Here is a 72,089-nt window from a genome sequence, read left to right as displayed (position 1 = left end):
ATCCAATTATTTTTTTATATTTTTATTGGAATCCTTTGAGATGAGTAAATTGTGATCTCATTTATTTATTTGTGGATTATTATCCTCATCTTCATAGTTGCTGTTTCACCAGGTTTAAATCCTACTCAAAGCAGGCCAGAGGTTAAGTTGGCCAAAGCATGGTGAGACAACAACTATGGAAGGCGGTAATTACTGGGTATAGAGTTACGAGACTAAGCATTCCTATCCCGTCGCGGTTAATGGCCTGAAGAAGACTAAAGGATCAGTTGGCCGAAACGTGGTGAAATAACAGCAATGAAGATGAGAATGACAAACCACAAATAACTGAATGCACAAATTACGGTACTCTTGCATAATTTGACCTGAATTCTCGTGAATTCCCGTCAAGCATAGATCGGGCGAGACCGGCAATCATCGGTGTCAGCCGAGCGTTGTTCAAATGTTGAAACGCTAACTCGACTTTTTATTTCATTTATTTAATTTTTTTTTTCTGTTATGTTTTTAGTAATATTTAAGGTGATATTAAGGGGAGACTTTTTATTTTCTGATTAGTTACTTATTTTTTCATTTTTTTATTTTATTTTTAATTTTTTTTTATTTTTTTGTAATTCAAATTCTGGGAGTTTGATTATCCAATGAAAAAGCGCTATCTAAATGGAAGCAGACGACATTCGTATTGGAAGAAAGCGACTAAAACCAAAAAAAAGTTAACAAATATATTTTCAATCTCGTTAAACAGAAAATGACAGGCACGGAAACAAATCTATGCATGTTAGAAAAAAAAATGAAAACACCGATGCAGACAATCTCATATTGTCAGGAGAAGAAATTACTTTCCCAAAATTTGAGACGCAAAAATTGTACACACAGATGTTTGCTTAAAAAAGATTGCGTGTAAAGGATGGTTTCTCCTGGAGATCTACAAATGGACAGTGCAGACAATAGACATCCTTGCGCACAGGATCGGTTTTTACGCGATATAAGTTGGAGATTCCAACAATAGTAAAAATCATTTATTTATGGGCGTTCGAAATGGCAACCCTCAAAATTATTACCTTACCTAATCTCCTCCATCTTTGCCGTCGATGACCGTAGTAAAAGATTCCTAAGGAAATATCCTCACCTCAAGAAAGTTCTTCTGCCGGCAATTAACAACCGAAAAAAAATATCTCAAGTTTTCTTTAAAAAAAATTTTTTTAAATTGTTTTTTAAATTTCTGTGGAATCCCCCCCCCACCCCCACTCAAAAAACTTGGCTGAACAAAAGGTTTTGAAAATAAAAAGAAACAAGAAAAAATACGGTTATAAAAAATCAAAATATCTCATACTTACACCTAACAATTATACGGTTAAAAAAATCTTTTATTGAAAAAAAAAGGAAAAAAAACTTTCAGTTGATAAATATTTTTCAAAAAACAAAATTAAATACTAAAATTAAATAAACATATTTTCATTTGTAGGGTTTTTTTTGTTTTGTTATTTTTGATGATTTGCATTTTTCTGGTTTGTTTTGTTTGTTTTGTTTTTGTTTTTTAGGTTTTTTTTTTTTTCATTAGTCTGCGTCTGTTGCCGGTCTCGCCCGATCCAAGCGGGCCAAATTATGCAAGAGTACCCAAATTACTTATCTCAAAGGATTCCTGCTTTGGGTAGGATTGCAACAGCTATCTTCAAACAATGCTAACCTGGACCTGTATGAATTTAACTCCTCGGGCTCCGGATTGCGATCAAGGTTGCATGCTTAGGTCTTATAAATCCCAGTTTTGGTTTTTATCTGGTCTTCCATAATAAAAAAATATTATATAATAACATTCAGTACGGACCCGACTATGGAAGACCAGATAAGAACGAAAACTTAGATTTATAAGACCAAAACTCAACCCTTGGCCGCCCAGCACAGTGGATAGAGGCGTTGAATATCTACGATTCCAGGTAGGTATTGTTTGAAGGTAGTGGCTTCAATCCTAACCAACGCAGGCCAGACGTTTAGTAGGCCAAAACGTAGTGAGACAACAATAACAACTATGGAAGGCAGTAATTACTGAGGATACAGTTATGAAATTTAGCATTCCTATCCCGTCGCGGTTAATCATTTGAAGAAAGCCAAAGGATGATTTCGCCGAAACGTGGTGAAACAACAACTATAAAGATGAGGAGGACAATCTGCAAATAAATAAATGAATACTGAATTATTTATTCGTTTAATAAAAATTTTATTATATGATTTGTTTTCCAGATGACCTTCTCATGTATTAATTTTTCTTTAATCTGTTTTGATTTCCCTAAAACATGGCAAATTGTCACTGATGCGAAAGGGGTTACTTTAGATTAGGGGTTAGATTTATAGGGAGTATCATATGTGAGGAGTTGTGCAGTGAGATGTTTATTCACATAACATTTAAATTTCTGTATGTTTATGCTACTCAGGAGAACACGGAACAGGAATTGGGTTCAAAAAGCGAGATTAATGGAGGAAAAGGCTATTAGCGTAGAAAAGCCACCACAATGAATTGATAGGATTTAACTGATTGTCGGGTTTGTATTTACGTCGGGTTGGGGTTCAGAGCAGCAAATTCATTATAGCTAATTTGACTGAAGTACTTATAAAACAAGTACATGGATGCAACAATGCATCGATGGGACAAAGTGCGGGGTTTATTATATTAGAGGCTATTTTTTGAGCCTATCTAAGAGGGAGATATTAGTTAATCCTACTGAAGCCAATATGTGACAAAAATATTCCATGCGATGACGTTGTATACTGTTATGTTTGACGTTCATCTTCGTCGCCAACTGTTATGGTTGCAGGTTGAACCAAATAACGTATAAGGCAATACAAATGAAGACTCAACAAAACAAAGGTAGATCAATAAGAAGTGTATTAGGAAAAGTATATTTACAGTATATTTAAATAATAGTTGTCAAGTAAGAGAGTTTTGGCTGGAGAACATATCTGCTCTCGGCTCGGCTTTCGGTGGCTTCTGGTTAACACACACTCAGACTAACCGAGTCTTGCTATTTATGTGTAATATTATCCACATATGTAAATGAGTGGGTGCCACCACAACATATACATATAGAATACTCACAGTTGTGAACATTTTTCTATCATGGTAGAAAGAGCACATTTACGCTGCAAAAACTTTGACAGTATGCTTTATCTATTTGTTCCAATTCACGTAATGAAATGTTACTGTGAATGTTAGTACGAAGAATTTGAATATTGGATTCTCGGGAAAAGTGTTATTACCCATCGCAACTGGTACTCAGAAAAGTTTCTCATAGTTGTTAAAAAAGGAGTCTTGTCTTAGTAGCATAAAATGTTACACTCAATTTATGTTCTTAAGTCAAATACAGACTGCGGACCATTATCTAATGGATTCAACTATTGTGTGTGTAATCGCTTTATGCACGTGTCGAGAATAAAGCGTAGTGCCACTAGCAAATATAATCATTTTGGACAGAATGTTTATGAAAAACAGGAATAAAACCCCAAAACACATTTGGATGTATAGCCATCAGAAACAAACGGGGTTTTTCTTTCAAGTTGAAAGGAATTAATCATATTTAATATTCGTTCAGTAATACCATAGAAATTATTTTCATGTGTTGGGAGCGATGATCTTTCGGGTCAGTTCTATTACTATAATTCTTTAAGATTGGGATTAAGCATGCAATTTTCCAGTTATCAAGAAAGCAGAACTCAGCCATGCATTTGTTGTAGGAGTCTGGTAATTTGCAGATTCCAAATTTTAGTTCAAACCGAAAACTAGGACAAGTATTTCAGCCTTAAAAGTTGGGTGTTAAGTCTCCAATGCCTCCTTTTACCCGTTCTATTACCTCATTTGAGCCTCGCCATGACTTTACGTTTAGGCGTAAAACGTCGAAATAAAAAATGTTGAAAAAACATAACCCTCATCTTTATTTACTTGGCATATAGTTCTATTTCTTGCTTGTTTGTTCATAGCTAACAATAATTGTTTATAAAAATTGTTCTTTGGTAGCTTTAATTTGTACATGCTTTTCACGTGTACGTCAACGAGATTTATTTATCTTTTCATCACTAAACCAGGGTTTAAATATATTGCCCTGAGGCGTTGAAATCTAATACATTTAAAGTGAAATAATTCACCATAATAAAAATATCTTAATTTAAAAATTTATTTTAAAAATATCTAAATATTAATCTTTTAATATCTATATATATTCATATATCTATATCTATATATCTATATCTATCTACCTATCTCTCTCTCTATATATATATATATATATATATATAACTTTGCTGTATTTACTCGGTAAGAAATTATTTCTTTAAATCGCGCGTGTTCAAATAGAAAATAATTCCTTGGTTTTAGGAAAATGAAGCAATCACTTCTGAACGGAAAGACTTCTGGTTCTGTCTGCAGACTTTATTCTGTGACATAAACAGGTTATGTGACTTTTATGCAAGCGCCATCTTTACGAAAGTAACGATTACACCCGACACATGGAGGGAGGAAGAAAGTATTTTTCTGATATATTCACTGGTCAAGTTCTTGTCATGGATGTCTCAAGTTGCGATTCGAGCTCAGTTAAGCACAATCCATGAAAAAAAGGATTAGAAGCAAAATGTGTAAAATGATTCTTCACTGGAAAGGACTGTGAGTGAGAGAAAAAGGCCAATAGGGACAAATTTTTTGTGAAAAAAATCTCATGTCATCGTATCATTTAAGTTGTTATAAAAAATAAGCTGAAACTTAGTATCTTTCCTGGATCACAAAATTTGCATTTTGATGGGGGAGGACATAATTTCAAATGTTACCGATATATTTTATAATAGATAAAATCTCGTAGTTTTGTTTTGATCACTAATTGACATTTCCGGACTTTTGTATTTTTATGTTTCATTGCATGACAAAAAACTTATTGACTTGAAAAAGTGTAAATAACGTTTTATACATTTGCTTATGATATTTTCTTTGAACATTATTTGAAAAACAATATATATAAAAAATACACATGCATATTCAATTTTTTCCTACTGAAAATTGGCATATTATTGACCTTTAGAGTCAACCCAAAAAGACAATGCTTATTTCTTTAAAATTTACTGTATCTATATTTTTACGTATATCTATAATAATAAAGCTGCATTCGTCTTTGCTGGATCGTTTATTCACAGTCATATATAATGTACTAGCAGATGACACTATATATATCATTTGCTATCATGGCATATATGACGTCAAAGCAAATGATATATTACATATGTGCACTATACATGATGACGCCATGTGTGAGGACGTCATATATGACGTCATAGCAAAAAAGTATGTATGTATGTATGTATATGTATATTTTCGGGTATGCTGGTATACCTACTACCTCAGGGAGATGAACGCCTCTGCCTTGCATAGTTCCAGGTCACCCTTGGGCAAGGTGTAGTACCTGTTAGCCTCCCTCTCAAGTTCTGGAGGGTTACTATATTGTGAGAACTAGGGATATATATATATATATATATATATATATATATATATATATATATATATATATATATGCATGCTTATGTGTATGTGTGTGTATATGTCCAGCTGCCGGAGAGGTTAAAACTCCGTGATAATAAAACATGTACACTCTGCCACTGCTCAGTCATCTCAATATTTCAGTTTGTCACTGTGCAACCAGTGGTAGGGTGCGAGAGGGTACAATATGTGTAGCACAAGCATGTTGTGTCGCGATCGTTATGTGCAGATATCTTTCGAAGAGAAGAAAAAGTCTATGGCGATAGGTGAGTGGCGACGTGTTCAGGCTTAGCGGGCTGGAAGTGCATAGCTGCAAATCTGCACATAGACGGCCATGGATTTATCTAACATCGTCGACTAAATCGCTTACATGGTGGAAGCCGCTTTGATGGATGATCTGGCGGATGAGCAGCCTTTTTGTAGGGATACACTGCTCACCCATGAATTTGGGAAGGGTCTAGAAAATGTGACCTATAAATTGTCTCCCTTTTATTAGCTGGTCGGCTTCCTGTGGTCGGCAGCTGCTCTATATATGCAGGAGAAACAAGATAAAGTTTAAGAAAAATAATAAACAAGGAAAATCAAAATTTTATCAGGAGAGGAATAACCTAACTGTTGCTACGTGGAATGCGAGAACTTTACTTAATGTATTGGATAGTGAAATACCTGAGCGTAGGACAGCTATTGTTGCAAGAGAGCTCGCTAGGTACAGCATAGACATTGCGGCATTGTCTGAAACACGATTGAGTGGTGAGGATCAATTGGTGGAAGTGGGCTCGGGATACACCTTTTTTTGGAAAGGAAAACTATCGGGGCTGAGAGGAGAAGGTGGAATTGGCTTTGCAGTGCGTTCTGATTTGGTGCATAGGATTGAACAGCCAATCTGTGTGAGTGACCGAATTATGATGATGCGCTTCCCTCCTGCACACAGTAGGTATATGATAATTTTATGTGTGTATTCCCCTACCATGGGTCATGATGAAACACTATCACAGCGTTTAACCGAGATCTCAGTCGTACCATTTCCTCTATTCCTTTATCTGAGATCTTACTCATGGGTGATTTAAATGCAAGGGTTGGCAAGGATCATCACACCTGGGACTCACTTGGCCGGTTTGGTGTAGGTAAATTCAACAGTAATGTTCTGCATCTTCTCCATCTATGCACTCAGTTTGACCTTGCTATCTGTAATACTTTCTTCATCCACAAGGAGGTCCATAGGTTTACTTGGACCCATCCTCGTTCAAAAGAAGGTCACTAGATTGATTACATTATTTCCAGGAAGGCAGGTATGCAGGATGTCTGTAGTGTGCGTGTTATGCGTGGAGCTGAATGCGGCACAGATCACTTTTTGGTACGCGGAAGTTGAAAATCTGTATAAGGAGGAAATGTAGGTCGGGTGGTGTTAAGATTCACAGGCGGGTTGATGTGTACGTGAAAAGCTTCGATCTGTAGTTAATTCTACTGATTTTGATTGGTCATGGACGCATTTTAAAAATACACTCTATGAAATAAGTGTAGATGTTCTTGGCTTCCGCAAATCTAAACATCAGGATTGGTTTGATGATAATGATTTTGAAATTACTCAACTCTTAAGTGCTAAAAATGAGTTGCACCATAAGATGTTGTCTGCCTCTCATGAAGGTCGAGAGTCCCTCCGACAGTCACTTAAAGCAAACAAGGGTATTCTCCAAAAGCGACTCCGCCAAATGAAGAATCAGTGGTGGGCTAAACTCGCCAATCAAATCCAGATGGCTTTTGATCGTAAAGACTTCAAACACATGTACCATTTGCTTAAAAAAGCTTTCGGTCCTCAAACACTATCTACATCTCCTCTACTCTCAAGTGATAGAATTGCCCTTATAAAGGATCCTAACAAGATTCTTCTTCGTTGGACTGGTCATTATTCTGATCTCTTTGACAACCCCTCTAGTGTTGATGAGGACGTCATCAATGAATTTTTATCACAACAGAAGCTTATCCAGGAAATGTCTGAGTTCCCATCTGAGAATGAAATTAGAGATGCAATCAAGGAAGTGAACGTTGGGAGGGCTCCAGGGCCTGATGGTATTCCTGTGGAAGTCCTCTTACATGGGGGTGAAAAACTTATTCATGAAATTCTTCATCTTATCACAGATGTCTGGAAGGGTGCTCCCGTTCATCAGGATTGGGTTGATGCAATTCTTATATCACTGTACAAGGGAAAGGGGTCCAGAACCGACTGTGGAAGTTTTCGTGAGATAAGTTTATTGGAAGCAGTTGGCAAAGTATTTTTCAGAGTTCTACTCAATAGATTGTTAAAGTATATTTGTCCATCCGTCATTCCAGAAAGCCAAAGTGGCTTTCGTCCGGGCAAAGGAACCACGGACATTATTTTCTCTGCTCGGCAGTTGCAGGAGAAATGTACCGTATTCCGCTTTATGAGGTTTTTCTTGATTTGACCAAGGCTTTCGATACGGTGAACAGAAATGCCCTATGGATAATTCTGGGGAAGTTGGGATACCCACCTAAATTTCTACGATTACTCAGGGAGCTCCACACTAGTATGAAGGCTCGCCTGACCTTCAATAAATGCCTATCAAAACCCATCTCGGTTGACAATGGTGTGAAGCAGGGTGATATCTCAGCACCTACATTTTTTTCTCTTTATTTTGCAACTATGCTTTCCTATGCCTTTAGGGAATGTTTTCTGGGGGTTTGTTTGCGTTTCAGAACCACAGGTAAGGTCTTTGATCTTCGTCGTTTTCATGCTTCTACAATGACCTTTCAGCACCGGGTTGTGAATTGCTTTATGCAGCTGACGCCGATCTCGTAGCCCATAGCGAGAGGGATATGCAGGGTATCATTGATCTGTTTTCAGGGGCTTGTGCGTCTTTTGGGCTTACTATTAGTCTTAAGAAGACTAAGGTCATGTTCGCACCTCCACTCGGTGGTTTGTATGTGGAACCAAATATTTTTGTCAACAACCAGAGACTTGCCGTGGTTAACACATTTGTTTTCCCGAGACAGAACCCTGGATGCTGAAGTCAACTATAAGATACAGCGTGCCACTAAGGCTTTTGGTGGCTTAGAGAAGCGAGTGTGGTCTGACAGGGGTATAACTATTCATACAAAAATCAGTGTCGATCAATCTTGTATTTTACCATCCTTGCTTTACGCTTCTGAAGCCTGGACAACTTATGGTAGACACATAAAAGTCATGGAGAGAGTGCACCAGAAATTCCTGAGACACAGTCTGGCCATGACGTGGAGATCTTTTATACCTGATATGGATGTTCTCATGTGAGCTGACGTACCTTGTATCGAGAAGTTGATTATACGCAACCAGATGAGGTGGGCTAGACATCTGACAAGGATGGACGACGATAGATTGCCAAAGCGCATGTTCTATGGTGAAATTACACAAGGGAAGCTTCCACAACATAAACCTAGGAAATCTTTTAGGTATAACATCAAAGATAATCTTAAAGCTCTTGGAATTGACGTGTTCAGTTCGTAAAGTGTTTCCAATGATCGTAAAAAGTGGCGCTCCTTGGTCTATCATAGCTGTGATAGCTTTCAGAAGAAAAATTATGAGCATGCAAAAATGAAGCGTGATATCCGGAAAAAAATATGCCAGATCTATCACGTCTGTCGGAGGCTTTCGTGCAAAACCACATCTGTGATTTATGCGGTAAAATGACTTTATCCAGAGGTGGCCTAGCTAGCCACAAGCGATCACATGGAGATAAATCTTTCTTTGATGGGGAAAACACTGCGGGGCACAGATGTTCTGTTTGCTCTGTGATCTGTAAATCGAGTGAAGGATTGAAGCGTCATATGAAAGTCCACAGTAGAGCAGCACCAGTTGGCATCCCTCAATCTCAGCTTAACTATGACCTTTGCAACGGACTGTGTAAGAGCATGGCTGGTCTGAAGAGCCACCTTCCTTCCCACAGTAGATAGAAATTGATGCATCTTGATCACATCTCCACATGTATATATGTATGTGTATATATATATATATATATATATATATATATAAAATATTTCAAAAGTACATGACAATGAATGAATAATCAACAATAAAGCAAGGGAAAGATGGTCTTCTTCTGTCAAGAAGTGACAATCACTATGTATATATATGTATGTATGCATGTATAAATATATATATATATATAAAATTATTTATATAGATATGTGTGTTCACATATATATATACATAATATATAAAGCTGAATGTGTGTGTGTGCGCGTGCGTGCGCGCGCGCGGTCTCGAATAGGCTCCTATATGGTTAACTATTTTTAAAAAACTGATTACATATAATGATAGAAGATGTATCGAGACACAGGATCGGTATGTTTTATCTGGCAGAACGGTGATTCATTAAAATTGTGGGGTCGGCGTTTGCGTCTGGTCTACAAAGTATGGAAATAAAAAATTTAAAACTTAAAAAAAACGTTTACAGGTGTTTTGATATAGATGTACATAAGAATACTTTGATAAGTATGTTTTAATTTAAATAGGGATGGTATGATAAAATTGTGGGATCTGCGTTCGCGACTGGCCTCCATAGAATGGAAATAGGCACAAACTTTAATAAAGATTTTTTATATCTATCTACGTAAGTATACTTTGATAATTATGTTTCAGTTTGAAGAAATATGGTATAATAAAATTATGGGGTGTTCGTTCACACCTGACCTCCATAGAATAGAAATATGTCGCAAAGTTTAACAAGGTTTTTTAATATAGATCCACAGAATATTGTGATAAGTGTTTCAGTGTGAATAGGTATGGTATAATAAATTATGGGGTTTATCTATTTTATTTTTACTTTCATCATATTTTCTTTTGGTTTTGATACCCCCAAATTCAACCAAAATTTACAACCCTTCTTTTTCATAAGCTATCATACTTTCATAAATCAGAGTCCATTTTCTGTAGGCTGTTTTTGAACCCAGTCAACGACGGGTACTGTTGATATATATACATATATATATATATATATATATATATATATATATGTATGTATGTATATATATATATATATATATTTCTATAGAAATATATTTCTACAGAAATATATTTTTCTTATTATATATCAATCCTTATATAAGAAGCTCAATGTGAATACAGAGCAATATAGAATAAATGACAAAAAATTTATATTCCAAAATACATGATGTTGACAATTTTTATATGTTATTCCTTTACATCAATTGATCCTTACAGTTCTTGACAGTGTTTGTTTCGTAGCGCAAAATCAATCACTTAATAATTATATCAATTAGTGAATCTATTATGCCCTTAACTCATCAGAAGAAATAGCAACAATCAATCACCCAAAAGCAATTAAAATGTGATACAACATGGTGAGAATCCGAAAATTTGGAAGAGAAGCTGCAGTTGCATTTATATTTTACCATAACGCTTCCTTGGATTTTAGAGAGAGAATCGTCTGAGGCCAGAATACGAGAATACAGGGGACATAAATATAAATCTTACAGTTATATCTGTGTGTAAATTTTTGAAATTACGGCCGTTTGTACAAAATAACGCAGATATATAATCAGCTCAACAGATGAGGAGTTAGAACTTTCAGAGCTATAAAATACTAAATAGAAGATAATTTATTTATATATGTTCCATACACTCAAACGAAAACGACGTAAATAGCATTTAATTATTTTATTACCTATTTACATTATAGACATGTGTGTATGTATGTATGTATGTATGTATGTATGTATGTATGTATGTATGTATGTATGTATGTATGTATTATGTGGGTGGTCAAGGTCTGGTGTGGAGATGCGTTAAAAGTACACAGCGTCATACTGTGCTTCTCCCAGACAAATCAACCTCACGTGCACGTCGTGACCACTGTCACGCAGACAGGGCTCTGATGAACGGCGAGTGTTCTGCGCCGTATAACTGGACATCCACCAAAGGCTAAGGGTGAGGTAACCCTGACAGAAACCTCCAGAGGAGTTTAAGCCCTGTCAGCTGCGGCATACATGGCCCCTCGGCGTGTGGACTATGCTCTGGTGCCCAGCAACCTAAGTCCCAGTCATGGATCAAATGGCATGGTGGGCGGAGAGGGCTTCCGTAAGCTCTGGTGAAGGCAACCTCTCTAGGAGAAGGAAAACCCTGATATAAAACCTGCGGCGACTGCTGCTTCCAATGATGCTGACTTGCTCTTCTATTGGTTCAATAGCTTGGATCCGGTCATCAGTGGATGTGCTGGATTATAGAAGGTTCATAAAGGTGACAGTCTGACATGTGTTGCTAGTTGCGCTCATGTTTGCGTCATTTGAGCCAGAGATATATTAAGTAATGGTAATACTCGAGAACGAATTGCTGCCATCATGTATGCATTTATGTATGTATGTATGCATGTATGTATGTATGTATGTATGTATGTATGCATGTATGTATGCATGTATGTATGTATGTATGTATGTATGTACAGATATCTGTCAATTTCAAATAAATAAATAACAGATTGTGGAAACGAGAAAAAGAATTGCGTAATATAACGACAATATTGTATCAATCGAATGTTGTATCAATGTTGTATCAGTCGAAAATATTTCAAATATGTATAGGTTTTAAAAACTTATACATATTTAAAATCTCTTCGATTGATACAACATGTCTTTTAGATTTTTCTGATTTTCGGCGTACAATCTTGCTTAATTGTTCTCTTATGACTATGAATTGAATTTATTGCTTTTATGAAATATTTAAACTTCCAAATGGGAAGTTGTGCTTATCTTATTCTTCCTAAAACTCTTTAAAATGCTCCATCTTAACTGATATCAACGTTAATAACTGATTCTAATAAGTATTGTTAAGATTTCAAAATAGATCGAAGGTATATGCATTTTAACCGCACTAATCATCCTCTTGAGATAAATGAGATAACTTTTAGCATTCAAGGACTATAATATTTTGACTCAGATACCTACATCATGTTAACTGTATTAACTGATTTGTTTATCTTGGCAAAGCTCTCTCCTTCCACAAAAACAAATCGCTGGATTACGAAATGCATTTAAAGAATAAATAAAACAAACTAGCAAAGCCTTCGGTAGGTTTCGAAAAGCTTATGGTAAGAGCAATTACCATGAAACAAAATCTATGTATTTACGAATATTGTGTATTATGTTTATTCTTGAATTAATCAGAAACTTGGCCAAACTGGAAAGCATTCACATCAGACATAGATATTTTACATGAATCTGATATCTCTAATATAGACGTGCGTGTTATACGAAGTGACTAGCACTAAATTGATTTGAATAGAATATGTCCGTGATATTAAACAATGCAAGTAAATCTGAATATTGATTTTTTTTATTAAAGAAACTAATCTCGGCACTTTTGTTACATTGTAAACGAAACCGCTCGTTTAAAAAGGTACTTGCGTTAAAACATAGTTATTTGTTTTAAATCAGTGCTTTGTTTTCGAAGATAACACAAGCGATTTACTTTTTTCTCATATTTTAAATGGAAACGCTTGTTTCGGTGCGTAAATATTGGTGCTACCGTGTGATTTATTAAAACCAACACAAAGTCAAGTATCTCGATTCCTTTGTGTTCTTAAACCAAAGGAAATGGTTGATTGTTGAATTGCGCCCCCGTTGTATCAAAGTACCTGCAGAATGTCTTCTTGGTTCCTCCTCTTCTCTTCTCTCTCCTATAATCGAGCACAGCATATAATAACAAAACTCTAAAGCACGTCTGACAGCACTGACTTCTGCCAACAGTCTCGCCCCCCTCTTAACAACACAGGCTTTTTATATCGCAAAATCGTTCACCTCTATTTGCATATTCTTCTAACTCACGTGATCACTACTTTATAAATAAGAGTCTTGACCGTTTCTTTTCTTTCTTTTTATTTATTTTCGGTATCCGACCCGCACGTGGTCTATCCAGGTAAGTCACGCATTTCTCCACACTCCCTCCTGATCTCATGATCACAAACAGGACATGCGGGCAATCGTCGTCGGCGGGTACTCCTTCGAAGAATCGGGGGCAGCACTTCCTCATTGCTGTTTTCTTCATTACCACCATCATTACTACCAGTCTGTTCCATTATCCCGTCTCGTGGTTGCATAGGCGGTGTCTCACAATCAGGGCAGGGGGACAGTATCCGTCTTTGTCGGGTACTTCTCCGAAGAATCGGAGGCGTCATCTCCTCGGTGTGCTCCATCATCCCTTCTCGCGGGGTTTCGCAATCACGGGGGGTGGGCAGCATTCGTCTCTGTCGAGTATTTCGATGAGGCATTACTTCCTTGTGTCCATCGCTCTCATCACTATTGTCATCGGTATGTCTCATCATTCCCTCGTCTGGTTCTGTTGGTGGTGTTTCTATGCTCACCTGAAGGGGCAGTAAGTGATCAGGATCATCTCTGAACGGTGTGTGATCCTCCTCATCGTCCTCAGAATCAGAAGCGGTATAACAAGGGCGGATATCTTTTACGTGACGTGGTATGCCACCAATCAACATGGTCTGAGGACTTATGATTTCGTCTATTTTTCCCCGGAAAAATTTCGTAGTGCACCCAGCATTCGGGGGTTTTATCCAAACAAGGTCTCCCACCTGATATGGTGTATTGACAACACTCACCACTGATGGTATGGCATCAACTCCTTTCACACGCTGTTCATATTGGTAAATCCCATTGGCTGGTGCAGTTGCTGGTGTTGCATTGTCCTTGGGTGTTATATTATACCAGTACACAGCTTCTGGAATAGAGCACTGCGTCCTGGCTGCAATTCTTTTGATGGTGCGGTGACACCGTTCTGCTATACCATTACCATCGGGATAATATGCACACCGATAATGCATTTTAATCCCCCATTCGTGCACGAATTTCTGAAATTCTTGACATCGAAATGTGGTGGCATTATCAGTCAGAATTTCAATCGGGGCACCACGTTCAAAAAAGACGGAATAGAGCACTGCGTCCTGGCTGCAATTCTTTTGATGGTGCGGTGACACCGTTCTGCTATACCATTACCATCGGGATAATATGCACACCGATAATGCATTTTAATCCCCCATTCGTGCACGAATTTCTGAAATTCTTGACATCGAAATGTGGTGGCATTATCAGTCAGAATTTCAATCGGGGCACCACGTTCAAAAAAGACGGCTCTCAACTGTCGTATAATGCTGGCTGCATCCTGTCGTATCAGCAGGCGCCATATTGTGAAACGCGTCGGGCCACAATCCGTCATGGTCAAAAAATGTTTGTCCCCATAATGTGTTATGTCCATCCCTACTCGCTGCCAGTTGCCCTCCACCTCGAGCTTCCCTTTTTGCCATTGGGATGGTGCCGGATCAATTCTCTGTCACTCTTCACACGAACGTATGGCTGCTTTCACTGATGCTTTTGTAGTTACAGGGCATACTCTTCGGACAAAATATGCAGTCCTCTGAATTCCAGGATGTCCACTCTGCTGGTGTATCATACGGATCTGGTCAGGTGACTCGAGTCAAGCTATCAGCCAAATTCTGCATCGACGAGACTAACGTAATGTCTACCCGCAAGCTGTATTCGTCAACTAGACGCTTAATTATTGCTAGTCTCCTTCGTACTAGCATTTCACTTGCAGCTCTAGTCTTAACTCGAGCCTTTCCAGTCAAGGTGTCGGAACACACAATGAGTCAGTGTGGAGATGCACAACATTAGTCTGCCATTGCAATGCGAGATTAAGACCTTTTAACGTGGCATCAAGTTCTGCCAAATTTATATGTTGGGCTTCATTTTTCGGACGAAGTCAGCATGCATCTTCCACAACAACACCTAGTTGCTCTAACAGGACACCTGTAGCCAACGAACTTGCGTCAACCCATGCATTTAGTTCGTTTCCAGACACTTGCCACTCACCCCGGACAGGGTCATTCCTATGCACTCTGGACAACATTTCAGCCATCATTTGTTGGAGAGAATCATCATCCGCAACATCGTCCCATCCTTTTGTTACTGTAGTCACTCGTCTTTTCACCACTCCTGTTGCCGATCGGAGCCATCCACAGACAGGTAGATGTCCTACCAATTTACCACAGATGGAAAACACAGTACGTCTTGTTAATACATTAGGTAACTTTGGAAGTGGGCTCCCTCGCTTCCATCGCAACGTATTGCCCTCCTCCCAGACCTCTAGGCCTAGCACGGGCACTCCATCCTTTAGGCGCTTAGGGTATTTGCATATTAACCCAAACGCTTTCAGTTTTATTCGAACTGCATCCGCAGACATTATGTCCTCATTAACATAGATGTCATCTATGTAGGCTGAAGCAGCTTTTGCTGTGGTCTCATCCTGCATCAAAACAGTTTTAATAATGGTTGTCATAATCAAGGGTGCTACGTTTAGGCCAAAACCCAAACGTGTCAAACAATATAGTTTCCCTTGAGTAGTACTGTCTGAAACGGCCATAATGACTCATGGACACGTATCTGCAGGTAGGCCCTCTTTAGATCCAGAAGTGCTACATTGCTCCCTTTTTGAAGCCACTCTCTCAGTTTAGCAGCGCACACATCTGCGTTTCCGGTAAACGCATCAACATGCCGATCCAACTCTCGGTAATCCATTACGGGACGAATTTTTTCTTTGGTAGGTTGTTCAACAGCCATGAGCGGAATTAATCCCTTGGGTGGTCCCAAACGTTCCTGTGGGTATGGTATTAACCAACCGTTGTCAATCCACATCTGAAGTTCTTCTTCATATGCGGCCCTATTCCTGGTAGAAACTGCATACTCTGGAATCGTGTTGCACAGCCGATCTGGTTCCTGGCCCATGGCCCATTTCCACTTTGCAGTCCACACCCTTTCGTTGTCATCAAATGTAGCACAGAAGTCCTTTTCTTCAATCGACATGGCTGCACAGACGTCTTTCCTATCTCCAAGCCTGATACCTCTAGCTGCTGTGATTGTAACGCCTCCTAGTGCTTGTATTGCATCAATTCCAAGCAACATGTCCTAGCCAAGGGGTTTCTCCTGCAATACCAGAACGTCAACTTTAGCTGTGTCACCCTTCTCAGTACAGATTGTGACTGTCCCTTCACCACAACATACTCGTGATAAGCCATTGATGGTCATAACGCCGACTGGATTCCTCCGTCACACCGGACAGCAATGGGCACTAACTATAGACCGGGAACACCCCGTGTCTATAAGTGCTGAACACTGCACATCATCAAGTTTAACGCTAATGACAGGCAATCCTGTGTTTGTTGGTTGGCAGGGGGCAAGGGTAGCGATAGCACCTTGCCCCCAACTTCGTTTCCCGAACAGTTGCGAGATATGTGCCCAAACTTATTGCAGCGATAGCATTGCACTGGTCTCTTTGATTGTGGATATACACCTCTCCTATCACTCCGGCACTCTTTAGCAAAATGATTGGCCTCCCCACATTTATAGCACACTGGGGTGGCATGCTTATTACTATCTGGGAGAGAGTCCACATTGCCTCCATGTCGAAAACGAGCTGCTGCTGCAATTGGTTCCTGTTCCTTACAGATGTTTCGATCTCGGGCCAATAACTCATCAGTTGACAATTCATCGATTCTTGATGATGCCCGCAACAGTTTACTGACCTCTTCGGGTAGGCCTACCAAAAAAGCACAGCTTAATATTTTATCGTTGACCCCACCAAACGGTACAGATAATTTTCGCAGGTCGGCTAGGTACACGTCGACTGTTTCCTTGGGTTGAAGTCTCCGGCTCGTGAACTGTTGCCACGCAACAAATGGATCTGTACCAAACGCTGTATACAGGCTCTGCTTGATTTCATCCCAGTCTGGTTCATCCCAGAGTTGTTGGTAGACTGCATAGGCCCTTCCGGTTAGCCTCAAAGGGATAACTGTGGCTGGTTCTTTAATTTTGCACAGTTTACAGATTTTCTCTGCCTTCTCAATCCATTCGACGACAGCCGGTCCAGTGGTAGATCCGTCGAACTCGGGTATTAAGCGAATGTCGAATCTGTCCATTTTTAGTCACTGCACACCAAGCGCCGAAATAGCTTAAAACCAACACAAAGTCAAGTATCTCGATTCCTTTGTGTTCTTAAACCAAAGGAAATGGTTGATTGTTGAATTGCGCCCCCGTTGTATCAAAGTACCTGCAGAATGTCTTCTTGGTTCCTCCTCTTCTCTTCTCTCTCCTATAATCGAGCACAGCATATAATAACAAAACTCTAAAGCACGTCTGACAGCACTGACTTCTGCCAACAGTCTCGCCCCCCTCTTAACAACACAGGCTTTTTATATCGCAAAATCGTTCACCTCTATTTGCATATTCTTCTAACTCACGTGATCACTACTCTATAAATAAGAGTCTTGACCGTTTCTTTTCTTTCTTTTTACTTATTTTCGGTGTCCGACCCGCACGTGGTCTATCCAGGTAAGTCACGCATTTCTCCACATTTATTTATCAAACAAACTGTCTTCATATGATTTGTAAGAAGAATAAATTCAATTTACCTTTATTTTGTTATGACTTAACCAGACTTGTCGTTTCAGGTTAAAGCTGCCTCTTAAATCTAATTATCTTTTCATCATTTTTTTCTGTTTCTTAAAAGTTGACTTAAAAAGAGATTTTAAAAAGAGGCAATGCATATTTTAAAAATAACTTATGATGTGGATAGTTGTCATGTAAAGACTCCATTTTGAATGCAATTTTAGTTGTTCATTAATTCAATCTAGTATTCTAAATAGAGAGCATATGTATTATGAGTGCCTAAACGACACTGATTAAATAGAACCATTCCAATATTCTGTTAATTGAAATACGGGTAGCGCTTGATATTTAATAATATTAGTTAAAAATGAAATAATAAACGTAGCCTAACGAAAATGCTACCCAGGAAGGAATTCATTGTGAGTCTCGTAGGAACACATAGTTAAACAGGAGAGTAAAAGTCTTTAGTACTTTCTTTGTGGGGGTACGGTTTTAGAGGAGATGAGTTCAATCAAATTAAATATAATGATTTTTGAACCGGAACTAAATGTGAGAATAATTTTGTTAAACGCGCTATAAATGTTGCTGTAATGATGACTGCAACATATTTGTATATGAAGTGTTTGTTTATTTCTGCATAGTTCCTGAAGAAAAATGGCATTAGTTTATTTTATAGGAGATATAACAGGAGGTTGCATAAATATGACAGTGAAATATTCATATATATTACATCTCTGTTTTTTCTGTGTCTACAATTTTATATGATTGCTTCGTAATTTAATATATTACAACAATTATTATTTTCTACCCTCTCATAATATGTGTCCTTATTATACTTGGCAATTCATCTATGTCTTTCACTCTTATCCACTAGTGACTTTCAGCCTTGATAAGAGGTAATTCATTAGTAAAAACATAAATGCACTTCATTGAGAAGGGGAATCAATGCATATGTTATTATTTTCTTTATAGGTGTGAACAATTTGAACGAAAATAAATACGGCTATATGTAAAGTTGTAACTGAAATAGCATTCTGCAATTGATTCTGGACTCAAGCCGCTCCCCAGAAAATATGGCAATTACGAATATGAAAAAAGATAATGATCAAGCGATGTCAAGATGAAAAATACAGGTTACGTATTTTTTGTCTGTCCGTTCGGTGCTGTGTTATTTCAATGGCAGTTATTTTTTGGGAAAAAAAATCGGAAGGAGGTATCGAATTATAAAAACTGTTACGTTTTTTGTTTTTTGTTTTTTTTCTTGTGATATTGATTTTGTGGACATTTTTCTTATCTCATTAATATACATTCTGTAAATGTTATTTGTTAATATGTGACGATAGAACTATGTTTGGACGAGAGGATACTCGATTATTTCACTCAAGAGTTAGATAACTGGCAATAAATCTAATTATTAATACGTATACAATTGTTATTTTCATGCCACACGCTAATTACTATTTCTACATGCATAGAAAATCTAATCAATATAACCAGAGTTGCGATGTTAACAAGTCGCAGTAAAATATCTATACATCTTTCCTATGGATAACGAAAAAGCTTTCTTTGTAGAACTGATTTGGTTCCTGACACAAAATGTATACTGTTTAAAGTCCAAAATGTAGCGCAGTTCGTTACTGGTGAACGAATTTGGCGAATTTATTTGATGTATTTTACAGTCAAGTGATATTTAAAGGTTTCTATCTGCTTTACTATACATTCACTTAAGACAAAGAACACTTATGAAATCTACTTCTACATGAAATATAAAAAAACAGAATAGTACAACAGAAACATCACTTAAGATATGTCCATAGCGTAAGAAATAAAGTAAAATATGTAGGAGAAAGTGTTCTTGATCCAAAAACGGTGACTCATGATTAATTAAAAGAATAGCACCAAATAAAGTTGGATCTCGTACATTTACGAGGTCCCTTCAATAAGTTTCCAGATTTCTTTTTTCGTATTGGCACTTTTATTGATAGTACACACATCAAACCCTAGTCCAATTCGAAGTAATATCCTGCGGTTGCAATGCGCTTGATGTACCGTTCCAACAACTTCTGGAAGGTCATATGAAGGCCTCTTGTGTGCGCGTGCCAATGACCCTCATCACAGCCTCTTTCATCTTCTCAGTTGTCACATAAAGACAGTCTCTAAAGTTTTCCTTAAGCTTAAATAATAACCAAAAGTTACAGGGAGCAAGATCTGGACTATAGGTAGGGTGAGAAACTGTCTGGATGCCCATTTGGTCAAAACGTCTGTGACAAGGATGGATCACCCTTGGTACAAACTTCGCGCAAATTTTCCGCATCTTCAACTCCTTGTGAATAATTGTGTGTACAGTTCCCATACCGACATAAAATTATGCACTTATTTACTCTAAAGATACACGACGGTTCTTATATATGAAATTCTTTATTTGGCCAATCAACTCTGGTGTTCTGAGTTTCTTACTCCTCCCACATCTCTCATCATCTTTCACAGAGCTTCTGCCTTCCTTAAATCTCTTATGCTACTAAAAATAATAACTAACGCTCAATTCATGCAAAATGGTGCAAAAGCAGTGTGAAGCATTCCATAGTTTCTGTGACTTTTCTCTAAGTTTTAAACTTAATTTTATTGCATATCGTTCTCCTAAAATGTCTTCACTTCCAGATTGTATTTTTGAAAATCTCCAGCTTTGACAATCAGGCTTTAGTAGGCGGTATTCCAATTTAAAAGGTACTTTTTTCAAAGTTGCAAGAACGTTATGTGTTAGATCTTTGGCCATACGGGCTGTAATAAAATTGTTTATATTTTATTAGGAACAATTATAACATGGTATTTGTTATTCTGGATGGAAACTTTACAAACTTTTTTGCTCACTCCATTGTCTTTCCACTTGCTTTTGCGTTTAATTTATTTGCTTCTTGACTTATGTTCAAACGATATCCATTTCTCAATGGAAAGAAAACTGACTTTAGGCAATCTTCATAAAAATAGAATAAAAATAAGATACTGCGTTGAGATTATAGCGGTTACAAGTTTCGGTGTGATGTTAGAACATAGGAGGACCAGTCTTGTGTAAAAAAGCGAATAAAATAAAATAAATGTCTGTGTAAATGCTTCGCCTTTCGTAATGATGGCGGCCATTCTGATGAAGCAGTGAGAATCAGATCCGACGGTTGTTGCCACGATCCGATATAATTTATTTACTCCATTTTCCTTTAAAAAAACATTTTTTATGGTCGGACATCCCATTAAGCTGGGCACATTCCTAACAAAAATGTCATTAATATCTGCCACAAATATATCAAATAACCACTGCTTCACTGGAACCAGGTGAGTATGGACACGAAGCCCGCACGCATTCCGTATATTACGGCACAGTCACCTTCCACTTTCATAAATAAATATTTCTTTCATTTCTTTTCTTTTTGGTCGTTAGTTCGGTTTTCTTTTTAATTCATTGATTTTTTAAGACGTACATAGGAACCAGCAGAGATTGACTCGTTCTTAAGTATAACAGACAGAATAATTGAACATCTCGATTCTGGAGAGTCAAATAGAAGTTCAGTAATTACTGACAAATTTGGAATGTGAAAATGGAAATATTGGCGCTACAGGAGTTACCGGCGCGATCTTTTAGATCGTTGAACTCGGTTCGAGATCTTCTATCGCTTCCTTTATTAGGTATCGGAAGTTTTGAGATCATCTTCATCATTAGAATTAGATTAATTATTAAATCATTAAATTAATTAATCTAATTATGAATTGGTATTAATCTACAGATTATATTGTTGGCATTTGTTTTCCCGATATTTTTTCTAATCAGATTGTTCTAGAAAGGCATCGGGAACTTATGAGACAGACCATGAAAAGGTTGTTAATACCCTAAGAACGAAGTGGATTCGAACTTGCAACACTCAGATCGCCAGTCCGCGTCATTAACCACTAGACCACCGTCACCTCCCAATTTTAGAGATGAGGACAGATTATTTATATTATTTATATTATTTGGATTCTTTCGGACTACTGTTCTCATCATGAGTTATTTTCACAATATTTCGGTCGATTTAACACCCGGAATTCTGCTGATGTATCTTGTCGACCTCGTGTATCTTTCTGTTTAACTCTGAAATCTCCACGGAATTTTGAACGGAACCGTTTATTTTATCCATAGGAGTAGCATGATCGTTTACTCTGTTTAATATATTGTTTTCTCACAATTTTTTATTTCATGTTCTATATATTGCCCCCAGTGCCCCGTTTTATCTAGTGAGACAAAGCCCGGAATATGTCTTAGAGGCAGTGAAGTTGGGCAACAATAACCTGGAAGAGGTCGAGACCTGCACATACTTTATGAGTGTGATCAACCAGCAAGGAGTGACAGATGCAGACGTTAAGATCCGCATCGGAAAGGCAAGAGCATCGTTCATAGCCCTCAAGAACATCTGGGGATCCAACCTCATCACATCTCGCACTAAAATCCGCCTGTTCAATTCCAACATCAAATCAGTCCTATTGTATGGAGAAGAAACGTAGAGACAAGGCCAAACTATTTGCAAAGAACTTTGCAGCTAATTCTACCCTATGCGACGAAGGCCATCAACTCCCCATATTTCCTCCTATAACACAGAACAAGCTAGGTAACATACAAATATCCGTGCATGAGGTCGCCAAGCTAATCAAGAATCTAGATTCCAGTAAAGCAACTGGCCCTGATGGCATCCCAATTATAGTGTTAAAAAAGCTTAAACCAGAACTTGCTCCCATACTAACGAAACTATTTAAGCGCTGCCTTAAGGAGAAGTGCTTTCCGACTCCCTGAAAGACCTCATCAGTTTGCCCTGTATTTAAGAATTCAGGCGATAAGTCATCTCCCTCTCAGTACAGACCAATAAGTCTCCTGTGTGTTATGAGTAAGTTAATGGAATCCATATTAAATAGAGAAATAGTCAATCACCTCAGCAGGAATAACCTTCGTAGTGACACACAATATGGTTTCCGCTCTGCAAGATCTACCGCAGATGTGCTGACGGTTATATCCCACAGGATTAGTGAATCTCTTGGCTAAGGCTTCCTTTCTAGGACAATTGCTCTTGACATATCAAAGGCCTTCAACAAGGTAGGGCATAAGGGTCTACTTCACAAGATTTCCAGCTACGGTATAACTAGAAATGTTTTCTCAATCATTAAATCATTTCTCTCCGATAGGCTCATAAGAGTAGTGGTAGATGGACAAAAATCGGAGGCCTGCAATATAAATGCTGGAGTCCCTCAGGGGCCAATCCTGGTCCCAACTCTCTTCCTGATCTACATCAATGACCTCCCTAAACACATACTTAAATCATTCGTTGACATCTATGCTGATGACGCGATCATCTACGGCAACACATCAAAGGCTGTAAATGACAAAGTTCTCTCTGATTCTCTCTCCTCTGATCTCGAGCGCGTGGTTCAGTGGGGGAAGATGTGGCTGGTTACCTTTAATGCATTCAAAACCAAACTCCTATCCTTACATCATCAACGCTCTGATCCCCATCTGGCGTCAATTGTGATGGATGGCTCTCGTCTGGGTGAGGCCCCGTCTTTTGACAAGCTTCTGGGTTTGACCTTTACTCCTGATCTGAAATGGAACACGTACATCAAGTCTCTTGCCAAGTTCGCTGGAAAGATGGTGGGATCCTTCTACCGCTCCAGAGGATATCTCATTACTGATGCAATTCTCTATCTATATAAAAGTCAAGTACGTCCAAGGATGGAATACTGTTGCCATATCTGGCCAGGAGCTGCTAAAAACAGCCTATCCTGCCTTGACAGAGTACAAAATAGACTTCGTGGCTTAGTGGGGGATGCCCTTTTCTCTACCCTGCAACCTCTCTCCTACAGAAGAGACGTTGCAAACCTATCCTTGTTTTATCGTTATTTCCATGGCAGGTGCTCGTCTGAACTCCAATCTCTGGTCCCCCTCGCCAATCTTTCACGAAAAACACCCGTCTAGCTGAATCCACTGTGAAAAATTTCCCCCACTCTATATCTGTGCCTAAATCAAAACGCGGATTCCATGAACAAAGCTTCTTTCTTAGAACTGCACGCCTGTTGAACTCTGTTCCGTCTGCCTGCTTCCCACCGGACTACAACTTGGATGTCTTCAAGTCCAACGTTAACAAATTCCTAATGAACCGCCCCCTTAAGTAAACACTTCATCAAATCTCCACACTAACGTAATGTACTTGCAATAACACTTATCCCTGAGTGGCTTCCGGGCCTTGATAAGTGGTGATCACTGTGTAAAAAAAAAGTAAAACAAAGACCACCATCAGAAGAGTGCAAACTTTAATCAACTCATGCTTTCAGAAATGCTAAAGATCCACTACAATCTAACACAGATCTCTGGGGGATAACCAACCAAGTACTAGCAGAAGAAGAGATGAGAAGATTGCGATTGATCGGGCATACCCTGAAGAAACAACCAATAAACATCATACGCAAGGCCCTTACCTAGAACCCTCAGGGGAAGAGAAAAAGAGGCCGACTAAAGAACACCTGGAGAAGAGACCTGAAGGCGAACGCCAAGCAGACCGGATACTCCTGGTGGAGCTGGAACGAATTGCTCAGGACCGTGGACACTGGTGGGCTGTTGTGCATGGGATATATCCCTCTAGGGGCTCAAGGCTATGATGACGATGAACTAGTTATAAAATCTTGTCCTACTACTTTTTTCTCCTTATAGCTATTGGATTGTTTTTTGTGTGCATACCTGAAATCAGTGTCTCCCAAGACTGTATTTGCCCAGGGGAGAAGGAGGACTGGGGCTCTCAGAGATCAATCACTAACATAGGCCAACAATAATGAGCACAGGCCAGTATCTGAGAAGCTCCCAGAACCACATCCTCTCAATAATACATGAGCATCAAGAGACAAGAACCAGCAGAACGACATCAGTCACCTAGCTGGCCAAACATTTTGGACAAGGCTGTCTCACAGATGAGGCTAAAACACTAAACAAGCCTGTCACAGAAATAGCAAGAAAAAGCCGGCAGAAATATACTGAGACATTCCAAAGGAGCAACCTTGAAGAGTGGGACCAATATCAGCGTGCAAAGCATTTTCTGGGGAACTCTTTCAGGAATACATAGACAAAGAAGAGTCCTTGGACTGACTTAAGAGGGGAGCCCTTCACCACGATTAGAAAAGGATTATTATGGCTGCTCAAGATCAGGGATTGATGACCAATACATTCAATAAGATGGCAGGACTCAGTAATGATAGCAAATCCAGATTCTGATATGACACTATCGTTTCCCGAAGAGAATTACTTGGTTGAGGAACGATTTGGCAACGCAACCAGCTCCCCGGGGAATAAACTATATTAAACGATATGCACATGGAAACAGCAACGCAACGGGTTGAGATGTCGTCGGCTATAATCAGCTGGCATGGGGCGTTTCTCTAGTCTTCATGGCGTCGTCACGGGCAGCATTTTCATCGTCAGCAGAGACCGCATACTGAAATTTAACGCTTGTACAAAAATAGCGAACAAATGCATTTTTATAAAAATATGTAATTTATTTTATGTTTAATACTTGCGGAGCATATTTTTATAAAGACCGGTTGAAACCAGACGCATGCAGCTAAAACTTCTATTTCGCGTCCGCCGGCTCCAGAGTGCAAGCTTCAACTGTTTTAAAACAATTGAATTATAATTAATTCGCCCTTTCTTCATTGAAAGAGAGAGAAAGGGAATGAACGAGAGAAATAGAGAAAGAGAAAGATAGAGAGAGAGTGAGAGACAGAGAGAGAGAGAGAGAGTAAGAGAGAGAATGAGAGAGAGTGAGAGAGAGATGTTTCATCACCCACATTTGGTTTTTCAAATTATAATGTCAACATAGTTTAACTTTCATTGTGTACTTGATTCATAAACACCTTTCAATCTTCGTGTGCAGATAGTTTTACCCTTTAAAAATGTTTCCCCACTGAAATATGTGTATTTTCCTCCACACAAGTGCATTTCAAGTTAGGCACAAGGTTTATTAATGTAGAAGCTCCCAGCTCCCCCAAAAGGGGCGCTCTCCATTGTGCCACACTGCCACACGGAATTAGAAAATGTGAGCCATCTGGTATCAAGTTGCAAGGTTATTTGGGAGGGGGCTACTACACAGCGAGGCATAGTAGAGTATGTAAGTATCTTCAGTGGACCATCTGTAAAAAAAATAAACATCTAGTGTAGCAGCCAGTTCTGGGAACATCAACCTGAAAGAACAGTTGCAAATGACTTATATACCATACATTACGACCATGTAATCCCTACAGTCACCTACTTTGAAAATGTTGCTGTCAATCCTGACATAGTTATATGGAATAAGTCAGATAGAGTGGCAACCTTGGTTGAAGTGAGTGTTCCTAATGATGGAGGTCTGAACAGAGTTAACAAAAGGAAACAGACCAAAAACAAGCCACGAAGCCACCTTTGACTCTATTTGTTAACAAAATAGATGTAGGTAACTATAAATTTTCCTTATTAGATTGAAAATTTAAATTAAAACTCGTTTATCAACCAATAAATTTTGTTGTAATTCTACATAATTTAACTGAAAATTTCCATTTATATTATTGATCTATCTCGTATATTGGCCTTTCTTTATTTGCTTGGGATCGTCTTATAAATATTGATAATGATATTTATTTGAACTTCATGTTTACAGTATTATACAACGTATACAACTTATATGTGCGTGTCTGAGTGTGTGTGTGTGTTTTTGTTTTTTTGTTTTTGTTTTTGCAATATATGTCCGCATATTCTCATGCGAATAAACCTTTACATTTACAAGGGAAAAGCATGGCTCATACTCTTAGCTTTGTGAATAATTATATATATATATATATATATATATATATAAATGTATATATGTATATATATATGTATAATATTGTATGTATATATATATGTATGTATATATATATATATATTTATTTACGTATATACATATTATTTACGATATGCATGATTGCCTATAATTGATATTTCCATATAACGTTCATACGAATAGGACTCTACATTTAATTGATGACCAAAACACGGATGACAAGCGCATCTCCTGCAACCGATATGTAAAATGGTGATTATAGACATAGAGAAAGCAACACATTCTGTTGTTTGTATTTTAATCACAAGTTTCGATAAACCAATCACGATTTCATATAGTAATAATGATCGTACTCCGTTACTTGTACTGATTTGAACGTTTTTATTATCATCGTTCACTTTCAGATGGCGGTGATACAGTTTCATGTTTCACATTTCGGATTTCGAACAAGAATGCTTTTAAGCAAAGTAATATTTCTTTTTATTTCGCCATAGAATACTTGCCATGTACCTATTTGTCTTTTACGTAAATAAATACTATTTTTGTAATATAATTCCTTTTTTTAAAAATCCACTCCGAGAAGATCTATCAATGTAATATTGAAGCAGCATACTACACTCCAAATATTCGACGACGACGTTTTCTCTTATCAGTGTGATTTTTAACAGGTTGTAGAGAATTGATGATGGTTCAGTGGTTAAAGACACGAACGGAAAACCTGGGTGCCCCAAGTTCGAATCTCGTTCGCTCTACAAAACTCACTTCCACTTAGGGTGTTGGCAACCTTCACGTGCTAGCCTATGTCTTTCTAGAAAGAATTTTAACTAGAAAAATTTCGGTAAAACCAATGCTCACAACGGAATCTGCATATTCATACGATATGATGATGAACAGATTTAAATGGAAAAATAGTTTTAATCACTAAAGTAAACGAATGAAAAAGTATATCCTTAAGTGAAATGTTTAGAATTTTCCAAACTTTTATTATCGTTTTAAGGTAATTTGATGCTAAAACAGATATTTCGTGACATTTTAGTATTGGCTTATATGAGGTTGATGCAAAAATAATTTCGTTTACATATACAGTCCTGGTCAAAATCACAAGACCACATAAGAAAGTAAGCGTTTAGGCTTAATATCGAATTTTTAATCAAACAAATGGTTGAAACCATTGCCTAAAGGGAAAATATGATGGAAAAAATGGAATCTGCTTCATTCGAAACCTTAACCCTGATCTAATAATTATATTTTAAAAACAAACATTTTCACCTGGTCAAAATGATAAGACCACTTTAATAAAAATCGGCGAGTTTTGAAAAAATGAATACGAAAAGCTTTCTATGTTACTAAAAGCAACTTGTTAGTGGATAAAAAAACATCTTACTAAATTATAAATGGCAAAAGGGAAACAATTATACGAGTTTGAGAGAGGAAGGATCTTTGAGCTTAATAGGGATCGACTCTCCCATAGATCCATTGCAAACGAAGTGAATCGTAGCAAAACGGTCAGCACAAATTTTTTAAGAAATCCAGATCAATATGGGCACAAAAAGAGTCCAGGTCGACCAAAAAAAATAACCCCATCACTGGATCGCCGTATCAGAAGAAGTTTAAAAAAAAAAACAGTATGAGTTCAAGTCGATTGAAAAGCCAAATAGCAGCAGAATGTAGTCCTAAAACCGTCAGCAGGCATCTGAAAATGTAGGGTTTCAATCATTTAAAGCGACTGTAGAAACCATGTCTTCTTGAACAACACAAAACTAACCGACTTAAATATGCCGCCAAATACCAGACTTGGGATGAAGAGAAGTGGGAAAATGTAATTTTCTCCGATGAGAAAAAAGTTTAATCTAGATGGTTCAGATGGATTTCAACACTATTGGCATGATAAAAATTTGCCCAAAGAGACTTTTTCAACTCTGCATAGTGGAGGAGGGGCTTTAATGATCTGGGTTGCTTTCTCGTCAGCTGGGACCCTAAAGTTGCAAGTAGTGAAAGGCCGGCAAACATCATTGAAGTACATTTCAATGCTTGAAAATGCTTCTATCAGGACTGAAGGTCCACGTCTGTGTGGAAGAAATTGGATTTTCCAGCAAGACAACGCCGCGATACGCACTTCTCGACAAGCACGAGAATACTTTTCTTCAAATAATATAGAATTATTAGATCATCCAGCATGTTATCCGGACCTCAATTCTATTAAAAATCTTTGAGGATGGATGGCAAAAGAAGTGTTCAAGGATGGAACCCAGTATGATTCGATAAAGGAACTTTCTGATTCAATTTTCAATACATGAGATAAAATTCTTTCGCAACTGATAAAAAAACTTAGTAGCAAGCATGCCGAAGAGAATTTTGGAAGTAATTCGTAATAATGGAGGCTATACTAAATACTGAGACTCTTTTTATTAATTTTTAATTGCTTTTTGTTAGATAAATTATCAGTGGTCTTATCATTTTAACAGGTGAAAATGTTTGTTTTTTAAAAAAATAATTATTAGATCAGGGTTAAGGTTTCGAATGAAACAGATTTCATTTTTTCCCATCATATTTTCCTTTTGGCAATGGTTTCAACCATTTGTTTTATTAAAAATTCGATAATAAACGCTAACTTTCTTAAGTGGTCTTATGATTTTGACCAGGACTATATATAGTTAAACGTCCAAAAACGACATTATTTTGCACCAATCTAATAGAAACGCTAGATATTGACTATCTGATGGGATAGCTTGATCATAGTCTGAAACGACATCTTTTTCTTAAATGGAATTATTAGTTTTTAATTCTATTAGTCTAATAGAAACCATGGCAGGTTTTTGCAATCTGATTTATAAACTAATTCATTTACATGTAAAGACCGGGATTATTTAACATAGAATTTTTATTATGGCACGTCTTTCTTTTCCCCTCTTTTTTTTTTTTTTTGTCACGTTAACCTTTCCCTTTTCGGATCTTCCTACGTGTGTAACGGAAATCGTTATAAAGCCGCTTTATTGCTGCATTTGCTCATCGCTCCGTTTTCCTATGCGTGTACAATGTTCTCTCACCCGTGGTGAAGGATCGATGAATCACAAATCGACTTCCGTCAAGGTGTGCGAAGTGGACATGAAGAATTTACGACGTGCAATATGTTTTTTTCTTGTTTTTTTTTCCTTTTTTGTACATGCAAAATAACATTCATTTATGGCTTTCCCTTGTTCCGACACCGGAATACCTGGGACGATAGGAGAACAGATTATTTAGAAGCGAAGGATCAGTCGTTTATCGAATACAGCTCTTGACAAATATTATGCCAAACATGTCTGTAATCGTAGCAGATAGCTTGCATGCAGATTGGTGATATTTTTAGGGGCTGCCACGCATTCTTTAAAGATAAACAGAATAACGCCGTATAAATACAAATAGAAAGATAGAATAAACATTATGTGAAACCAATGGAACTGAAACTGCCAAATTAGATATGTTGCAACTTAAAAGAATTTGTATATATATATATATATTCTGCCCTCGCCTGCTTTGTCTAGCGAATGGTATATACGTTTAGAGATTACAGTTAGGATGTCTGCTGTGGAACAGGCTTGCCTAAATCCATATTGTTGGTCAGTTTAGCAGCTGTAAGGTGATGGACTAGAGCTTGATTAATTATGGATTGAAACATTTTGGTGAAAGGCGGGAGGTGGCTAATGGGTCGATAATTTAATGGGTCAGTTCTTTCGCCAGAATTCTTGAAAACTGGTGCCACAGAAGCAGTTTTCTAGCAGCCAGGAAAACAAGATTCGTTAAGGCATTTGTTATAATGTTTGGAGAGAACTGGAGCAACTTCAACGGAGCATTTATTTAATAGTACAGCCAAGATGAGATCAAGTTCACATGCTTTCAAGGTGTCTAGGATTTTATGATACCATGCAGTTGAGGAGTGATTTTCAGGTCATCTATTGAGGCGTCTATCCGCAAAGGAAAGTCAGGGAGGGAGTGGTTTGCTGGGCCCAATGTTTGGATCAAACCGACTGGCAAACATGTACGTTTTCTCGATTGCCGTGCAAACAACCTCATGGTTGTTTTATATTGGGGGAATTGTTGACTGCCCATTATTTACTATACTGTTGTAGATTTTCCAAAAATCACGGGTTCCTAATTTCTATGCTTCGATGCGTTTTCTGGTCGTTTCAGTATATTCTCTCTTAGCTGTCGTTATTTCTCTCTTACAATAACTACTAGCTTCTATAAACTTCTGTCTGTTTGAACTGGACTTACGTCGGTTTAATCTGCGGTATGCGTGTTGTCTTTGAGCAATTGCAGCTGCACAAGTAGAAGTAAACCATTGGGGAGGGTTGGGCTTGCTATAGAATTTCTGCGTGGGAATACATGCTTCAATTGCCGTTTTGAACCATTCAGTGGTCTCATTTGTGCACTGCTCAGCGGGAAGAGAAAAGATATTTCCTCATCGGGCATCTCTGATGAGATCACTGATAGCTTACTAGTCAACCTTTTTAGATCTCATTTTTTTAGAAGTGTCTCTTCAGTTTTGGGTCGAAAATTTAGAGCGATTTCTACCATTTTCACGGTGTGATTAGCGGGCTATGGGCATTTGTTACACAATCATCGGGAAATGTGGTTATATAATGTCAATGAAAAAGATATAATTATTCAATTATATTTCACCCTTTATTTATACCAATCCTTTTATTTATGAAACTCGATTTATGTTAAATATAAAAGAGCATATACAAATAAATGACGAAAAGTCTATATTCTAAATTCCAAGATGTTCAGCTTAGCGTTAATTTCTTTCAGCATTTTACAATATTCAATTCTCAACAGCACCTGTTTCGTAGCGCAGAAACAATTTCAATTTTTGTTAACATTTCCCGCCTTAACTTATCAGACGAATAAAAACTAAATAACTTTAAAAGAGAATAAATATATGGGCATGATTACATAAATTCAAAAATATTGGAAGTGTAGTTGAACTTGTGTTTTATTATATTTAAACCATCTTTGATTTTAATGCAGTGATTACGCATTATCAACGTATTAATATAAGGTGGCCATATTATTATAATTAACACTATGAATGTCTTACTTTTATCTTTAGTTATAGCGGTATACAGTTATAAAACAAATTTAAATAAGTAAATTTATAAGTAGAGTATTTAAAATAAATATAAGAGTACATGTTAATATATATGAGTTCAATAGATAATTTTAAGCCAAATATATTTGTTTGAAGCCAATTGCGATTTCTTTATTTAAGTAGATAAACCAGGTAATGACTAAGTTGAATATTATAAATATTTAACATTATACTTATAATTAATAAAAACACGTATATAAATATGTATTAGTTTAAGTTAGAATTGGTTTACAATATCCCGGTAAAATAAATAATAAAATAAATAAAAATAATAAATGGTGGACTTCAGTTTTAAAACAATAAATCAGTGAAGTGTCACCTTTAATTAGTACAGTTTTAATTCATAAAAGTTAATTAATCAATAAAATGATAAAAATGTGTAAGGGAGAAAATACAGTATACCTTTAAAGTTAATTAGCGTCCCTTTCACGAAAAATAAAAACAAACGTAACAAAAAATTAAGAAATCTCTTCTATTAATGTAAATAAAAGGTTAATTAATTATAAGTAAATTGTATTAATTAATAAAAGTATGTTTAAACGCAGAAATATACCTAATAAAAAATTTTATTCAATGTAATTGTAAGGTTCAGGCGGAACATATATTTAGATTATTATTATATGAAATAAGTTAAATACTGTAAGCAAATTCTATGAATTAAAATTAGTTTCGCATAAAAAAACTAAATACACATATTCTAAATTTAATATTTGCTAACATTATTTATGACTACAAATATTTATAAATAATAAATTATAAAATATTATATAAGATATTATAATTATAATTATAATAGTATGACTACATTATATAATTACGTTGGTAAATCGTAATGACTCGTCATTAAAATCAAAGATGGCGTCATATCATAAAACTCAATTGCAACTATTCTTCTGATTTTTTTTCAGATTTATATAATCATGCGCATATTCTTTCTATTTTATTTTAAAGTTAATGTTCTTATTTTCTGATGAGTCAAGGTAGAAAGCATTAAGAAATTGGCATAAAAATTATATTATTGTTTGTGCGCTACGAAACAGATGCTGTCAAGAATTGAACATTCATCATGCTAAAAAATACACGGTAAGATAAACATCTTGGAATTTAGAATATATGCGTTTTGTCATTTATATATATATATATATATATATATATATATATATATATATATAATATATATATATATGGAAATAATGACAAATATCTAATTAATAATTTACTATGTATCCAAATGGTTTCTCGTTTTCTCAATTATTCTATGTTATTTTCTCATGTCCATTAAATTGATGTTGTACCCATTTTCAACTCAGGAATGCGCACTATTATGATGTTCTCCGATTTCTTTCATTCTTTCTTGACTAGATATGTTTATATAGTCCACTGTTTTAAGTTTCCTCTTATTAATTAAAAATAGTAAACGGATTCATTGCGAATCCGAGGCAAACGTAATGGCAATGTTTCTTGTGTGCCTAGTTAGATTTGTTCAATAGTGTATCATTATGCATGTATATGAAATGGTTTCATTTATGCTTTGATAATGTAAATCAATCATTGCATCTCCTGCGTATATTGTGCAGTGAAATCATGGCTATTATAAAAGCAGTAGAAATAATCTTCTTGTCAGATGTTTTATCCCAGCTATAATTTCCAATTGTTTTGTTTGTTATCCTCATAGAGTTGATAAATGTGTCAATTATTTTGTATAACGTTATTCATTAAATTACAAGATTCCTGCAATAAATATCCAGACTTTTATGGGAACTTTTATTGGTATTGCATGCATGAAACTCAACCCCCCTTCGAAGTAATCTTCCCCTGCTGTAATGCACTTGTACCATTCCAACAACTTCTAGAAGACTCCACGAAAGTCTCTTTTATCTCCTCAAGTGTCTCATAACAACAACCTCTAAGAGTTTTCTTGAGTTTATGGAATAACCAAAACTCATAGGAAGTAGTGTCTGGACTATAGGGAGAGTTAGGCACTGTCTTGGTGTTCATCTTGGCCAAATAGTCTGTGACAAAGATAGAATTTTTGACTGGTGCTTTGTCCTGGTGTAAATGCCACTGACCCGACACTGGCACTAGTATTCCTTGTTGACTGTTTGTCTAGTGGGAACCCAGTGTATTTAGATCATGCCTCTGCTATCAAAAACGTGATCGTCATAAGTTTTTGAGTGGATTTGCTCTGCCTTGCCTTCTTGGGTCTGGAAGAGCCAGCATGCTTCCACTCGGAAGTCTGTCTTTTAGTCAGTATATTCATGTTTCGTCACAAACTTCCACAGCATCAAGAACTACGGGATCTAAATTGATCAGCTCAACCATCTCTCTGCTGTCATGACAAAGTTTGTCGTTCTTATCTTCTCTGGGTATCATTGGGACAAACTCTTTTTTTGTTTTTCACGTATAATTGTGAGTAGTTTCAACGCTGACATCACACTGCGCACTTATTGTCTCAATTTTAACAGGGTGGTCCTAATCCATGAAATTATTTATTTGGTCAATCAACTAATAAATCTAATCTTGTAGTTTCAAATCCATTGATTTAGTGTAATGTTTGTTCTACCTTTTTATGTATATTTACGCGGTGTTTTACTGTTTACTTTTGCCTGTTATTGGTCGGCGTCATATGATAATATGATTTTGATTTTTTTTATCGTTTATCTTTGATATGATCAAAAAATATTTCACACACCCATATTTCATTGTCATCGAAATCAATGCAATCTTCCATTGTTCAAACAAATCGTTTGATTGCCTGCTCTAGATGAAGATCATGGTGTACCTGGAGGAAGCTTCGCATGCCCTCTTCAGTGACTTAGTCCACAATACATTGTAGTCTACATTGCACTGTAGAGAACCTTTTGTTAATTTTATAAAATAATTTTATATATAATGGCTTGAATTAAAGTTTAAAATGCAAAAGTCAAGTATCATAGTTCAATTGTGTTCTAAACAGAAACATTGATTTCGATCGTACTGTTGTCATATCAAAGAAGCTACTGTTAATTTTATTTCCCCAGCCTTTCTGTGATGTAATACTGATCTGAATTAAATTTTCTTGTGCTTTAAACAGAGAAGTTAATTTCGAAAGCGGCCCTGTCAGATCAAAGAACTTGGTGTTGATTTTTGTGTCGGACCCTTCGGCTTGCGTGGTAATTTAACTTACCAAATGCACTTGTGATGTTAGACTGTGTAAGGTGTTAACTTTGATCAAAATCGTCTGTTCCTTGTTTTGTCGGATTATTTCGATTATTGATTATCGAAGACATTCCGATAGAAAAACTATCTACAAACACTGCCAAGCACATGAAGTACATTTGTGTGAAATTTCATAGAAATAGGCCCAGCAGTTTTCGGGTCCGTAGGGAACTAACTCACTCACCGACACACACACACACACACACACTCACACAAAATCTCTTTTATATAATAGTAGAGATAGATACATACTGTTTTAATAGATAACATTTGCTAATAAAATCATATCTTAAATGGCAGGAACTGTGATTAAGCTAACTGATACAGAGTCTAAACCCCTTGGGAACTAATTTTGTGATATACATATTACAGGCTCCTTCAGTCTTTGGCAGACTATGGATACCCACGAAAGGGGTGCCTGCGCATGAAAATTTTTATGGAAGGAGGTGCGCAATCTCCAACCACACCTCTTCTGAGTCAACATTGGTAAATACTAGTGACAAGTGAAGTGTACGTACAGGACGACTGGAAACAAATGCCGAGATAAACGGAGAGCACATACATTGGTACTAACTAGGCTCAACGTTGCCAAACTTCGGCGATCTGACGAGAGCCGATGTGTGAACGCGATTATGCAGATATACACATTAATAATGTTGGAAAAGCAATGGGTACTGAATATTAGAACAAACGGTTCAGTTTAAACTGAACCGCTTGTAATACGCATTTTACTTCCGTATTAAAACGGACGAAATTAGTTCTCAGCCATTAAAACAAAAAATATAATAAATAATAAAATGATAAATGAGAAAAATGATATGTTAATCAGTATTTCCGATAATCATCAAAGTTACATATATCAGTTCGCCAATAAATAATTTTGTCTCAATATTTAAGCAATTGAGTTTTTTCTTTATTTTTTACGTATTTAGGCTATCTCAGGGTACATGTGTTCATCAAATTGTATTTAATTTGAAACATATGTAAATTCTAGGTACGTATTTTCTGTGTATATATTATCTGTTGAAAATTCCTTCCAATTTCTACAAAATTTTAACATATGTAAATCTTCTAAATTATTAGTCACTCCGTCGGTCGGTCGGTCGGTTTGTCCGTAACACTTTTGTGCTTGGCCTTTTTGGTTAAGATCAAAGGTCTGTTCTTAATAGATGCTGTTATTAGCTTTTCTTTGCCTTTTGGCCAAGATCAAAGTGTAGTATCTTTCCGGCAGATACTACAAGCAAAGACCATCACTTTTCACATTAAAAATCGGCCTTGTGCCTAATTTGCTCGGTGGGGGAGCAAATAAATACCGACCCTTCATACCAAGTATCACTATCCAGCTCCCCTACTCCCCGGGGAGTTGGTCCCCATTTCTCCTTCACTCCTCACATTAAAAATCGGCTTTGTGCCTAATTTGCTCGGTGGGGGAGCAAATAAATGCCCTTTTCTTGGTCTTTTGGCCAAGATCAAAGTGTAGTATCTGCTCCGGCACGCAAAGACCATATGTGGGGGCAGCCCCACATATAAGACCTTGGTCAATGTAGGGGCAACCTTTCATACCAATTGTCACTATCCAGCACCCCTACTCCCCGGGGAGCTAGTCCCCATTTCCCTTCACTCCTCACATTAAAAATCGGCCTTGTGCCTAATTTGCTCGGTGGGAGAACAAATAAATACTCTTTTCTTGGCCTTTTGGCCAAGATCAAAGTGTAGTATCTGTTCTTACTACATTCTGTACTTATTGTGATATAAAGTGGGGGATCACTTTTCTGTAATAATTTAATCACCCACTTCTCAACCAGTCAGTCTCAAAGCCATTCAAGTCATTCTCCAGATCATTAAAGTTGTTTTTGAAGGATTCCAGTTATTTTTTAAGCAGTCGAGTCATTCTTTATGTCATTCAATTAATCTTTAAGTTCATTAAAGTCATTCTAAGTTATTTACTTTTTATTTAAGTCATTTCAGCCCATTTTTCGGTCATTTTAGTTTATCTTTAAGAATTTCATGTTAATCCTACATTCACGCATTCATTCATTACACGAGAGCATGTGACTAATGGCTATCGGCCTTGTTTAACATAGAATTTGTTTTTCTAGAAATGGTTTTGTAGACTTTGGAAAAGCATAATGAATCGATGACAATTGACATCTTCGGTTTCTTCACAGCAAGAAATGGAAAATACATTTTTCTCACATTTAGAAAAAATGGATTGAGAAAGACAAAAAGAGAAAAGAAATCGTTCATTCATTACACGACACCACGCGACTAATGACTATCGGCCTTGTTTTTTTTAAAAAAAACCCATCTCTTATCATATATTTTTATTTTACTTTTTGGGTGAAGATTTATTCAATATAGACATCGCTGTGTATATTAACACAGTGGGCTTAATTTAGTCACAACATATACAAAAGAATAAAAGGAAATAAAAACGCAATTGTGTTAGATAACTTTTATAAACAAACAATAGTTTAAGGTGCAAGATTCTGAAATAAATTGAAACAAAATATCCGTATTCTATCTAGAATTATCTGTTGGGTTGAAGGAGAGTATCGTAATCGATATACGTAAATAATCGATGTACGTAAATAATCGATATACGTAAACGTACGATAAAAAGGAGAGAATAAAAAGCAGAAGTCAGCGTAAAAGATGTTCGAATTAATATTGTTTAATTTAGACCTAATTATGTTACCCACTAAAAAGTATTATATATTTCTAAACAAATCAGAGACCTTCATTTATACATTTACATCTCATGTATCTTGTAGACATGTTTATAATCAAGTTTATTGGTTGTTTTAACTTTTGTGATAATCCATTTTCCTCTTAAGGTTATGTCGGGTAATCAAGAAAAAGTGCACACCATTTCAGGACTCGCCTCTCCCTGCAGAATTGTATATTATAAGGTTTATCGACTGTTTTTGCTGATGGTGTAATCCATTCAGATCTCCAGATATTTTTGGGTCATCAGGAGTAAATAGACAGCGTTTGTTTATGGTCATTATTTTCTCTATATTTAAGAAATAGATTCCATTTTCCCATCTAGAATAAAATCATTATAGCAATAAAAACATAGACGTCACATACACATTAAATATGACCATACTACCTGCCAATACCTAGTGCATGTTTTTCTGGTTATTATCAATCGATTTATTTCAAAATACTAAATTCCCACATTAATTCCGAGGAGAATCACTATCCAAAAAACAAATCATACTTACAGACTGAATACATCGCTTTCCACATGGACCAGATTTATTCATTTTTAACGTCCGTAAGTAAATATTGATGCTTTTTTCACAGGCCACAAGCCAGTTTCAAGTACAGCTTTGACATCGACTTGCTTAACTAATTTAATACTTAACTTACCCGTTTTGTCTCAGAGTTCAATCAACTCCAACACTTTCTTTACTCTTTTTTTCTTTAACCATTTTTGAGACATGTAAGACATCTTCACGAGAATACTGGCTTAACAATTTCTACGTTCTGTTCTTCTCTATTAATCATTTATTTTGAAACCATTCTTTACCTAAACTTACTTAGTAATATCACAACAAAGACCTAAATATTTTTTCGACTAACAAACATAATAATCATGTTTCATTATTATTTTTCCGGTGTGTGTGTGAGAATTTCAATAGGATTAGGTATAAACCGCACGATATCATTCTGTGATATTTTACAGATATTTTACAAGTGGTAAACATTAATCAGATGTGACATGTGACTGTTCGAAGGAATTTATCGTAAGCGTAACAAAAGCGTAAACAAAAGTAGAAGGAACTCGATTTGACCTTATTTTTTCGTATAACGAACACGATAATCACGTTTCCTTTTATTCATTTCGGTGGAGGATAATTCAATTCTATTAAGTATTAACCCTACAATCGTTGCCGATATCATTTCTGTGTGAGTTTTACGAAGTAGTTTCAAGATTTTTTTTATTTATTTATTATGTTTTGCACCATCTTAAAACTGCTAAACATTAATCACATGTGAATTTTCCAGGGTGATTTTGATAAGACACAAACAACAGCTGACGTAAGTGTAAACAAACTTGACTTTTACTCATTTCTATTAAAAATCATTTATTTTGGAGATTTTATTTATTTATTTATTTTTGCTATAAAACAGATTGCCGTATATATTATTATATAGTTTATATTACTGACAACTTTTTTATTTCCTTCATTAACAATTGATACACTTATTTACTATAAAATCTGACGCGTGTAAAACAATTGAAGTTAAATAATGTTTATCAATTTAGTACTTGTTCGCTTAAGTATATTCAATTAAATAAGCTATGGTATACACGTTTAAACACTTTGAACACTCTGAACCTTTCCACCCTCTAACACATCAACGCATGACAGTCTGCAAAGGAAACGCGTTTTGTATTCCAAATCTAATATATAAATAGCTATATGCATATATGCCTGTCTCAATATTTTCAAGATTCATCTCTTTAGAAACTAAGTTGTAGAGCGGTGCTAGGGACTTCAAATGATTGGATTTTCATGAGCCGTTCTTTTATGGGTCTTTAACCGGTTAAAATATTTTTAAGGGGTTTAAAAATTAGTCAAAATTTAAAAAGATCGTTAGACATTTTCTCCATTCATCTTAATTCATTTTTAATCTGTTTATATGCGTGTCATGTTGTTACAGTGGTAACGTCACCCACTTTGAATGCTACAGTTTTGCTTTCGGTTTCGATTCTAGCTGATAGCAGCCAAATAATTTTTTGTTTTACTTTTGAAATCACGATTTTATAATAATATATACAAAATCTGGACAAATTAAAATATCATACTTAAGCGTATTTTACGATCGGGAAAAAGCGGATGCTCCCCCCCCCACTAGTCACGTATATTTCTTTGTACTTAATTTATTACTTTTAACTAACTTTAACATGGTTTTCTAATTAAAATACGAAACTCACCAAAGTGGCTGATAAAAGTTTAATATAGTAAATGACAGTTCCTCCATACATGAATATAAAGTATATGAACTTCGAAACTGTTTGTCCATTCAGGTATATTTCAATAAATAAACTATACATTCTGTGTATACATGATCTGATGATCATATTTTCTACGATCCGTACAAACTTATCTATGATAGTCTGTAAATTAAATGCGTTTGCTCGAAAATTCCTATTATTTTATTAAACTTTTTATATTTTTTGGGGCCATAGAGTTCGGTTCAACTTTGATATCGGTTTTATAGAACTACCCGAGTATCACAAAAAAGAAAAACGACCACTATTTAATATACAACATGAAAACTTCTCCGGGGGCATTTGGTATCTGTCTGAATTCAGTACTGTATTATTAATTCTATTAATCGTACTATTCTACTGAAAAACATGAGTAAATTGAAATTATTTTACGTCGAACGGAAATTAAAAGTAAGTGAAATATTCATATTTCTGTATTTTTTAGATGAGGATTGACAATTCGCATTATTTGGATTATTAGGACTAATGTTCTCACATCTTAAATGTTATTTTCTCAACGTTTGAACTAATATAACTCTCCGACTTGCTTCAAGTGTATTTTTGAACTCAAAAATTTTCACGGAATTTCGAATGGACTCCTTTATTTATTTCACGGGAGATAGCTTTCCTTGCGTCGGCTATGACCGAGTAGAAGTCCTAAATAATTAGCAACTGTATTCTGAATATTTCTCGCACTGAGAATGTTAATTACAACTGAATTTTAGCAGGTATTTACCCCTTATGCCACGGGTCTATGTATATATATGTATGTATATATATAACAAATGACCATAAGTTATCAGCATCTATTCTCAGTCCTCCAGCATTTTCCGCAAGATTCTGGCGATTTCTAATAAGTCAGTCTTCTGAAGTACTCTAACATTGCAATGGATTCCGATTTTTTCAGACTACGTGTAAAATCCTGTTGTCAAGCTTCCGGGTCTCCTATTACAGCAGGTAGTTCTGCCTTCTTCAACTTCCAAAATCTGTTTATCTCTGTTTATAATCTTGGTACTTTTCGACTTTCTCCTTTTTTTTTTTTTTGTCATCCACTTTCATATTAGTTGGCATTGCTCTGTGTTCTTTTTTTTTTTTTTTCAAACAAGACTAAAACTGGTCTCTTTGCTTCAATCACATTATAATATTCATATCCCACAATAATTCCACATTACTACTCTCCACTACCCATTCTGGAACATGCTCGTACTATTTTTTCATTGCATTTCAATCCTCTTTTCTTGCATGAAAATATTGTGAAAAAAATTCATTTTCCAATGGATTTTTCTCTCAATATTGTACCCCTTTCGAGCTAACTTCTCACAACTAGTGTTGAGGTGTTCTACATTTTTAACGTTTTGCCTGCTTAGTCGACAACTTAGCCAGTTTATCAATGTGATACTTCACATAATTTGTCCTGTGCAGCACATGTTAGGGCTTCTGTCTCAACTGTCAAGTCACATTTTGTCAACCGTCGCCAAGTTTTTTCTCGTCTACTGTCTCCGATAGATCTCTACTGAATTGCCCATGCATTTTCTTTTCAAGCACTTTTCTTCATGTATTGCCTTCAATACCTGTCTCCTTACTAGATTGTTCTCTTGCAAGTTTTCAAATTTTAACAAAACACTTCATAAGTTTTTTTCTTAGAGTTGGAGATGTAGACTTTCTGACTAATAGTATCTTCTTCTGTTACACATCGTTCTACACATATGTCCTCGCCCCCCTCTTTTTTATCACATATAACCTATCAACATCACTATTTGAGTGAAGAGATCCATTCCTTGTCATTCTGTCCATATCTTTTAGCGCATTTGCTTTCCATAGAATAATACCCGCTCCATATCGAAATATAGCTAATGCTATATTATTTTCTCAATAGGAGTAGTCACACAGGCCATCATCAAATATTTCTCTTTTCGAACCACTTGTGGTGTTCTATGGAGTCTGAGTGACAACAAATTTTCCCAAATTTCCAGTACTCTTCATCTCTTTTGATAACTTTTGCAGATGAATTTGCCTTATCGCAAAAGCCGCTTACCATTAATTTCTCGTTGGCGACGACGATTGGTGCTCGCTGTTGAATTTGAGAATCAAAAAGTCTCCCAAAGATCCCAGCCTCCTTTTGAACTCATCCAACAGAGGTCTAGCTTGTGCTTTCCCTCCTTGGTCTTTCCATCCTCCTTAACTCTCCTTGATTGTTTAGTGTGGCGTCAGTTTTTGGTGACAAACACACAAATAAAAAATAATAAATAAATAAAAATAAATAAAAGTAGGGGGAGGTAGGGGCGCCGGGCAGGTTAACCTACAGTGATACCCTTTCAGTGTTCATGATTCTACGCGATGTTTCATTTGTTTTTACATCTGTAGGAGTTTCTGTATGTCTAACCTGTGCCTGTAGCTTATGTGTGTTAGTCTCTGCATCCTTTATATTTCAGTCATTTTTATTATTGTAATCCGTTGTATCTTCTCAGGTGCAATCTCTCCTATTATTTCGATTTTTTTCGGTATTGTTCCTAGCACTCCTACTATCTGTGGTGTTAGTTTGACTTTCTTCATTGACCATGTTCCTTTGATCTCTCTGGCCAGTTCAGTGTATTTGCTCTGCTTTTCCGTCTCCTTGATCTTCACCCTGTGATCTGCTGGAACAGCAAAATCTACAATCTGGCAAAACTTTTCCTTCTTATTTACTTACATAACAGCTGCTCTCTTTGCTTGGATGGGTTTACCTGTTTGTATATCCACGTCGAAGAGGATTTTGTGACTTTCATTTTCAAGAACTGCTGCCGGTTTGTTCTTGTATCATTTGTCTTGGTATTCAAGATGCAGTTTTCTGCATATCATTATTATTATTATTATTATTATTATTATTATTATTATTATTATTATTATGAATAATACTACATGCATGCAAAAAGTCACTTAGGAATTCCCATGGAATAGTTGATAAAATATGGGCGGGAATTATAAAGAATTTGATTGGTTAGTTCAAAAAAATTTATTAGTTTAGCTAGATTTTACACAACGTTTATATATAAAACGACCCAGTAATATTAATTCCATGCATTTTAACCTAATGAACCCTTCCGAAAATGAACCTCGTAAAAATCTGTGCAGCTTAGTTTCCATATATATTTTCATCATTAAGTTTACATATAATATAAAGAAACCCCAAATAATAAGAAATATTACGTAGGTATGACTTCCTTAGATTTCAAAACTCGATGTTATGACCTCAAAAGTACATTCAACAATAAAAAGCACCGTATGAAAACAACACTAGCAAATAAATACTGGAAACTCAAGGAAAGCGGACATTCGCCGGTAGTCGAATGGAAAATAATAAGACAAACTACTACGTGTAGGGACCTAGACGATCCATGTAGATTATGCCTTCATGAAAGATTTGCTATCCTGTACTTTAAAGAACCCCAACGTCTATTAAACTGTAGAAGAGAAATAGCGAACAATTGTGTTCACAGAATAAAATTTACTCTAGGATTGCGATACAAAATAATTTTAAAGCTAACAAAAACAGTAGAAAATAAACAAATAAATAAATTAAATAAACATGAATATACATAAACTATAACATATATATATATATGTATATATATATGTACATATATATATAAACTAACATAAAAAACTAACCTAAATTTAAAACAGGTCAAGAAACTAAATATCCAGGCAAAATATAGCACACACAAAGGAATAGGTCAACCAGAGGTCAAATAGGCTTTTGTCCGGTAAGTGCATGTTCATTGGCTGATAGGAAGGGCGCGATGGATACTAGAAAGCTGATTGGCTAGCTAAAATCTCAATAGAAGATGTGTATATAAAATCGACAGACAACCACAAAATTCGCACATAAGCCTGAAGAGTCCTAGATTTGATGAAACGCGGAATATTCAGTGTATCTTAATCGCCATATATATTTTATAACTAACTAACTATATATATATATGTGTGTGTGTGTGTGTGTGTGTGTGTGTGTGTGTGTGTGTGTGTGTGTGTGTGTGTGTGCGTGTGTATGTGTTGTATCCGTGGTGAGTTGAATCACTTTGGTAGAAACCTTGAAGAAGAGAGATAACGCAATGCAGTTAATCGCATCTTTACTCGTTCTAGATAAAATACATAATAATAACCGTGACTCAGATATTTGTCTGACATTTTATTTCTTAATTTTACACGTACACATATATCTATAATATGAAGCTGAATGTGTGTGTGGGGGTTATGAATAGGCTCCTATATGGGTGACTATTTTAAAAAACTGATTATATATAATGATAAAAGATTATCGAGACAGAGGAATGGGTATATTTGATCTGGCAGAACGGTGGTTCATTAAAATTTTGGGGTCTGCGTTCGCAGTATGGAAATAAAAAATTTAAAACTTAAAAAAACGTTTACAAGTGTTTTTGATATAGATCTACATAATAATACTTTGATAAGTATGTTTCAACTTAAATAGGGATGGTATAATAAAATTGTGAGGTCTGCGTTCACGCCTGGCCTTCATAGAATGGATATAGGCAAAAACTTTAATAAAGACTTTTCATATCTATCTGCGTAAGTATACTTTGATAATTATGTTTCAGTTTGAAGAAATATGGTATAATAAAATTATGGGGTGTTCGTTCGCACCTGATCTCCATAGAATGGAAATATGTCACAAAGTTTAACAAGGTTTTTAATATAGATCCACAGAATATTGTGATAGGTGTTTCAGTGTGAACAGGTATGGTATAATAAATTATGTGGTTTATCTATTTCATTTTTACTTTCATCATATTTTGCTTTGGTTTTGGTACCCCCAAATTCGAAGCTATCTCTTTACAACCCTTCCTTTTCATAACCTATCATACTTTCATAAATCAGAGTCCATTTTCTGTAGGCTATTTTTGAACCCAGTCAACGACGGGTACTTTTGCTAGCATATATATCTATCTATATATATATATATATATATATATCCATGCATTATTGATATATATTGTAACATACTACTACTACTACTACTACTACTACTACAGATCTTGACGAGATAAAGTGTAAGTCTCATAAATTCAGAATAAAATTGTCCACGTGGATACAGAGTGAAAGGCATACGAACGTTTGTTTACAATCAGTTCTATAATCACAAAGTTTTGGAAGTTGAAAGTTTCATTCTTATTACAGATGTTGATTGTTAAGAATGATATAAAATTAATATTTACGTCCGATTATAACAGATAAAATAAAAATAGAAATTTCACCTCGGGAATTAAATAAAGTATTTAGTTTAAATTTACGTATAACTGTGAGAATAATATTAAGATTCCGGAATTTAAAAAGATGCAACTTAACAAGGTCTGAGATCACACCGGCCAAAACATAGTGAAAATAACCAAAAAAAAGCAACAAAAGGAAATAAGAATCGTAGTCCGAATAATCCAAACAATGCAAAGTATTTTACCAGGCATCGTACTTTTAACAATATCTTAGACAATAATATTCTTCTATCTCTAAGTGTTATCAGTAATTTACCGATACGGCTGCCATTTACATTCTCCGTATATTGCCAATAAAATGTTTAATATTTATATATTAATGCAAGTGTACCTACTCACAATGACGATAACATCTTGGGTTTGCATGCTGCTAAGTAAAGTTAATGTCTTGCACTTCGAATACATTCAGCTGCTCCATAAATGATTCTGAAATATTCAATAGACTTTTCTCGGCGCTTCTACAATTACTGGTAATCATAGTGTTTTAAGTTTTCGCATTCTTCCAAATTCCATTACCAAATCTTCGTCTTGGACAAGTTTTTTGTTTTTTTTTCAGATTCACCCATAAAAATATACTGGTCATCCGTGAGAAACATTGAGATCCACGAATATGTTTGTATGCTCATTTTTATTGTATACTTCAATCAAAATTCTTAGAAATAAAGAGACCCTTCTTAGAGATAGCACTTTATTTTTATATAAGACTAGCCTGAGTGCTTGGCGTTGCCCGGGCGTTTGGAGGTGTGTGTTGAGCAAGCAAAAATAAAAGGGGGGTAGTAAGCAGGAAGGCTCGAATCCGTATTGCGAAGGAGAACAAAAACGTGAAAAAAACTGACGTCTTTGCCGTTGCGGTCATCGCCAAACCGGAAGTGGCGAAGGTTTGAATTAAGGCTAGACAATCGAAAAGAGCCGATGACTTTCGAAAATATCGGCGAAAAAAGCGACCCCTCCTTGTTGTTGAGGGTTAAGAAATTAATTTTTTTAGCCAATTTTGAGATATTTGTCGTCCGAAGGGTCGCGCTTCAAAACGATACCGATCATGTGAAAATCCGCTGCGTCTGTCGAAAGTTTTAGGCATACATACATACATACATACATACATACATACATACATACATACATACATACATACATACATTTAAACAGACAGGTGAGATATTATAGATAAATAGATATTCGAGTGCTCCAATATATTCTCTTTTTACCTCCCAAATGCTGAATCAATGAAGAACACTAATGTGTTGTACTACATATTTCTTATGGCCTCTTAGGGTTATCGAATGCAAGGAAAGGGGTCCATCTAATCTGGTGACGTATTCAGCTAAATAATGTTACTGGATGTAAAATTACTTGGAGAAGGTGTACCATTTTTTGAATATGCCAATGTGAGATAGTAGTATCGAGAGTATCATATTTCGGTAATGAATACTATGTTATTTTCAATGTTTAGTCATTATTTACTTGTAGGAGAAATATTTTCATGTTCAGCTGTCCTAATAAACCGGCTGTACAAAGAGACCTTAGACCTTAAGAATTTGGACATTCACATAAGATTGTAAGATATTTCCGTTATTTTAACTGTTTCAGGATCATATTCACATGATATTTTAGCGTATAGATCATTGAATCATTGTAGCTATTGTTCAATCTTTTCGAGCATCTGTTTATATAAATTTATCATCAATAGTCACTTGGAGTTCTTACACCAAGCATTACAAGTTATTTATAGCTAATAGAGCCAATGACTTTCTGTGAAAGTTTGGTAGAAAATTAGTCTCTTCAAATCTCAAATGACCTTTGTTCGAATTTGGTTTCATTGTAAATCATGTCGTGTTTTCCCAATAAGCATGATCAGTGATATATTTATCGGTATTTCCTATGGAACTGAGTGACAATATATCTCCTAAATGCTCCGATATCAACCTTCACTTTAATTTTGGAAGATAAATTGTACTCACCCTCAAATTTCACACATTTATTATTATTATTATTATTATTATTATTATTATTATTATTATTATTATTATTATTATTCACTAGGAATTCTCACACATATCATTCAGTTGTTTGCCCTGGAATCTAGGTGGCAACAAAACTTCCAAAATTTCCAGTCGTCTCCACGTTTTAATACAACCTTTGTATTATCGCAACATCCGCGTAGCATTGATTCCTAATTTGACAGAACCATTTGTATTAACTAGAATTTGATTTACAATAAGCCTTCTAAAAATCCTAGTAGTGGCTAAACTCTTCCATTGTATGACTGATTAGTGCTCTCACTTTTCAGTTTGTCCATCATCTATGACCTTTCGCATCTATTTCATGAGCTCTATATGAAATTTCTCTGGTCATGGCGATTATTTTTACGAAAGTGAAAAGAGTAATTTTGTCTTCAAAATATTGAGTCTGGTAGGCATGTATTATTTCAGAAGAAATTTGATGACTAACGATAAATTATACTGATTGATGTGAAAAGATCGTTCAATTTCCACGTGTTTTTTTACTAGTTATTATTATTACAGGGTGATGCAAAGAAAACGGGCCCAACTCTAATTAGACCCCGTTTCTTAGTGTTTTGTTCGAATGAAATGAAACTTTGGTCATAACTAGTTTATTATATTCAAAACATCACATCAAAACACTAGGGTCTTTGGCCTTTTTTTCTCCGTTCTACAGCATATGTTCTAGATGGCCTCCATTTAGCTTTTGTGTTTTTTGGGTCACCCTGTATTATTATTATTATTATTATTATTATTATTATTATTATTATTATTATTATTATTATTAATAGTATTTAAATATAAGTAACATGATTATGAGAGGTAATAAAAGAGTACGTAGTATTTTAGATCCTGTAAACGATAATATTTAAATATAACGTAGATCATTATTAACGTGTTTTCAAAAAGAACTAAAAATGTTATAAATATATACATATGTTATATATATATATATATCTATGCATATGTCATACACATATATATGTATACATATGTTGTACATATATATGTTATGTATATACACATGTTATATATATATGTATATATATATATATATATATATATATATATATATATTGTGTCACCACAGTAAACTGTGGTGGCACGTTTTCCTAGCATGTTTCAGGAACAGTTACGATTAGATTGTTATTTTATTAGTGTTGTAATTGTTTCTATCTTGTTTTATTATTTTTGCAATTTTTGTTCCTTTCAATTTTCGCAGAAGATAGGAACTCGTGATTATTGGAAAATATATAATAGTGTAGTGAAGGGACGATCAGCAACTCCTTCACTATCCAACAACCAGCGATTTACCTCCAACTTCACCTTAGACCCAACAAGCCACTCCCACCCAAATTTCCCTATGCGGACTGAAACCAGACTTGATTTTTTCTGAAAACCATTCATTCTCATATCCGAGATATCATAAAAATAAACTCCAACACACCGCCAAGGCGCGTGGGCCTGATCTTATCCCTCCTATACTAATTAAGTAATGACTAAATGAGCTAGCCCCTTACATTCGAAACTCTACAACGAATAAAACTGTTAATATTTTAAGGAGATGGTTGGCGTGGATCGAGTGTCTTCAGAAACATGTAATGAACAGAAAGTTAGATGATAAAAGCTCTATAACAGATTATTTTACAATGATGATAAAATGTATATGCTGGTGTTGTAGAGCACCAATTATTCATTTTGTATAAATTAAAGTTTTTTTATTAAGAATTTTATCTTGAAAAATAGTGTGTTTTTCAAAATCTGTATTTATAACAATAACAGCTTTGCTCTCTATGCCTTGATTCCATTTATCAGTGAGTTTTTCAATGTTTGTAAAATTTCTTTAAGTTTTGAATGCAATATAAATCTAATTCATGTTCAATTTCCTCTCGTGATCTAAGGCCACATGAATCGTTTTGTGATCCTCGAAATAAGTCATAATCGAATGGAAATAGGTCAGCGAAATATGCAGGATCCCCAGCTATTAAAAGATATTTGATCAGTAGTGCTGTGTGAAATAGTTTTATCAGAGAGAGATATCGAAATTCGCATCTCAGAAGCATGGGCTGCGTTCAGTATGGACTTCAAGCATAACTGACAAACTGAAAAGGCAGTTCTTTGGGACAGTGGTAGAGTCTGTCCTTGTTTACGGTGCTACAGCCTGGACACTCACGAAAAGATTAAAAAGAAAACTAGACGGCACATATACCCGTATGCTACGAACAGTATTAAATAAATGTTGGCTAAATCATCCCACGAAGCAGTAACTTTATGGCAACCTACCTGCCATATCTAATACCATCCGTGAGAGACGCCTATGATTTGCCGGTCTCTGTCTAAGGAGCAAGCATGAAATGGTGTGTGATGTATTGCTATCGACTCCACGCAAGCAAAGGACGACCTAGATCCACGCACATCCAGCAAATAGAACACAACGGAAATTGTGAACCTGAAGATCTGAGGCAGCTGATGGAAGATAGGAAACTCTGGAGATGAAGAGTCACATTGGTTCGGGCAAGGAGCCCATCCTAATAATGATACTGTGTGAGTTCTAGAATTATCATGATTGGAAGATGACTCGGGTGAGAATATTGCAGATAAGTATTAATTTATTATTTATTATTATAAAAATGATTAATAAATTTATCATAATGTGTTGTTTACGTAATAAAAATATACTTTAAATAGAAAATGTTTTGCACTGACGTTGGTTATTGAGAATTATTGCATAAGCTTGGTGATATAGTGCAGGTAGTCTAAGGGATCTGAGCATATGCGTTTAATTCGTATGCATGAACTGTAAATAATACGTTTTGCTCAGGTTTCAAAATTAGAAACTGAAAAATGTGTGATTATGGATGGATTTAAGGAATGTCGATAACTTATTGTTATGGAATATATTGTGACATTTAAAAATCGAATATCAACTTTCTACATTAACATGATCAGCGCATACAGATCTGTAAACAATCCTTTTGCACAATAATTTTCTCACCAACCAAATACAAGACATTTCAACGTAATATACTTCATTCTCAAACACAAAAATTTTCAATTCAACAACCAAAACAATCTTCAGATTTAAGACATTGCCATGGGCTCTAAAATGGTCCCTAGCTACGCGGACAGATTTATGGACATACTAGAATTTAAATTGCTTCAAAACTTCCCCATCAAGCCTTCCCACTATTGCCAGTACATTAATGACATTTTTCCTTTTTTTTTTTTTTTTTTTGCCTGCACGATCTCACCAACATGAAGGAGTTTCATGAATGCATCAACAAGTTTCCTAACACTAGAAGATTTACCAAACGACACTCATAGAACTCCGTTTCAGTTTTAGACGCAACAGTCATATCCTATAGCAATAAAACTGAATTTTAAATTCTTGTGTGTGAGAATGAAGTATATTAGGTTAAAAATGTCTTGTATTTTATCGTTGCGGAAATTATTGTACAAGAGCGATGTTGTACAATGCTACTTATGTGAGCTGTTGGTGTAGGGAGATGATACGTTCATAGTAAATCTATTTTATTTTTAGATGTCACAGCCATATTTTTAACAATGAACTATCTACATCCCTCTATACCATACCCACTGTTAATTACATATCTTCGCGTCTACAGTAACCTCACTTTAAACCCGGAAATATATCATTTACTGTTCATGCATACGAAAAAAAACGCATATACTCAAACCCCCTAGACTACAAACACCATATCATTAAATTTATGCAGTTATTCATCATTAGGCAATACCCAATTAGAACAGGCACAAAACATTAATAAAATTGACCGAATGCGTCTACTTTATTACAAACAAAAAACACCAACGACCGCATCCTTATGGTTTTCAACCATGGCCAACATATGCACAAAATCACAACTAACCTTTTAATAACTTTCAGTAAACTACAAACTAATCCTACAATAAAGTTCATCTTAAACTTCCACGTATTAACACAATCAAACAACCACCCAACCCGGGAGATATTCTCACCCACAATTAACCATTAACACACACACAAAGAACACGGCAACTTGCTAATTGCAAATGTAATAAAACCCGATGCCTTATAAACATATACATAAACACCACACACTCGTTCAACATACCTAAGACTAACACTCCGCTCAATCCGGTGTTACTTATATATGAAAATGTCAACACAATTTATTATATCTATTCCTACATTTGTAAGAACTGAGGATAAGTTTGAGAAAAAATACGCCATGTAGATCCCGCTTCAACCATCATAAAATACTAATTCGTCAAAAATCCGTCCTCTCACATTTCATAGCAGCACATTTCAATCTACCTGAACATACACTAGACAGCATTAAATGCCTCCTGATCAGCGAAAATTAGCAAACAAAAGAAATCAAATGTTTAGCACACAACATAGGTCTTAATACAGATTTAGTCTCGTGAAATCATACAATATTTCCACAATGATAAATAATAATACTTGATTTCATAAACCTACCTATATGTATATGCGTACGTATGAATCTATTTTATTTAAATATCTCGTATATTATGTATATAGATGTTTATTGCTTATATTCTCAGCGTTCCTATATATTATTATAATTAGATTTATTCATCATTATTTATTATTATTGCTATTATTATTACTATTACTACTATTGTTATTATTATTATTATTATTATTATTATTGATTATTTATTTTTATTCATTTATTTATTTAATCAATTCATATTCACTAATCATTACTTCCCAACCTATATTTTTATAAGTTCCTTGTCGACTACTTAGATTTCCCTAATATATATGCAGATCTTATGTTTGTTTTCGTGGGAAGACATGATATACAACATTACACTTAGACCCAAACTTACTGTCTTAATAAATCCCAATGTTAGTTCAACCTTACAGATTGACTAAACTATGTCAATCGCTTTATTGCAGATTAGCAAAATATCAATATTTCACTGAATATACGTCACAGATAAATAAAAATTGTATAATCAAAGGAATGCTTTAAGGTTAGTTATTTCCTAAAATGTTATTAAAATTAATGCCCAGAAGCAACATTTAAAAAGACCTGCAATAAAGCGACGGATAGTGTAAATTTCTTGATAAAGAATAAAATGGCATAAATTTGTGAATATCGCATGAATTTGAATAAAATGTTGGGAAATAACTAACCTTAAAGCAGTCCTTTGATGATACAATTTTAATTTTTCTGACGTATATTTAGTGAAATATTGATATTTTACTAATGTGCAATACAGTGATTGACTGTTTACATCCACACTAATGAATAATCGCGAGGGCTCGTTTGAACAATGCTGGGTCTGTCTGTCTGTCTGTCTGTCTGTCTGCGTGTCTGTGTGTCTGTTTATACATCCATAGAACGATGTAAAAAAGCTCAACGTCTGTGTGTCTGTGTGTCTATCTGCCTGCGCATCTATAAGACAGGGAATTAAGATACAAAATGTATGTAGAAAATAAATATCAGTTTAAAAGAATCCAAGTTATTTATATTGTTATGTAAATCAAGGTCCAGCTTTGAAGACTCTTTTGAACCTAGTTTACGACAGTTACTTCTGCTAGTGTATCTATATATATATATATATATATATATATATATATATATATATATATATATACCGACATGACAGAAAAGAATAGACGCTTCTAGAAACAGTTTATTTCAATATTTCAATGAACATAATTTATAGAACAAAATCGAAAATAAACGGTCACAAATTTAATAACTATTACTTGGTTACCATTCCCTTTGCTGTTTTTATGCTAGGACCCTTCTAGGTATGGCATTGATCAATTGGTTTCACCAACGTATATATGATGGCAATTTTGGCAAGGAACAATATGTATGCCTGCATCGGAAATTGGTTTGATTTGGAGATGTTTTTAATGCTTTTAATGTTATTAATGTCTGTTTTATGGTATATGATGTGGTTTGTATACTTGTAATTCATAGTTTGTTTACTGTGTTGCAAATTATTGTATTATTGGAATGTGTAGGTAAAAGAAGATATCTGTTTATGAGAGAAATGTCTAGTGTATATGATCTTTACTTATTTATCCTGGAAAATATTTGTGTGTGTGTTTTTTTTCTGGCGTTTTAATATAAAATATGCGGGATATTGCAAGGTTTTCAAAGTATTTATGAGGTATTGTAATTTTTCGTCGCGATATTCTTGACTGCAAATTCTGAATGCACGTAAGAAGAAACCAATGTTAATACCGGTTTTTATTTTGTTTTTTGGTGGGAGTAGAAATGTATGTAATCATTTTTGTGTTTAGTTTTGCAGTGAACTTTAAAGGATAGTTTATGATTATATTTTATAATATAATATATATACGTTGGTGAAACCCAACGTAGCTTAGAAAAAGGCTCAATAAACAAAAAAAAGACATAAGCAATAGCATTATTCTCTAATTCATTGCTGCATAATCATACTTTTGACTTCAAATAAGGAAAAATAGTTCAATTTATTTCAAATAAAACGCGACGGAGACTTCTTGAATCAGCGCTTATCGCAAATACAAACACAATGAAACAACGTGGAGGTTTCTGTATCGAATCGCCATTATTAAGTAAATTCCTATTAAAAGAACTTAATTTAATTCTAGACATAGGGTAAGTCTCTCAAACAAGATAATACACCAGCTATAATAATTAAGACATATAATCAGTCAATACATTTTTAAAAAAATACACTCATTTCCGTTATACATCCATATTGTAATTATAACGGACATATTTGTTCCAAAAAGAATATAAATTGCATCATATTCTTTAAAATATATAAACGGCTATTTCACGGTATGAAAAATCTTACTCTATCTCTCTCTCTCTCTCTCTCTCTCTCTCTCTCTCTCTCAGAACTATGCGCTCCTTTTTTGAATTTCCAATGGCATTTTCGTTTCTGAAATGAAACAAGGGCATACATTTCATTACACTCAAAATATATTTTCAAATATTTACACTGGTGTTTTGTTTTCTTAATTTCATTAATCTAGAAAAAGTCTCACAATAAAGAGGAAACGTTGATGAACACATAACTTAGTTTGTTCTTTCTCTCTCTCTCTCTCTCTCTCTCTCTCTATATATATATATATATATATATATATATATATATGTACATATACGCATGTATGTGTGCTTTTATGTATGTGTATGCATATATGTGTGTGTGTGTCTTTGTGTGTATGTATATAACATCTGTATTTAAATTATATGTATATTCTACTTTTTGTATCATTTATTCTAGTCCTTGGGATGGTTCTTACACTGTTTTGTCTAATATGATATTCTATTTTCTTGAGTAGGGTTAGGCTGGAGTCATTTTGTCAGGCTCGTGGTTCCTGTACGGGATTACGGGTGGAAACTAGATTTCTGGCCACAGAAACGAAATCATATTCGTTATGTTCTCAAAACGACATAAAATTGTCACTTTTCCACCAAACAATAAAATATATATGTCGGTTTTACAAAAACATAATAAAATTCCTAACTTAACTCTTCCTTTCAGCAAGGTTGGTCGCCGCTGCCCGGGCACGCAATAATGCTTAACAATTAATACAAGCATAGTTGCCCGGCATTCTTCAGTGTTTCGGGAACCTTAATCTCCCCCCCACCCCACAATGGGGAACCCTACCACTCCCGGAGGCGGTCACGCCACAGGGTTTTATACATGATTCCGTATTGGTTCCCGAGTGTAGCGGTGGCGTCTGGGTTATGAAATGCATGTAATAAAAAATAATAGGGAGTCGGTGGTTGTATCTGTCATGATATCAGGGGAGCTGGTTTTTACCTCACATTAAAAACGGCCTTGTGCCTAATTTGCTCAGTGGGGGAGCAAATAAATACCATCTGTCATGATATCAGAGGAAACTCGCCTAGGAATTGGACTGCGATTACCATAGTTCAATTGATAATAATAATCATTCGCCATCACATAAATGGTACTTTTAATTTTTAATATTTTTATTGTTAGTATCAGTAGTATTGGCAATAGTATCATTATTACTATTATAATTATCGTTGTTATTATTATTATTAAAATAATATATTCCTTTACTATTATTATTATTTATTGTTTTTATTATTATTTATGGTAGTATACTATTATTATTATTATTATTATTATTATTATCATATAAAATACATTTATTCATTAATATTTAATTTTCCGTTAATACATTCCTTTTGTTTGTAATTATATATATATATATATATATATATATATATATATATATATAAAATAACCATCAAGTGCGCTTCAAACAAAATCACAACGTAATATTAGGAAAACAAACAAATATTTTACTTGTTTGAAATTATTTGTTTATTTTCCTAATATTACGGCGTGATTTCGTTTAAAACAAACTTGATGCGTATTTTATTTTATTCAAATTAAAACAACGTTTCTATTGAACTTTCATTCTTGATGTATATATATATATATATACATATATATATATATATATGTATGTATGTATGTATGTATGCATGTATATATATATGTATGTATATTGAAATCAGTGCTTTTTATTTTGTAGCCGACTGAAACGAACGCACACACGTTCAAAATTTTAAAATATAAAAAGGGCAATATTCTCCTTTGCCAAATGGTTACTAACGCGGCCCAAGGATAAAATTTTCTAGTCTTTCTCAGTTTGATTATTTTAATTCATTTCCTGCACAGGGACTGCTCGAAATATCAATATCAAAGTATAATAAATTAAAAACAAAAATATCGGTTCGTGTAAAAGATGGATTTCGTGGTTGTAGTTCTCCAAAGGCGTTCAAAGGAGAGAGGTTCGCATTTGTGTAAATGTTAGTCAGTAAATCTCGTTTGATGCCTTTAGATGATTACAACCACGAGATCTGTCCTTTAACGCGACGGAAATCTCTACTTGCACTTATTGACATTTTGAACTTTCTACATTTTTCTTTATTATATATTAATCTGAGTATCCACCTTTCATTTCCCATAAATGCAATCCGATATATATATATATATATATATATATATATATATATGTATAACTATATATATATATGTATATATATATGTATATATATATATATATATATATATATATATATATATATATATATATATATATATATATATAAGATTAATGAATTTTTATTTTATTTATTTTTTCAGTGATTAATTTCTTTTCTTTTTTATTTCGCTCCCTGGGCGTTAAGAAATGAGTTCTTTGCCGTTTGTTTACATTTTTCTTCGCCCAAATTTTTAGGACGTTTTTTTTACTTTTTTATTTCATTTAATTATTAATTATTATATTAATTGATAATTACTATGTGCATAAAAGTAAGTCATCTACAATATATATATGACTTACTTTTATGCACGTAGTAATTATTAATTAATAAAACAATTAATAATTAATATTTAAATACACATATATATATATATATATATATATATATATATATATATATATATTGACTCGCAACTGAGAAGAAAATCGAGTATTATAAATTCAACAAAAAAAAGCACAAATCTTTAAAAGGTGGAGACCTATAGGATCGGATAACAGGTCGGAATAGCTGTTCGAGCCGATCTGATGTATAAGAACCCCGAGATCGGTAATGAATAACGCATTCTAGTGTATTTTGTGCTATATATATATATATATATATATATATATATATATATATATATATATACTCCTATGAATTCGTTTTATTTTGTGTGTATTGATATTCATATTAAACCCCATCTTTTCTATCTATTTAAAAAGAAAATACAATTTTCTTATATATGGGTTGTGGAATTGCATTCACTAGCAAAAGATCTACCTAATTTGCATATTCTTTTAAACATTCATTTTAATTAATTCCTTTTTAGGTTTTTCGGTTTTCTTATGGAATGATCATCTTTAGTTAACTATTACGTGTAATTATATTCATGCAGATATTCTATATGATTTATACTTGCCATAATATTTGTGTAAAAGTTTACAGTAAACACAAAATTGTTTCCATATATATTTATGTATACGTATATATTTTTGTTTAGTCTATAAAGGTGAACGTGTCTGTGCATCTGTGTATATATGTGTCTGTGTGTGTACATTTCCCTACGCAATAAATCTGTCAATTTTAAGTCTACAGACTCGAAATTTTATATACAGGATACTGAGATTTGGGAAAATCTTTGTAATCGGGGTTCGGCCAGAAATTTGGCTGTTAAGGGATCAAAGTTCAACGATTTGACTTTTGAGAACTCTGCCAAACTCCTCTGACAATTTTGGGTCTAAACACTTGAAATTTGATATAAAGGGTATTCAGAGATGGGGCAAGCTTTTTAATCGGTTTGGGTCGAAAATTTTTAGTTACCAATATATAAATGTATGTATGTATGTGTGTATGTATGTATGTATATATGTTTACATGTCTGCCTAAAACTGTCGGCAGAGGCCACGGATTTTTACAAGATCAGTATCGTTTTAGAGTTCGACCTTTCAGACGAAAAATACCGAAAAATTTAATAAAAACATTAATTTTTTTCACCCTAAACTGGGCACTTTTCTACAGGGGGTCGCTTTTTCGCCGATATTTTTAAAAAAAAATCATCCTCTCCTTTCGATTGTCTAGCCTTAATTTACACATAAGTCACTTCTGTTTAGCGGTGGTCGTAACAGCAAAGACGTCGGGTTTTCCCCCGTTTTTTTCCTCCTTCGCGGTACCGGTTTGAGCCTGCCTTCCTACTTCCATATTTTTTGTTTTTTGTTCAACAGACATATCCAAACACACGGGCAATGCCGGGCTGAAATACTAGTATATATATATATATATATATATATATATATATATATATATATATATATATATATATATAGATACTAATCGCTGCCAACTCTCACAACAACAGGAGAACTTTTTTGCTTAAATGTATACAAAAAAAAATTATACCCAAAAGTACATTTAAATATTTGAAATATTCGCATCATATTTTCCCGGATTACATTGAAAAATATTTAGTTGCTTCAGCGGATCTTTTAAAACAACAAAGCTCTCATTTATTCCATGAAGCCCGAACATTAGCTAACGACTTACTACAGAACTACACCATGACACACAATTTTTTCTTAAATATAAACAAATCAATTCAAAGATTCAGCACCCGCCATTGTCACAAACTGGATAATAAACTTACAAAATTAATCTCTGACAGCAAATGGAGAACTATAGGACGCCCGGATCTAATACAAAATCTTCCTACCAAAGTACTCTCAAACACTGAAATTGAAGCCCTTAGTTTCGGACTAAAATTCGCAACTGGCATACATTCAAATATTACCACCGACGCAATTTTGAAGAATTACAAACATGAAGATACGGATTTTCAACCAATCTTATAAAAAACTTATAAAATACAATAAAACTGAAACACTTAGCACATTATTCTGTGGATCTATATGAAAAATCCTTGTTAAACTTTGTGACATATTTCCATTCTATGGAGGTCAGGCGCGAACGAACACCCTATAATTTAATTATACCATATTTCTTCAAAATGAAACATAATTATCAAAGTACATTTACGCAGATAGATATGAAAAGTATTTATTAAAGTTTGTGCCTATTTCCATTCTATGGAGGCCAGGCGCGAACGCAGACCCCACAATTTTATTATACCATCCCTATTAAAGTTAAAACATATTTATCAAATTATTATTATGTACATCTATATCAAAAAACAGTTGTAAACGTTTTTTTTTTATTTTTAAATGTTTTATTTCCATACTTTGTGGACCAGGCGCGAACGCAGACCCCACCGAGCACATTAGGCACAAGGCCGATTTTTAATGTGAGGAGTGAAGGGGAAATGGGGACCAACTCCCCGGGGAGTAGGGGAGCTGAATAGTGACAATTGGTATTAAGGGTTGCCCCTACATTGACCAAGGTCTTATATGTGGGGTCGCCCCCACATATGGTCTTTGCTTGCAGTATCTGCCGGAACAGATGGTATTTATTTGCTCCCCCACCGAGCAAATTAGGCACAAGGCCGATTTTTAATGTGAGGAGTGAAGGGAGGGGGAAGGGAAAAAGGGGACCAGCTCCCGAGAGGTGGGAAATGGGAGCTGGTTAATGGTCAGGCATGTGGGGTTGCCCCCACATCTGGTCTTTGCTAGTCATAGCTTGCAGCATCTGCCGGAACAGATGGTGTTTATTTGCTCCCCCACTGAGCAAATTAGGCACAAGGCCGTTTTTAATGTGAGGTAAAAACCAGCTCCCCTTAAAGTAGGCAAAAAGGGGGCACTCTGGTTACCAAAAATAATAATTGTCCCAGTATAGAGGGTTTCCCCTCCATTGACTGGTACAAATTATCTTAAGTGCAGCATCTGCCGGAACAGATGGTATTTATTTGCTCCCCCACCGAGCAAATTAGGCACAAGGCCGATTTTTAATGTGAGGAGTGAAGGGAGGGGGAAGGGGAAAAGGGGACCAGCTCCCGAGAGGTGTGAAATGGGAGCTGGTTAAAGGTCAGACATGTGAGGTTGCCCCCACATCTGGTCTTTGCTAGTCATAGCTTGCAGCATCTGAAGAACAGATACTACACTTTGATCTTGGCCCGAAGGCTACGGAAGTTGCCTAGTCGTGACCAGGCACACACACACAGACGTTCAACTTTATATTATAGATATATAGATATAATTTCCTATCTCATCGATATCTCCGTTTATTCTGTTGACGTTCCCTATCATACCATTACCCCCTTTTATATAGCCTTATCTCCTCTAATTTTATTATAATAGTTTCTGCACTTTTAATTGATTTCATATTTTCTCTATATTTTCAAGAACCTTATAACTACTATCAATAGTATCATTATTGTAACAATGCTATTATTATAGCTGTTACTGTTATTACTACTACTCTTTATCTTTTTAATCATATTAATATTGTTATTATGATTATTACTATATTTTATTATCATTGTTGTAATTTATATGTCTACAGTATATTTCTTTGGATTTTTGTAATGATTTTACCCTAATTCTCAATTTTATCTTTAGTTTTTACTGTATTATATCCCACCTGTACGAATCCAGTCTGATTATTCCATTACCATATAACACCATTTTACTACTATTTCCCAACCAATTTTACCTGTCGTCTGCAAATTGTTTGTTTTTTTTACTTTATTTCTCGCATTTATCTTCTAAATATTTCATTTGTTCACACTCTTATTTTTATTATTCTTTTTTCTTTATATTTTATTCTTTATTTTAATTGTATCGCACATCATAGTTCGCATTTATTAAGCCCTAATCAATTGATTAAGTAATTAAAAACTCTCAAAAGCGTACGACATGCCTTTACTGGCCAATCCTGTTAAAATCCAACTCTAACATATTTAAAATACCACAATTATATAATAATCCCCTATATACTCCTTTTATAACCCTTCCTTTCCTTCTAATGTATACTCTCTATACAAAATTCTCTAATATGCCTATTGCTAGACGTCGTATCCCTATTTTGTTACCTAGCACCTCCACTTCTCTTCTGATGAGAAGCATTAGGTTTCGAAATCTCTGGCATAAAAAGCTCTACACGCTGTATTGTATTTCCTTGTTTCAAATTGATGAATAAATATATATGCAGCAGTATATGTCTTACTTTATCTTCTTCTTGTACCTAAGCTCCACCCATATGTCGAAATCTTTTATATTGATATATCTCCATTTAATAAATGCTTATATAATTCTTTGACACGCACGCACACACACACACACACACACACATATATATATATATATATATATATATATATATATCATTCAACCACGGTAGTGGTTGAATATATGCTTAAGTCCGAAATTGAATGAATCGAGACACATTCAAACCCCCACCACTAATTCCATTCGCAACCTAATTTCAAACAGGTTATATAGTTGGATAGAACACCTCATTAGCTACATTTTGAAAAAAAAATCCGAAAATTGGTTCAGTAGAAAAAAAGTTACAACAAAATATGTGGGTTCACAAACAGGAGAGTAAGTACATACATAACTGACTAACGCTTTTTTTATTTTGCATAACTTTTTTTGTATATAAATATTTTTACTGCAATTTTGCCAATATGACATGTTAGCGTAACGGTTAGAGTCCCGGGGTTGGTTGAAAGATTTTAGGTTCAATCTCGTGTATCGTTTTTTTTTTATAATTAAAAAACCGAACTTTTTTTAAATAACTAATTTTTTTTAAACTCTCCTTATGAAATAGATATGCGGTTTTCTTTTCCTAGATGGTTTAGATTTTCAATGCAGCACAGTACGGTTTGGGATCTTACCGTACTATTCTCCAATGCTTTAATAGCTGCCTGACTATCTGAAAGGATAGCTATTTCCTGTTGCTGAACCTCTTCCATGATCAGAACCTCAGATTCAAAAGCCTTAAACATGCGCTATCTCTCCTTCTTCTTCGGTATTTTCGTGATGTTTATCGAATGTTAGGGCTGACTTAGACTTAGGTCTGAGATCCTGCTCTTCGGTGAAGGCGGGGGTGGTGTTTGGTACCACATCCAATGGTGCCAGCTCATGACTGGTGTTTGGTGTTGTATCCGATGATGCTTGTATGGTGAAGACTTCTGCCTGGAAGACCGTCCTCATTTTACCAAGATAAGGAGATTTTTGACAGGTGAGGTGGTTTGAGTATTCTATATAAACACTCACACCAATCCTATCATTCATTTTAGATCCATTAGTATAGCATTTGATTACGTTGCTTTCCAGCTCTTCATAAACCATACATGTGAAATGCTTTTCAAATGATCTGGTTTTAGTCATAAGGTCACCCGGCATATGCAAGAGCGGTAGTTCCTTCCTAGCCTCATTACACAAATCCACGTGACTCTTTGTTTTTCCAGTAGTCCCAACAGATCTTGACCACCACAGACCCATGAGATCTATTCTTTAGGATCCCCGTATCGCTTCTGCCTTCAGGAATTCTTTAATCGGAGGGATATTCAACAGCATCTCCAATGCTCCAGTAGGTGTGCTCGGATATGCTGAAGAAGTCATTAAACAAGCAAGTCTTTGTACCTTCTGGAGTTTCTTCCTCAAGTACAGTTTCTCTGTCCCGCGGATCCAGGAAACACATGCATACGACAAAATGGGACATACCATAGTAATGTATATCCACCTCATTACATGCGGGTTAACTGCCCAGGTTTTCCCCACAATTTGTTTGCATTGCATAAGGGATGCAATCGCCTTGGAGGAAATCTTTTCTATGTGGCTTTTCCTGGTTAGCTTACTGTCCAGGATTACCCCTAACAGCCTTGCCTCCTGCGAAAGTTTCAATTTCTGTCCACTCAGAAAAAGGTCACCAAGTTGGCAATTCCTTTTATATGTAAACAAGACCATTTCTGTTTTACGGTTACTGAATTCTAATTCATTTCGATTAGACCAATAATTAGGAATATTTAATGCCATTTTGGCAATGCGTCTGACCAATGATGCTTTTGAACCCGCGACCAGCACTGCGATGTCATCAGCATCAGCCTGGGCATAAATATTCCTATTTTTAAACTCCTTTAAAAGAGGATTCAGCATACAGTTCCATAGTAAAGGTGATAAAATCCCACTTTGGGGGGTTCATTTAACTACTTCCCTTTTAACAGTTGCCCTCAGTAGTTCTACTTGAACTGTTCTGTGCCTCACCATATACTCAATCCATCGGATGAGTACTGGTGGCACATTGAGTTCTCGTAGCGATTTGAACATACTACTGAAGGGTATGTTGTCAAAAGCTCAAACAATATCTAAAAAGACACCGAGTGCCATCTTCTTTTTTGTTAGTTTACGCTCTATACAGATCACGAATTCATGAACCGCAGTCTCGGTAGAGACCCTGGCTCGGAACTACTGTGATTGAATGATAAATATTGCATAAATGTGTGTTTGAGAGCTAATTTTTTTTGACAATCATTAATAAATATTATAAATTTATATATTAATACAATAGCAATGCCTGGAAAAATCATGGATTATATGGAAAAATGCGCACATGAAAAATAATATTCTTAAGATATTATTAAACCTGGAAAAGTAAAGGACAAGAAATTCAACCTGGAAAAGTAAAGAACAAGATATTCTAGTAAAGTAAAAAATAAGAATTTTTTATACATAAAATATTGCAACTAAAAATAAAATTTGAATATTGATAAATATTTTATTTATTATTTGCATATGTTGTTGTATATTGTTGAGTTAGAAAGGGTGTCAGTCTCTGGATTGAACTTATTTCCCCCTATTATTTGCATATATTTATGTAGCAAAAATTGTTTGAATAAAATAAATTCATTTGTTAGTTAGTTAGTAGATGGAATTAATAATTTTATAATTTACATAAAAATGAATTAAATGATCCTAATTATGATATAATAAAATTCTTAATTTTTAGCTGCAATATTTTAAATCTAAAAAATTCTTATTTTTTACTTTACTAGAATATCTTGTTCTTTACTTTTCCAGGTTGAATTTCTTGTCCTTTACTTTTCCAGGTTTAATAAAATCTTAAGAATATTACTTTTCATGCGGGCATTCTTCCATATAATATATATATATATATATATATATATATATATATATATATATATATATATATATATATATATATATATATATATATATATATCAGGTAAACTGGGGAAGAAGAAAAATCATTTTTACTGATATTTATAAAAAGCTGACGACTACTGTTTGAAAAATGTATTGATATACTTATAAAATCGGAACATTCTGGGATTGTTTTATGGCATAAGATACATTTTATCAGCCTCCTCGAAGGAATGTTGCAAATATCTTAAATACATCTTTTTATTTATTGCCTTTATTTTAACTTACTTTTTTCTGGTTGTCTATAAATGCTGCACATATATTTCCTCGTAACTTTCTGCGAATATTTCTTCCCGCCTTTATTTTCATTTTATTCTGATTATTACTTTTTTATATTTATGCATTTCCTTTCTTTTAACATAAAGAATGATAATGGTTTGGATAATGGTCAGAACAAATACTTGAAGCAATTACTCACCCTCTTTTTTATTCTCATGTCAGCACGTTTGACCTTTTGGCAATCTATTATTCCGTTTCTATGGACGGAGGTTTATAATCTGGATTTATGTCTTATCACGCAGATACGTTTGTACTTTAAGGTTTGCTACGTTATAGGAAGGCGTTACGTCATATTTTTTATTCTAATTTTGGGTGAGAACACCGGAGTTCCAGATGCCTGTTAGAGGGGTCAAATATAAAAGAAAGGAGAAACCTAAGAAATTTGATAATCAACGGTCTGCATAGATCTAAATGCGTACTTTCCTGATTTTAGCAAAAATAAAATTAAAATCTTCAACTTATGGACATTTTATGCAGGATGGCCCTTAGAGTAATTATGCCATATTTTGGTAACAACAATCATTCTACATAAGCATGGGATAACAGGTATCACCAATCCCTTGTGCCTTATTAGTGTAGAATTTAAAATGTACTTATGTAACACAGCACGAATGGCGGATATATGCAAACATCGAGCTGTATACGAAATGATATCACGGTATGAAAAAAGAAAAAGACTATAAAAAGGAGAGGGCACGTTAGAGAGGACGATTAGGTTAAAGACGTGTATAACGTCACAACTGTAACGAGAAGCGCGCGTGATGGGGGAATGAGGAAATAAATTTTATTGTTACAAAAAAAGAAGTCGAGTTATTATTTGTCCTATATTCCTAGCGACGTACTCTTCTACAGCGAATTGACCCCCGGGTGTCTACATATTAACGCGTGTGTAAACGTGTTAATATATTAAGGATAAGAGTACACTGGTATACTTTTTTGCAAATAAATAATTCAAAGTGTAGTATCTGTTTTAATACTGCATTTCATCTTTTCTGTCGTTTGTCATTAGAGGAGAAATTCTTCTTAACTAAGTCAATTACTTTTAATCCAATCCAGAGTGCCTATTTCCGGTTGATGGATGTTCCCCCCCCCCATTAAAAATCGATATTGTGTTTAAATCTGTTTTTGTGCACAGGGAAATAAACAAGAACATGCTTAATTACATACATCGTAATCAATATTTTCTAATCATACATACGTTCATTAATATGTAATAAAAAACAATATAATCCACATTGCGTGATTTTGTATGTCTTTATTTTGATAATTACTAGCCTGGGTGTCCGGCGTTGCCCGGGTGTTTGGAGGTGTGTGTTGAAAAGAAAAATGGTAGTAGCCAGGCAGGCTGGAACCCGTGCCGTGAAGGCGGAAAAGAAAAATCTGACGTCTTAGCCGATGTCTCCATGACGCGACCGGAAGTCAAAAGTGTTGAAATCAACCGAGGGCAATCCAACGGTGACGATGACTTGCTAAAATAGCAGCGAAAAAAATCGACCACTCCTTGTACAAAACGACCGAGTTTAGGATGAATGAATAATTGTTTTTTACCATTTTTTCGATATTTGTCGTTCGAGACGTCGAGCTTTAAAATGGTACCGATCTTGTCAGGATTCCTAGCCTATCGAAAGTTGTTGTGAGACATACAAACATACATGCATACATACATACATACATACATACATACATACATTTAAACAAACAGTGGAGATTTATATTATAGAAGAAGATGTAACGCAAGTGTTTCAAAAGTGTTCGCAATAAAAATGATGAATAAACTTTAGTTGTTTTTTTTAATCCATAAAATAACATGAGTATTTATTTGAACGCAGCAATAACACATCCAGTTTTTGGTTATGAACAAAGAGTAGTATCTGTTCTGATAGTACACTTCAGTTTTTCTGTCCTCTGTCATTGAAGGAGAAATCCTAAAAGACTGGTGCATTTTTCTCCCAATCCAGTGTGCCCGTTTTGGGACAGCTGGATTTCTCCACATAAAAACTGACCTCATGTTACGTAGATAGGCAAATTTATGAAACCACGGATATTATTATTATTATTATTATTATTATTATTATTATTATTATTATTATTATAATTTTGTGCTAATTCGTGTTTTTTCTGGTCTTATTTACCTTTTTTTTATTATTTCTTCTATATTTATCGACCTACATTTTTAAGTCCTAAAATAGTTTGGGATGTGTGTGTGCGCGCGCTAGTTTACCAAAATCAAAAGAAAAACGTACTGGATAATGAAGTAAGAAATGATAATGAATGAAGACGATTTGTTGTGTTTTTTGTATGAAAAAGATATTTTAAGAACGAATTAATAGGAATCTAAATAAGTTTATAAATCGTTTCTAAAACAAAATAATTCTGAGAATATTTCATTTTTATTCGTGTACAGAAAACGTCTTTCATGACAAAAGCAATGTTTATTTTTTTTATTTAGTTAATTAAAGAAAAACAAACATGATGTAAAGAACAGTAATGGGTTGCTTGATTGCTGACAGAAACTATTTTTTTATAAACGAATTTCTTAAAACAAAGAGTAATTTAATCTATGAACTCTATTTATAAATGTAAGAATATGTATGCATGAGGACACTTCTCAACCTATATACTGAACACATTTTTTATCTACAGACTTTATATTTGGTATGTAAGGTATTCATGTTATATATAGGTTTCATTATTATTATTATTATTATTATTACTCTGTTTCTGTTTGTTGTTATATTCTTATTGTTATTGTTCTTTGTTAAAAGCGCAGTCTTAGAGTCTTAGAGAGTCTTATTAAGAGGGATGTTGATGAGATGATGTTGAGAGACTTAGAGAGATGTTGTTGCGTTCTGTGTTCGTGTTATGACGATATTTATATATATAAAATGTTCATACGTAGAAGTGTAATATAAGCTCTTAGAGTGAGGAAACAGTGTTCCGATAGTCTTAGTGTTCACATTGTAGATATGAGATGTCGAGACGTGTATGTAAAGACATTTTGAAACACATGATATATACAAGACATATATAACAATTTTCACTTTACCTTTTGGTAGAATTACAACACAAAGACGACGTTTATAAAAACACATGATGGGTTTATTTCTTCTCACGACCGGTCGTGGTTTTCTGAGTCAAGAATTCAAAGCTTCACATTCTAAGTTTAAAAAGTAACCGTCTCGCTTCTAGATGTTCGAATCCCAACTGCAGACTATCGTCTGTCGTCCTCAAACTCCCTCTGACTCTCTCTCCCAGTTTCTCTAAAGTTTCTAACTATATCGAGAGCTTCCCGTTTTCCATGACGTCATACACATGTAAAAACATGTGCCTTTTTTCACGTGTTCTGGAAATGCGTGTCCAAAACTTTTTCTTTTGTTTACAAAAGGAATTTTAACCTATATTCCCAGTAACCTATATTTCCAATATGTTAAAAACATGTTTATTAAATTATCCTATAGTTGCATTCCTCAATTGAATTTTCATAACAGAATTGAAAACGCACATTCCTTTCTTGAAACTATTTTATCTCTAAGCTAAACAATGGTTTGTTTTCACATTCCATTTTCTAATTCTCTCTTGTAATCTATTTCTAAACCTAAATTACGAGGTTCGAATTTCGTCTATGCTATTTCATTTTCATTTTAACTAAATCTCTTTATTTTTATACTTACATGAAAAGGGGACAGCCCTTATCATGTAACATTCAGACATGTGGAAAACTTTATAGTCGGTTTTCATCCAGAAAAAAGGATTGCTAGTGAGTCAAAATTGAAAAATTAGTGCATGGGGGGGGGGGTCATCGGATGTTTATCTGTTTGTCAACTGTTTCACGAGTGCAGCTGCGTGAATCATTCACATGACAGACTACTTATGTTAAGAAGAAGTAGATTTGAAAACACATTTTAAAGATCATGTCAAACTGGCATAATGGTTATCGTACTGAACTCGCTATCTTTAGGTTTTTGTTTCGATCTCAGCTCGAGTATTTGTTTTACTTTTTTACGAGTATTTGTTTTTCTTTTTAAGAAGTGAACTGTTTTTTTTTTAAAGCATAGCACTCGTATGCACATGTTTCAGTTTCTTCCGTTTTTCATTATTTTATTCAAAAGAATTTAACGTTACGTTTAATACGTACGGTATTTCTGCTTATAATAAATAAGAATTCTGCATTAATTAAAATATAATATTTGTGCGTATTTTACAGCCGGACAACGCCGGGCGGCATGTTAGTTAGTCTATAAATCTTTTCCAAAATAAAATATATAATATTTATTGCTGTTAAGAAGAACTTCTATCAAAGACAATGTTAAATTTGTTTAGATTGCGGGATATTCTACAATCATTTAAACTTAATTAAAAGAAACCCAATAAAGATTTATACTCGGAAATATAATCTTCTGTCCTCTTACAAATTATACAAACAAACATTTATGTTATATTCTAATAATTAATTTTTGCTATTAAGAATACTAATTTATATATCGTCTACGATGCCGTAGAATCGGATGCAGAATATTTCCGAAGAAATTAAGGCAACTCCATAATTCCAGATATTATATACCCAAATATTCTAAAACATCCGGAATTACGGAATCGGCTTACACCTTATTCTGGAATGTACCGGTGCGGTAACAGACTTTCGCTGTTATAAACAAAGGACTCTGTGTGGTGAGTAGGTGATTTATATGAAAGTAATATAATTGCAACCCTCGTTTCGGATAACGTATTTGGGAGAAACAGATATAGTGTAATTAATGTAATAATATTTGTAAGTATCTAATAGAAAAAAAAGTGAACTGTATTCTTGGCAGCATTCGAATAGACTCCGCTCTAAAACGTTCAGTCCGGTTCTCCAGAAATCAACTCAACTCAACTCAACTGCCGACATCTTCACTGTCGGCCTTATATCCTTTTTTTTTAAATAGGCATAAACACTTATCAAGGCCCAGAGACCACTCGAGGATATGAGTTAAAGGTGTACAGTAGTCAATTGGACAATATAGTAATCGTTAGTAATGGAAATACGATAAATTTGTAACCAAGTTGAACGGCTCATGAAGAACTTGTTTACGTTGGACTTGAAGACAACCATATTTTAGTCAGCTGGAAAGCAGGGAAATGGAAGAGAGTTCTACAGGTGTGCAGTTCTATGAAAGAAGCTTTTTTCATGGAATCTACGTTTAGGTTTAGACACAGATAAAGAGTGGGGGAATTATTGATAGTGTTTTCAGCTAGACGAGTGTTTCTTGTGAAAGTTTGGCGAGGAGGTACCATAGATTGAAGCTCAGTCGAACACTTTCCATAAGAATAACGATAAAGCAGAGACAAATTCGCAACATCTCTTCTGTGAGATAGAGGTTGCAGCGAAGAGAAAAGGATATGCAAATTAAGACGCGATCGAACCTGATTATTTGTCGATTTACCGGTCGGGTTTCAAGTTCGCACATGCCACTCTTTACAGCCTGCCTCTGTGACTGCTGTCACACCACAATTTTCCATACAAAGTATGAAAAATGTAAGATTAGTTTCGTGTAAAATGCTTTAATAACATGTTGATTGGAAAAGATTCACATTTGGAAGTGTTCGGTTACTTTTATGTTGTGATGGGTGTGGAAGTAGAAAAATCGACATTACTTTATTATATAAGAGAAGATAATAGTTTGTACATTTCCATGCCTTATATATTATCAATTCACATTCTAACTTTAAGTATCTAAGTATTTAAGTCTGTAGTAATAATAGCGGATATAAAGTTGGTGAAAGAAGACGAGGAGAAAGACTATGAGAATTGTAGCAGAAATAGTGATAGACTATAGACCATCCAATATGTCAATAGTTCATTATGCCATAGTGTAATTTTGACAAATGTTATTAAAGTTTCTTAGTATTTATTGAGAGTAGTAGTAGTAGTAGTAGTAGTAGTAGTAGTAGTTACCTGCATAAGACATAAGCGTGTAAACGGTGCTTCTAGAATTTTATTAATTTAGGTTCGTCTAATTTTCGAATATAGAGACAAATAAACAACTATCAAAATATATTTTCGAGATAGCTCACCACGAAACCATTGGTTTCTCGAGAAATTTTACTTGCCAATATCTCGTTTTCTTTTCCAATGACGTTTGGTTCCGTAGCGGAAGTGATCACAAGCGTTTTATCAGTGAGAAATATATATTATATTTCTCTTTGTCTCTCTGTTTGTCTGCCCATTCCACTTTTTCTCGGAAATTACTGGACTGATCTAATTTAAATTTTGCATGGCACTTGGTTATGATGAAGTGTGGCAAACTAAGTATTATGTTATCCGGTCAGAGTACAGTTAGGAATTAATATGAATTAATAAAGGTTGGTGGTTAATGCAAATATGAGCATAAATGTATTTTACTTCGATAATCTGCATTGAAATTATTTAAAATCACAGTTAATAATTTTGCATTAGAAACAAAAGTGTAAATGATTGGTGTCGGCGTTGATTGATACTTAAATAACAAACAATCGGACAGCTTGTAAAAACCATTCTGCAATTATCATCGAAGACTTGCATCGTGAAAAAAGCTTTATTCATAAAAATAATTCTAGTTTTTTTTTTTACATTAGAATTGAAGAAAATGGTCTTGGGTTTGTTTCCATAAGCCTAAATATAAGTATGGATATAATAATTGTAAAGTGAAAGATGTTTTCAAAATTAATTTAGAAATTGATATCCTGTGATGATGATCAGGTTTTCTGTCTCGACCAACAATTCCTAAAAACAATATTAAAGCTTTTTGAATCTGTTGTCTACTTTTTATTTATTGTCCAGCAATGTTTAAAAATTTGACATGAAAATCTTAAGAATTAAAAAAAAAATTTGGGGGGAGAAATCTTTTAATAATTGTATTTTTGTTAATCTTTTAATATTTACATACGGGTGTATGTTTATTCGATACATCCCTGTTTCTACGTGTGAATGTATAGTTGACGACACCAAATTGAGTATGTTACGTAGTGCGTACTCCACAAAAAAAATAACACATTTTTTTTATCAAAACTTGCTAACTTTATTTGATACATGACGTGTGGCTCGGAACAGAAGAAAGAGCTGATGGGGTGGCGGGCTTTGATGACGACAGGAAAAATTTGATCAACACGCGTCTATATCTCGGCCGCAACTGTCCCTTTCGTGTTAACTTATTTGTTTTTATTTAGCTCGCATTCCTTCCCAAATCGTGATTCATAATTAATATGTTTCTCTTTTTATTGTTTATTGTTCCGCTCGCTTTGTCTCGTTTGCGTTGACATTTTTCTTGCCTCAGAGATCAAACACCAGGACGGCCTTTTGTTCCCATTTTCACCCGTTTCAGAAGGCCTGACCCCATTATTACACAGATTTACTTATCAATTAACAAAATGACCTGTGATGTATAATTTCTTTCGTAAAAAGTATTCAATAATCGTCTCTTATATAATAATGAGGTCGGTGTCTAACTCTCCATTTTAGCAGCTTTCGAAAATGCTAACTCTTGGGATGGTTGGTCATCTATGATCCATTAAGGAATTCTCTCTTCGGATAGATTTTATAATGTGTAAATTGGATGCAAGATCAGGGAGGTTATACTTAGGTAAATCAGCAGCACAACAGACGTAACTTACCGAAAATGACCTGGCAAAGATGAATGAGAGCGCACGTTGGCATCATTCTCAGAGGGATTAGCACGGTGAACGGATGTGACTGCGATGGTCTACT

General features: G+C 34.8%; 1 pseudogene; it reads left to right on the top strand.

The window, feature by feature from the left end:
• Positions 1–36,822: 36,822 nt before the first annotated feature.
• Positions 36,823–37,035, top strand: LOC145296382 (U2 spliceosomal RNA; annotated as a pseudogene).
• The last annotated feature ends 35,054 nt before the right edge of the window (positions 37,036–72,089 follow it).

The sequence above is a fragment of the Euprymna scolopes genome, chromosome 16, assembly GCF_053919585.1.
Source record: "Euprymna scolopes isolate OS-2025 chromosome 16, ASM5391958v1, whole genome shotgun sequence".
NCBI classification, from domain to species: domain Eukaryota; kingdom Metazoa; phylum Mollusca; class Cephalopoda; order Sepiida; family Sepiolidae; genus Euprymna; species Euprymna scolopes.
Note: the sequence above shows the minus strand (reverse complement) of the source record. Positions and strands in the feature narration are given on the sequence as shown.